General features: G+C 33.9%; 3 protein-coding genes and 1 long non-coding RNA gene across 9 annotated transcripts; all 4 read left to right on the top strand.

The window, feature by feature from the left end:
• Positions 1 to 12,759: 12,759 nt before the first annotated feature.
• On the top strand, positions 12,760 to 22,839 carry LOC133692149 (cysteine-tryptophan domain-containing zinc finger protein 7-like). 4 transcript variants are annotated; one of them, XM_062112874.1, is made up of 15 exons: positions 12,760 to 13,383; positions 14,214 to 14,286; positions 14,396 to 14,526; positions 14,656 to 15,045; positions 15,153 to 16,477; positions 16,611 to 17,023; positions 17,110 to 18,734; positions 18,809 to 18,960; positions 19,640 to 19,800; positions 20,362 to 20,522; positions 20,904 to 21,761; positions 21,866 to 21,985; positions 22,104 to 22,209; positions 22,319 to 22,389; positions 22,559 to 22,839. In XM_062112874.1, the coding sequence occupies exons 1-11, from the start codon at positions 13,204 to 13,206 to the stop codon at positions 21,096 to 21,098; spliced, it is 4,806 nt and encodes a 1,601-aa protein (XP_061968858.1). In that variant the 5' UTR covers positions 12,760 to 13,203; the 3' UTR covers positions 21,099 to 21,761; positions 21,866 to 21,985; positions 22,104 to 22,209; positions 22,319 to 22,389; positions 22,559 to 22,839. The 4 variants fall into 4 exon arrangements, with proteins under 4 accessions (XP_061968858.1, XP_061968856.1, XP_061968857.1 ...); XM_062112872.1 differs by lacking the exon at positions 22,319 to 22,389; XM_062112873.1 differs by having other exon boundaries at positions 21,866 to 22,209.
• Positions 22,840 to 44,419: 21,580 nt separating this feature from the next.
• On the top strand, positions 44,420 to 54,427 carry LOC133691011 (homeobox protein LUMINIDEPENDENS-like). The gene is made up of 13 exons (XM_062111318.1): positions 44,420 to 44,774; positions 44,868 to 44,895; positions 45,040 to 45,170; positions 45,390 to 46,039; positions 46,123 to 46,216; positions 46,298 to 46,391; positions 47,767 to 47,890; positions 47,969 to 48,020; positions 48,103 to 48,146; positions 48,227 to 48,315; positions 50,116 to 50,547; positions 51,913 to 52,451; positions 53,037 to 54,427. The coding sequence occupies exons 1-13, from the start codon at positions 44,613 to 44,615 to the stop codon at positions 53,991 to 53,993; spliced, it is 3,396 nt and encodes a 1,131-aa protein (XP_061967302.1). The 5' UTR covers positions 44,420 to 44,612; the 3' UTR covers positions 53,994 to 54,427.
• Positions 48,322 to 49,601, top strand: LOC133691012 (uncharacterized). The gene is made up of 2 exons (XR_009841566.1): positions 48,322 to 48,497; positions 48,631 to 49,601. It is a non-coding gene; the product is annotated as an uncharacterized LOC133691012 (long non-coding RNA).
• A 1,024-nt stretch (positions 54,428 to 55,451) lies between the features above and the next one.
• LOC133692724 (metal tolerance protein 2) lies at positions 55,452 to 66,205 on the top strand. Of its 3 annotated transcripts, XM_062113854.1 has the most exons (12): positions 55,452 to 56,135; positions 56,736 to 56,833; positions 56,986 to 57,140; positions 57,657 to 57,772; positions 58,703 to 58,799; positions 58,903 to 58,987; positions 60,274 to 60,336; positions 60,475 to 60,580; positions 60,975 to 61,120; positions 61,191 to 61,282; positions 61,359 to 61,404; positions 66,027 to 66,205. In XM_062113854.1, exons 1-12 carry the CDS (start codon positions 55,667 to 55,669, stop codon positions 66,042 to 66,044), a joined length of 1,491 nt encoding a protein of 496 aa, XP_061969838.1. In that variant the 5' UTR covers positions 55,452 to 55,666; the 3' UTR covers positions 66,045 to 66,205. The 3 variants fall into 3 exon arrangements, with proteins under 3 accessions (XP_061969838.1, XP_061969837.1, XP_061969839.1); XM_062113853.1 differs by lacking the exon at positions 66,027 to 66,205 and having other exon boundaries at positions 55,453 to 56,135; positions 61,359 to 61,684; XM_062113855.1 differs by lacking the exons at positions 56,736 to 56,833; positions 66,027 to 66,205 and having other exon boundaries at positions 55,454 to 56,135; positions 61,359 to 61,684.
• Positions 66,206 to 72,089: the final 5,884 nt, after the last annotated feature.

Genomic DNA, 72,089 nt, shown 5'->3' with positions numbered 1-72,089 from the left:
ACAGATAAAAAAAATTAAATATGGATGGTGATAATACCAGGAAATAACCTAAGGAACGGTTTTACCCATTACATATGAGGTAGGCTGACTAATTAAATTGATCTAAAAAGGGGTCTTTCTTTGCTAGATTAACAACCTCAATATGTTGCATTAAGACCTATAAAGTAGGAAAGTGTAGGCCATGGTGATACCATGTCAATATACTATTCATTTCCAAATAGACTTTCAATGAAAATTGGTGGTTTCACGTATATTACCCAAGTTATAGACCATTAGAGTACCGTTTCTTCCCTTCTAATCCTAAAACTTTAGTCATGTTATAATGCAAATGTAATGTTGTGTATACATGTACACAACTCACTAAAAGATTTCACAGTTTTACCGACAGAAATATTCCGTCGGTACGTGATTAAGATTTCGTCGGTAATTTATTTACCGACGTCCTCACCGACGGAATACATCCGTCTGCTTTCCTTTCGTCGGTAATACCAGAGTCCATTGCTATATCTGTCAGAAAAATAAATAAAACATTTACCGATGGTTTTACAGACGGAAATTGCACATCAAAAAAAAAGTTTCCCGCTTGAAATATACCGACGGATTTATCTCGTCAGTGATAGTGTGACATACCGACGGATGCATACCGTCAGTAAATTTGTCGGTGAGGGTTTGGAATACCGACCAAAGATATCCGTTTGTACATTTGTCGGTAACTTTGGCAAGCATTGTAAGTCCGTCGGTAAAGTTGTTGGTGAGTCTGTAATACCGATCAAATATATTCGTCTGTAAATTCGTCGGTGAAGGTGGCAGCTACTGTCAAATGCCGACGGATATATTCCGTCAATAAAACCCTATGTGATTATTTTTAAATATGTTTTTTAAAAAATTATTTAGAATACATAATATAAAATTATATAAATTAATGGTAATAAAAAACCAATTATGCAAATAATTTTTTTATTAAACATCAAATACAAAAGAAATAAAATTAAATAATATTCATTACAAATTGAATGTGTTTTAAAAAAATGTTAAATTAACTATTAAAGTTAAATAATATTCATTACAAATTAACATAATGGTGGAGCTGGAGGAGGAGGAGGAGGCTGGTTGTTATACGGCCAAAAAGGAGGAGGGGCACATGTATCACCACTCTGTGATGTCATGTTTATGACAAATTCGCGAAGCTAGTTATGCTCCGCTTTTTGTTGTGCATTATCCGCTTTAAGTTATGCATACGCTGCTGATAGGTGGTCATATTTTTCGGTGAGCTGAGCCGTGTGTTGCTGCAAGGCCACGAACTCCTTAGATTGGGTGCTCGATACTGATTGGGAGCTCCCAGCGATTGAAACACTACAGGTGCCCACAAGTTCTCGGCCGTAGTGTTAGAGAGCCCGTAAACCCAATTTTTATTGGGTCCACCAGACGATCCAACCTCTATCTACAAATCTGGATCGAATTCTGGATGGGTCAAAGGATCGTCTTCATATCTCTCCCTCAACCGGCTATTATAGGTCTCCTGAAAATAAAATAAAAAGTAATAATCATATTCAATTCAATAAAAATAATAACTTACAAAATAAAATGATTGAACAAACATACCACGAAGTGTTGAGCACAGTTGTCAACGAACTGTTGCGCCTCCTTTTGATGGTCTTGACTCTGCACGTGCGTCTCCACAAACAGCTTCATCGAGCTCGGCTCACGTCCAAGAGACGTAGCCTGTAATGAAAAGAGATTAATTAACAACAAATTAATTTAACGATATATTTCATTTAAATTAATCTTACCATCTGTTTCGCATGTGCAACAAACAGAACGGAGTCGCCGGTGTGCGTTGTCACCGAGCCATAAATTGGCTAATTCCGGTTGCCAGCACCGGACTATGAGTATCGCGTGAACCACTCAGACGTCACGTTCTCAAGATAATGCGGCCATATATCTTTCTGGATGTATATCGATTTGAAATCTCTCCAAACCGCCACGTCGTTCCAGCCTTGGAAACCCCTATCTCTCGCGGGGTTTTTTTGCCTTTTTTTGTAATTCATACCAAAACTCACGCAACCTACTTCCATAGCGAGAAATTAGAAGTTGAAACATAAATTTTTTTTCTAAAAAAATCTTGTATTGTTTTCGATGTTACCTAGTTGCTGCGTGATTTTCCCACACCCTCCTCACAACTTTGTCATGTGCCTTGTCCCAGGCGAATTTGTGTTGTGTATAAATAATTAGATAAATAAAAATAATAATTTATTTACAATTATATTAATAAATTATTAGAAATAAGCTGGAAATTAGAAATTAACACCAACCTCAAATCTGTTAAACCATGCATCGATTTGAGGTATCCATTCAGGATGTCTGGATACTTGACTCCATTGAAATAATGGAATCTCTATCGACGATTTAAACGCCGATGATATTACTCGGGCGGCCTCATTGTTTGTGAATCTGAAAATAAATTAAATTCATGAAAATGATTTGTTGTTCATAAATTATGTTATAGTTTAAAAGAAAAAACTAAAACCTTAACAAACTTACATTGAAAGGTCATCCTTCCACTGTGCCTCGTACTTACGGGTGAACTGATTCCGCTGTGAAGGCCCGCCACTTCTGCATTGTGAACCTGCGCTAGAAGAGGCAGCATTGGTTGACGGTGTAGGTGGCGTAGGTGCCTCTTCTTGAGAGGCACCTAAGGATACGTCACCCGCGCTTCTAGAAAAACTAGCTGCGACCATACATGAGCAACCAGCTCTGGTTTTCGTTCTACGCATCTACATAATTATATATGAATAATTATATAATTAAATTCGAATGTTAAAAAAAATTCAACAGCACCTCCCCTATACTGGATACTACCCAAATCCACAAAGCTATAAATATTGACAAAAGCCACAACCAATTGACTCTATCTATACTAATATTCTATATGACATAACATTTATACATATAACTTTCATACTAATTACAAGGTAAATTCAACATTAACAACATATTCAATCATTATATAAATACAAACAATAAAAAATATTCAATAAATTAAAAAAAAACTCTAGACTAACAATTAAAATTAATGCAAATAATTAAACACAAATCATGCAATAATGCAGTAAAATTACTAATTATGCCAACATATTCAATTACTTATTCTAAGGTAAATTCAACATTAACAATTACAATTCAACAAATTATTCAATCATTATATAAATACAAACAATAAAAAATATTCAAAAAATTCAAAAAAAAAACTCTAGACTAACAATTAAAATTAATGCAAATAATTAAACACAAATCATGCAATAATGTAGTAAAATTATTAATTATTCCAACATATTCAATTACTAATTCTAAGGTAAATTCAATATTAACAATTACAATTCAACAAATTATTCAATAATTATGCCAATACAACAATAAAATATATTCAAAAAATTCAAAAAAAAAAAAAATTATAGACTTTAGGAATGAAACATGCTTACCTTAATAATGTGTTGATTTCAAGACTTTATCTACATTATAAAAATACACCAAAACAAAAAACACAAAAAAAATAAAAATAGCTAAAACAAAAAAAACCCTTAAAGTAAATGAAATAGAGAAAACACATACCTTTTAATCTGATGAAGTTTCACTAGAATACTTGCTAGAGATTGTAGGTGAAAGCCTTGAAGAAATCAGAGGAAAAAAATCGAAATTGAAGGTGAAGAATGGAAGAGATAAAAAAAATGAACTATAGGGGCGGTCGCTGGGATTTATAGGGCAGTTTTACTGACGGATTCACCAATGGATATAAAAAAAATATTATTTTAATTTATTCCATCGGTGACGTTCAAAAATTCATTGGTAATTTTTGAATTTCACACCAATATTTTTAATTACCTTCTATATTTTTCGCAGTCCGTTAGAAAACTCACGCGGTCAGAGATGCATTTAATGCACCGCCCTTTGGAATTCGCACAGTTCGTCGGTGATTTTGTCAGTAATATTGTCCGTCGACAACTTACCGACGATCTTTATTCCATCTGCAAAGTCGTCGGGGATTGTGGCATTTCAAGTGATTATTTTTGAACTCTCTGTGAAATGCCGACGTATAAAATTCTGTCGGTATTGCCGACGGATAAAATTCTGTTGGTATTGCCGACGGATAAATTCCGTCGATATTAACGTCGGTAGTTGTGGCATTTCAAGTCATTATTTTCAAACTCTCTCTGAAATGTCGACTGAATGTTATCTGTCGGTATACGCGTCGGTAAGTGTGGCATTTCAAGTAATTATTTTTGAACTCTCTGTGAAATGCCGACGAATCTTATTCCGTCGGTATGGACGTCGGTATGTATACAAGAAAGATTATATTTGTATTGCCTATTTACCTTCCTGCAAACACTTAAATGATAAACTGTCCATCGCACAAAACAATAACAACAATGCTTAAACAATACATATTTCGTGTTATAAAATATATCATCCATAATCTATATCATATGAAAAAAGGGTTTTATACAGGGCTTCATTCTGATAGTTAGTTAGAATTTTCTTCTTCTTCGTCATCAATTGAATAGTCATTACCTTCATCGCAATCTTCAATATGGTCATCATCTTCATTAACATTTGCTTGTCTGCTAGAGCTCAAAACAACATTCAACTCCTCTGCGTCAACATCAACAAGACTATCATCGAAAACACGAAAATTTGAATTTTCTTCCAAGTCAACCGAAGGAGCAACTCGATATGGTTCAACCAACTCACTAACTTGAAAGACTTTATCTCGCACACTTGTGTCTTCGTTCTCATCCTGAACAAGCTTGACATGACCCCTGGATTTCTTTTTTAAAATGGACAACCAATACACTCTTGATCGATCCTTTCTAAAAGAAGGGGTGTATGTGTAATAAACTTGTTGACATTACTTTGCGAAAACAAAGACATTGTTTACGTTGCGGAGTCTAGCTTTTGAGTTGATTTCGACCAGACCATAGTGTGGATCAACTCTGATTCCTCTGTCAGTCGTGTCATACCAATATCATTTGAATAAAAACCCTCTATTCTGCTCGCTATGATATTGGAGTTCGACGACCTCTTCTAATCTACCATAGTAGTCAACTTCTAACTCACTAATAGTCGATCTCTTAACATAAACACCGTTGTTGTATGTCTTTCTACCATGCCCGTATTCTTCAGTATGGAAACATATCCATTGATAAAATACCCATTGTAGCACTTAACTTTTCTTTCAGGGCCCAGACTTAGTGAAGACAATGACTTAACAGCACCCCTTCCCATTGCAAAAACCTTGTATATAATGTACATCAATGAACAGTAAACGAGAACTACGTAATGACATGCATACAATAATTTTACAGGTGAGAATGAGTTTGTGATAGTGCTTACATGTGTTCTGAACCATGTGGCAAATTGTTCATCTTGTAATTGAAAGATCTGAGATTCGGTCAGCTGTGAGTTATTGGACACCAAATATTGTCGATGTTCCTTGCAAGTGGTAATGAGTGTATTATATTATAATATATAATTAACAGTACATTATTAACAAAGTTTAATTAGTATTACACATATATACACTTACTGAATAAAAGGTCTCAGCTCATCACAATTAAATAGAACATAATTATGTGCTTGTTTGAACTCTATTTCTGACAAATATCTTCCTCTTATGGTATTTTTAGGTATGGGTCATCCAGGATTGGAGAATATTGACAAGTTCCCACTGGAAGACACTTCACCGCCATCATTATGCCATGGAACGCGATTGATTCTCATTCTCAGATGAGGTTCGAAATAGTACGAGATAAATGTTGAAATCTCCTCAACAATATAGGCCTCACATATCAAAGCCTCAACATGCGCCTTGTTCTTAACATTTTTCTTGAGATTGAACAAGTACCTGTATTGAATTAATCAAATATTTTCAATGAAGAAAAACAAAGAAAATACTTTTATATATGAATTACATTGCAAATGTAATATCTAATTGTTCGAATGGGTACATCCATCTATACTGGACCGGTCCTCCAACTTTTGCCTCGAACGGTAGATGTATGGGGAGATGCTTCATTGAGTTAAAAAATGATGGAGGGAATATCATCTCAAGTTTGCATAATGTATCGACGATATTCGTTTGAAGCCTCTCAATGTGATCAACATTCAACTTGCTGGAGCATAAATCTGTAAAGAAATTATTGATCTCCGTAAGTGCATCCCATATCCCCTTTGACAACAAATCACAAAAAGCTAATGGGATGAGTGTTTGTATAAACACGTGGCAGTCATGACTCTTCATTCCATACAATCTGCATTCCTCTATATTAACCAACCTTGATATGTTTGAGGCATGTCCATCCAGAAAATGCAGACTATTAAACCATTTATAGACTAGTAGTTGTGTGTTTTTCTCTAACACGAAGCTTGCTCTTGGGTTTGCAACTCGTGACTCATCACAAACCAACTATATATTTTTACGGTTTCAGAACAATGCCACATCCAATCTAGCCTTGATGTTGTCATTTGTCTTCCTTTTCACATCCATGACAATGTTGAAAATGTTCTCAAACACGTTCTTTCCAATGTGCATTACGTTAAGGTTATGGTAGAAAAGATTGGTCTTCCAATAAGAAAGCTCCCAAAAGATACTTCGCTTTACCCAATTATGGGTCAAACCAAAACCAGCCACATCTAATCTAGCCTTGATGTTGTCATTTGTCTTCCTCTTCACATCCATGACGGTGTTGAAAATGTTCTCAAACACGATCTTTTCTATGTGCATTACATCAAGATTATGACAGAGAAGACTGGTCTTCCAATAACAAAGCTCCCAAAAGATACTTCGCTTTACCTAATTATGGGTCAAACCAAAACCAGAGAACTTCTGCTTACCTGATTGGAGACCAAAGACAATGTCACCGTATAATTTTACAACATCATGCAATTTTTCACCAAAAAGATGCGGGGGTGCAACATCCTTTTCAACTCTGCCAACAAAGAAATCTTTTATGTTCTTTTTGTACCTATGATTATGTGGCAAGAAATGACGGTGACAGTAAAAAAAAAAGCTTTACCTTCGCTTCTTAGCGTGAATGCCTTGTTGTTTTCCATGCAGTATGGACATGCTAGTTTTCCTTGCGTGCTCCAACCAGAAAGCATTTCATAAGCTGGGAAATCATTGATAGTCCACATCAAAGCCGCTCTCATAACAAAATTTTGTTTCCTCAAGATGTCATAAGTCAAAGCTCAAGAGGACCACAACTGCGTCAACTCATCAATCAACGGACAAAGACAAACATCTATATTTCGCCCTAGATTGCTCGGACCTGGTATGACCATAGATAAAAACATGAACTTCGGCCTCATACACATCCCCGATGGCAAGTTATAAACCGTCAGTATGACCGACCAACAAGAATAAGGAGCAGCAAATAACCCGAATAAGTTAAATCTGTCTGTACATAACCCAAGATGCACATTCATTGATTCAGCTAAAAAGTGAGGATGCACACTATTAAAGTGTTTCCACGTTTCGCCGTTAGAAGACTGCATCATCACTCCATCAACCGCATCATATGATTGGTGCCATTTCATGTGCTCAATAGTCCTTGGTGACATGAATAACCTCTACAGTCTAGATGTGATTGGGAAGTATCTAAGTTTTTTATATGTCACTAGAGTCTTTCCCCTACCAATTCTGGGTTTGTAACGAGAATGCCCGCATATCATGCACTCAGTCATCTCAGCATTTTCAAGGTAGTATAACATGCAAAAGTTAGGGCACATGTCAATTTTCTAGTATCTTAAACCGAGGGGTTTCATCATGGACTTTACAGTATAGAAGTTCTCTTTTAGCCTATTCCCTTCAAGTAAAATGCTTCTTGCCCATTCAACATTCTTGTCATACCCGGCCTCACTCAACCTGTGATCTGATTTGATGGTGAACATCTGTGTTACGGCTGATAATTTACTGTGGTTCGTGCAACCATCCCATAATGGTTCGTTAGAATCTTTTAACAAATAAAAAAACCTAGCTGTATTTGCATTAGGTTCTTCTTCTACAATTGGACATTGACTGACATTACCTTGATTCATTCTCATTGCATCCATAACCATATTCCTGTAAGGATTAGTATTGTCATTTGCTGCTTCATGCACATTGCTAGCACTAGAAGTTGACCCAACCACCCTTTCTTCCATTCTCCTTTTACTAACAAATACTTTTTCGTGTGCATACCAACACTGGTAATTCTCCATAAACCCTTTGTATAAAAGATGCATCGTTACAACATCTGGATGCAGATACTTTTTATTTTGACACTTCCTGCATGGACACCTAATACTGCCTCTAGTAAAATTTATGGGAATAGATGTTGCGAAATTAATAAAACCCCGAACCCCGTTACAATAATCCATCCTCCGCAATCCTTGGGGTGAATCTCGATATATCCATGAACGATCATTCATGACTTCTATCGAATCTTTATAAAATTATGATGACAACATGTATTAATTAACTATGTTAGGTAAATAAATTTGCAAAAGAATTGGTTTACCTCGAGATTATCCAACAAACCAATTACAACTTCTCATAAATATTAAATATTCATTATCAATTATCAACGTCCATACAAATTAATACATATATATATCAATTTATGAAAATTACAACTTCGCAATACCATTGATGATAAAAATTAAAACGGATCCATTATACAAGCTATTAATTATTTCTAAACAACACATGTAATTCTTCAATAAAGTTTCAACAATTTACAAACAAATACAATCTTACAAAATTTAAAACAAACCATAACAAGTATAAAATTATACATTCATATACTACAAGTTTGTTTGAGAAATAATAATAAAACATGTACATCTACTAACAAAATACATATACTAAAAAAAACAATAAAAACCATGATATTTAAATGTTAAAATTTAAAAAGATAGAATTACTTACAAAAACTGATAAAAATCCATAGGTAAATCAGAACACGGATGCTGTGACAAGAAGACTTCAAGATATATGACTTCTTGTTCTGAGAAGAGGGAGATTGTTTTTGGAAGGGGGGCTGGTTGTTTGCAGTTGGGAGAGTTGAGATGAGGAAGAAAAAGGAGAAATAAGAGAGGATAGGGTCGAGTGAGAGAAGATATATTAACTTTTATCGATGGATTCACCGATAGACTATTTCATCCGTGATTCCGTCGGCTATTTTGACAGTAAATAGGACATGTCACCGTACGGAGCTGCCGTTTTGAATCCCTCGATGATTCCGTCAGCATTTTCATTAGTGAACCGGTCTCGTCACCGTACGGAGCTGATATTTTGAATCCCTCGGTGATTCCATCAGTAAAAAATACCCGCAATAACCTCCACGTTAGCGAACCACCTTCTTTTTTTTTAATTCTCAACATTTCGTCTGTAAGTCTGTCGGTAAATACCGACGGATGTTTTCCATTGGTATGTGCCGATGACATTACCGATGGATTAAATGTTATCGGTAATGGCGACCTCAAATTGCCGACGGAATTATTCCGTCGGCAATTCCGTTGGTATTAAGCGAATTTCTGATAGTGACTCCACATCTAATCCAAGAAAATAATGCCTAAAATGTAAACATATGATTTAATCAAATATTAACAAATTTTGGCAAATAAAAACAACAACATTATCATTGAAAAATAATAAACAAAGCTTAGCCCTTATGTGTCCCAAGCGGAGTTGCCATTTTGTTGTATGTGGATATTAGGGCGAGCTGATGTGTAAAGGGGTAAAAAAAGAAAATGAGTCCCACCTGGTTTTATTGTAACTAGGAACCCTAACTGGTCTTCAGAGCTTCCAAGTTAGGGGTTGGTTTTGTTATAGGAAAGATAGACGTCACTTTATACATCTTACCTAAGATAAGCATCATTATTGTTTGTTTTCAATTATAAATATGTTTTAATGGGATTTGCCTAAACTAATATGTATGTTATTTAAGGTATTGTTTTTCTCGTCCATTAAACAATGTCCAAAGAATTGGGCTCGCTATTGGACCTTACCATCCTGTGTTATTTGGAAGTGATGGCAAACCTATATATGAGGCTTATTGTGAGTTAAAAAATTCATATTATCCATTAAGTAACGTCTGAAAAATAGGATTTGCTATTAGACCGTACCATCCTAGGCTACTTAATAAATGATAAGAATATTAAATTGAATTTGTCAATATTGAAATGATTATGCGGTGACCGAAAAATTTATTGATTAATATCCTAAATATCATGTATTAATTGGTACCATTATTCACTTATTGACATCCGAAGAACGGGGTCCAATATTGGACCATACCATCCTACCTAATATCTGATAACTAACATCCAAAAGATAAGGCCTGGTATAATATCATTCCATCTTAGGTTGATTAATAATTAATAGGAACAACTAATACAAGGATAATTTTATTGTTATTTTTTATTTTTCTTTATTAATCAATATCGTGAAGACAGTGCCTAAGGTTAGACCATACCAACTTGAATTGATTAATCGATCATTATTTTTAACAATGTTTTTTTTTTATATAAAAACAATTAGTCCATATAATGTTCATCTCAAGATTTTTCACAATGATCCAAAAACTCTCAAATTCAAATTTTATGGTTATATTCAACCATTTTATCTTATTCACCCAACCAATAACTAAAACCAAAATTTATCAGTCCATATTCAATCACATAAAAATAGAAAAATTAAATTAAATACTCAACAAATTTAACAAGCCCCTAACAAAATAATTTTAATCATTCAAAATAAATTATCATAATATTCATGTCTAATCCAATATTCATGAAAATCATCTTAAATCATAAACATACATCAGTCCAAATTAAAAATGTCCAAATAATCCAAATATTATGCACAACAATGAGCATTTTATCCTAAATTTTACAACATTTAAACAATTTGTCAAAAAAATTAATTTGATTTTATGGATTGAGCTTCTAAGGTGTTTGTCCATGATCTACTAAAATCAAGGTCAAACGACTGCTGGAATAATGGTGGCATGTGTACCCACGCACCACCACCACTACTAGTGTGTGGTTTCATGCATTGCCATTGTTGGAAGAGTGTGAGTTGATGGATCCAAAGTGCGCTACTGTTTCTCTATCTCCTCTTTGCTTCTACATTGGCAGTGACGCCCACTACTACTCGAGGGAGGAGATCTGGCCTTCAAAGCTTTGGTTTTCTCTCTCTTTCTCTTTCTCTTTTTCAACTCATGATTGAAGCTTATAACTGTTGTTGTTATCAATTGGTTGTCAATCGTTGTTACGTCATGGTGTTGTTACTGGATAATGAGGAAAATAGTTTGTCATGGTTGACAAAGAGAAGTTGAGTTGTTGTTAGGTGTTGATGGTGCTACTATGAGAATCAATTAGCTGTGTGAGAGAAAGAAGAGAATGGTAACACTATTATATTAGACTGTGTCAAAGCTGCTCACAATGGCTGAAGGAAGAGGTTTGATGCTCCTCACGGTGGAGGAATGATGCTTGTTGTGTGTTATTCTTTAGTGAGAGTGAGTGAAGGTTACTTAGTTTTTATTCTCTTTTTTCTTTCTTTCTTTGAAAGTTGGAGAGAATCAAGTGTATCTTGTGATTTTTTTAGAGAGTGTTTTGGTGTATATGGGTATTACACACACGTGTGTGTGTGTGTTTGACTATTTATATCATCTTTCTCAAACCTTCCACCTTCTAGATTTTTTTACAGAAATTCTCAACCTTCTAGATTTTTCTAAAGAGTTTCTTTATCTTTCAAATTTTGGTAAAGAATTCCCCTCCATAAAACAACTTTTTTTTTCCTTTTATAATTATTATTTTTAAACTAAACTAGTTATTTTTCAATTACATTTTACTCATTAAAAAATTATTTTTGTTAGATTGACTTTTTTTCTTTTTAGTTTTTATTGAAAAATTCAATACAAAAACAATACACGAAATGGTTAAAAATTATAAAATGACCATAAATTATCTAAATCGTGTCAAAAGCATGTTTTCCGGTGAATTTTGATATTTTTTATATTTTTCTAATCTTTTTAAAAATATGTTAAAAATGAGGTAAAAAATAAGTAATGACAAATATAATAAAAAAACTCTTTATAAGTTTTGTAGTTTATTATATACAATTTGGATTTACTTTAATAATTTTAATAAGGCTCTAAGGATGCATTTAGGTGCGCACAATAATTGATATTTTTTCGAGCAATCTCATATTTACATTTCAAAATAGTGAAGATAGGAATTTAAGAATTGGAAGAGTCAACTTCCGAGTCCAAATTGGATCCATTGTATGTTCTAACAACTAAAATCAAATCCGATAAATTGATTTTAGATATATTCAAGAGATAAAATCTCTAAATAAATTGTGTTTGTGGTAAGAAAGTTTATAAATGACCTCCGAAATTATAAAAATTCCACAATATATTGAGTCTTTTTTAACAAAAAAAAAAAAGGGTGAAAAATCATATTTCAAACTCGGATTGAAAGTCAAAGGACTTGAGACTGGGGGGCTTGGCAAAAATGATCCTAAGAATTTCAAAGGAAGCGTAGTAAAAAAAGAAGAAGAGAGGCTGCAGAGGTCAAAATATAAGTATATAAAAAAACGAAGAGTAAATACTAGTCTCTATTTCCTCAGTCTCTGGTTAGATCGCTCTGTTTCTCTCCTTTTTTAGTTTTTTATTTTATCAAAGTAAATAAATAATTTAAACAAACATTTTCCTTGGAAGAATAAACAAAAAAATGAATTAGAACAAAAAAAAAAAAAAAAACAAAGAAAAGCCGCGGCTGCTGTAGACACCAAAATCCAGAGAGAGAGAGAGAGAGAGAGAGTTGGGCAATTGATTCCAGCTACAGAGATCGCACCCTAGCGAAAACCCAAACCCAATAAATCAAGCCAAATTCTTTTTTTTTTGTTCTTATTACCGATATCATTTGTTTAAAATCTTAATTAATAATTAGTTCTTAAAAAGAATAAAAATCCAAACATCGGTTGGTACCGATTTGAATCTAGTGATCGGGTCTAATTCGCTGGAAATCCTTGGTGGGTTTTCGGTTTCGTGAAATGGGTTGGCTTTGTTTTTCTGTTTGGTATTGTAGAGAGAGAGTTATGGATTTGTGGGCTTAAATTACTTTTCGATTTTTTTTTTAACATTTTGTAGTTGTTGTTTGATGATTTCTTTGGGGAGGAGAGATGCGAGAGAGGATTTAGGGTTAGGGTTTGGTAGTGAGAGAGAGATGGAAGATACTGAGCTTGAAGAAGGGGAAGCGTGCTCTTACCATAACATTAACACCAACAATGATGATGATTATGATGAGAGCATTGACCCTGATATTGCTCTCTCTTACATAGTAAGTTTTTTCTTTTTTTTTTCTTTCTTTGTAATATGTCTCTGAGAATAATTTAAGTTTGATTTTAATTTTGTGAAAGTCTGGTTTTGTTCTGTTGAATTTATTTCTCGTTGTTGTTTTTCTGTGCTTTAGATCCAAATTATGATGTTTAAGTCTTAATTCTGGTTGTTTGCAATGTTGAGTTTGGTAATTTTTATCTGATTAATATGTCCTTTCTGGTCCTTGAGAACATAATTGCTCAGGATTTTGATTGTGTTTAGGAAGGGAAGGGTAGATGAAATTAGTAGGTTTTCTTTCAGTGCTTGGGTTTTATTGGCTTTAGATGTTTAAACACGGTGTTTTGGTTTGGTTTGATATACGAAGTGAATGTTGTGGCAGCTTCATTCTTGTGGAGACATGACATATGTGCTGAGCTTGTTCAATTATTATAAAGATGTACTTGGTTATGATTCAGTGATGTGGGATTGCATGGACTATGCGAATACAAGCAAGCTCCAGAAAATGAACCTTTCGAAAACTTTAGCTTGTCATTTGAGCAGCATGTGACCGAATATCGAAATTTTGAATTCATGAATTTTAGGTTTTCGTATCTGGGTTAGAACCAGGAGTCAACATTCTTAATTCACTTATAGTAGCTTCCTGACACTTGATTGCCTAGTTGAAATTTGTGGCGCCTAGGTATACAACATGAGATGTATAGAGCGTTTTTTATTCCAAAGGTTGCAGCTCTTTCAATTATTTGCTGTTCTGTCAGTTCATACTTGTGTATATTTGTACTCTCCTTCTTTCCTGATATGCAACTGCTTGCTTCTCTTTCTTTCCTTTTCAAGGATGAGAAACTTCAAGATGTCTTGGGACACTTTCAAAAAGATTTTGAAGGTGGAGTTTCAGCTGAGAATTTGGGTAAGTCAATATTCTGCAGAAGGTGGAGTTTCAGCAGCAAAAAACAACTGCATTAAATTAGAGTTTGTATTATGATATTTATTGTTCTGGGATTTTCACATTTCTACAGGGGCCAAGTTTGGTGGTTATGGTTCATTTTTACCTACATATCAGCGGTCTCCTGTTTGGTCTCACCCAAGAACCTCACCAAAAATTCAACATTTCAATGCATCTAGATCTCCAAACCATTTGCAACTGGAGGTGGATATATATTTTCATTATTGAGCATATCACTAGTTAATAATTGATTTCAAGAAGGAACCTTTAGCTAAATCTTCATTGACTTTGGAGTTACTATCTTGAACTTTTTATTATTTGTTCTTAAAATAGGGTGGCCGCCATAGCTCTGTATCTTCGTCAACTGCATCTCAATCAGTAAGAATCGAACCTTCCTCCACAGTATTGAAAACATCATCCTCCTTGAACGAGTCTGTTAAACAAGAAGCAAATGTGCCATCCACTCAATTTGCTGAGGAAGTTGTTCCTAGAGATGAATCTGTAAACAGGAAATGTGCTAGTTTACCAGATCAGAAAATGCTGAAAGTTCGAATCAAAGTGGGTTCCGATAACTTGTCGACACAAAAAAATGCTGCCATCTACAGTGGTCTTGGGCTTGATGTCTCACCATCTTCCTCACTGGATGACAGCCCCTCTGAGAGCGATGAGATGTCTCATGAACCTCAAGATGCTCGTCTTGAATCTCCTGCTCATATTCTTCAGGTAAAATCATCTCCCTGAAAGTTTCTAACCTGTCATGCACAACTACACTTTGTGTTGGAACTTGGCAATGATGAGAATGTATTTGGTTTGATTTTGTGATTGAGCAGATAATGACATCATTTCCTGTGCCCGGAGGTCTGCTGCTATCACCTCTTCCTGATGATTTAATCCACTTGAAAGAGAAGGAAAAATTACTGAAAGACATTGAATGCTTGCCTGTTCCAAGGTTCGGACCAGAAAATTCTTGCATTGTAGTGAATGGTTCTAGCTCTGTGAAGGGTGATGGGACAATGTTTGGAGAGAAGAAGATAAAGTCAATAGCAGGAAATGACCTTTCAGCAGAATCCAAGAGCAATGTTAATAAGGATTCTGGGAATGGTGGTGTTATATCGAAGGAGATAGAACTAGACACTTTTGCTTGTGAGGAGCTTGTTTCGAACACCTTAAAGCTTCCACTTTTGTCAAATTCATATTCTGCTGTTGTTGGCATTTCAAAAGGAATGAGGGCACCTAACGTGTCCAAGGGAGTGATGAGTGACAAAGGTTTTTCTGGTCTTACTAAAGAGGACTCGCCGGTGCCAATATTGATCCAGGAGAATGGCTGGATCAATAATTCCAAATCCAAGTCCTCAGGAAAGGTTTGGGAAGATAAAAAAACTAGCACTCTTTGCAGTGAGTCAGTCTCCTCAAAGAAAGATGGTGACCGCAAAGGAGAAAAGCCTTATGAGTCAGTCAAAATTGACTCAAATGTTTCCAAGGGGAGAAAGGCTCCAGGTCAGGCTCCAACAGAACCTCCCAAACAGAATGCTGATGAGAAAGCTATGCCTTATCAACAGGAAGGTATGAAGTTACCTCATGTTAAGGAGTCCTGTTCTGAGGGAAAAAAGAAACTAAAGGGAAGTCAAAGTCATGGCAATGTAGTTGCCGAGGCACCAAAGGAGAGTCTGAGGGTTGGCTCGTCTTTGTCACTGAAAAATAAGAAGATCAGTTGTGCAGACAAACATACAACTAAAGGGGAGTCAGAGGATTTGAAATTAAAAAAGAATTCTGGAAAAGCTGGCGATAGATACAGAGAGTTTTTTGGGGACATAGAACTAGAACAAGAAGAAATCCAGACGAGTCCATTGGTGAAGAATTATGATGATAAGCTGGGGGACTTAGAAATGGTTGAAAAGAGCACACATGGAAGTAACAGCATGTTTAAGGAAAGATCAAGCAGTAAGAAAGTGGACAAGCTGTTAACATCTGAAGCATTTCCTAAAGCTGCACCAATTGGAGTTGTGCACAATGGAGACGGGCCCATACCTGATACTGCTCTTGGTGAAGATAATTGGGTCTGTTGTGACAAGTGTCAAAAATGGCGGCTTCTTCCACCTCGTACAAACCCTGATGACCTGCCTGAAAAGTGGCTGTGTAGCATGCTTGACTGGCTGTAAGTACCCTTTTACATTTTACACATTGCAGAGAAACAACCAATCCTATTGAGTAGTTAGAAATAAAATCTGTTGGTTTAATGCATCTTCCTCATCTTCTGATGTTTGATTTTTAAATCATAAATGCCTTAGGCCTGGTATGAACCGGTGTAGTTTTAGTGAGGATGAAACAACACTTGCAACTCGGTCTCTTAAACAGAACAATTCTGGTGGGAATATATCTGGAGTAACCATGGCTGATGTTTGGAATGCTGATCAGAGCCACCAAAATCTTGATTCACATGTTGGGCTTAGAAAAAAGCATGGTTTAAAGGAGTTACCAAATATAATGTATAAAGAAGGTGGACCTATTCGGTTGTCAAACCCTGCAAAGAAGAGCTTACAGGTATCGGCGACAAATGGAAGCTTAAATGATGTGAAACCATCTCCTTTGGTAACTGAACCCCATTCCTTGAAACTGAGCAAGTCTAGCCATTTAGCTGTGGAGAAACTTGAACATAAGCCAAGAGAGAAGCATAGAGGACTGGACATTTGTTCTGACCGAGGTATAGGATTTAAAGTAGCTTTTTTGTGCCTTAAAACTTCTGTTTCTTGAAGCATAAAACTTACCTCTTTGCTAACACACACTCAGGTGGTGGTTCTAAGCGATCAAAGGGGAAAGGCAAAAGAGATCTTGATCAAGATTCTTTTAAAGCTGCTAAGAAAATTAGAACTGAAGATTTGCCAGAAGATTGGACATCTGATCATGGTGGGCCAATTGAAAAGGTGGGTCCTACTTCAAACAATGCTTTGATTACTACGTCATCAGGGAAGAATCTTCCCAAACACAACGATTGTGCTTTTGAGAACATAAAGCATGATCAAAAGGACTGGGCTCAACTTTCTTCTAGAAAAACAAAGGATGGTGTCTGCACTTCCTTGGATAAAGGGTCTGTGGATGTGGGCCACTGTGATGACAAAGATACAAAAAAAAGGAGAGTGAAGGAAAGTTATGATGCCCAACTCTATCATGTTTCCCTTTCAAACACTGGGCATCATCTCCAGGATAGTAATATCTTGGCCAAGGAGGAGTTGAGTGGGAATGACTACAGGAAAGGTAAGAAGGCCAGAGTATCCAGGTCCGAAGGGAAGGAGGCCAGTGGAAGTAAAAGCAATGGTAGGACAGACAAAAAAGGTTGCCACAGAAAGAATCAGCAACAAGGACATGACCTAGGGAGCACCCTTTCTCAGCAGAGCTTGGATGGTGTGGATTCTTTGAAGAGGGACTCGGGACTGTTACATCTGGCAGCTACTTCTAGCTCTTCCAAAGTTTCTAGCTCCCACAAAACCAAAGCCAATTTCCATGATGCAAAAGGTTCACCGGTAGAATCAGTTTCATCATCACCTATGAGAGTTTCAAAACCAGAAAAAGTTCCATCAGCAAGAAAGAATGTCACCGAGAAAGATGATTCTGCTGATGCTGGTTTCTTTGCCCTAGGTGGCCCAAGAAGATTTTCTGACAGGGAAGATGATGGTGGGAGTGATCCATTCCTTGATGATAAAACACAAATAGAAAAACACCATCTTGTTGATGGGTCTCATCCAAGGAAGTCTGGAAATGGTTCCTCTTCGCGGTCCAAGGACAAGAATAGGAATTTTAATTCTGAGTTTGAAAATGAAGTTAAAGTTTCCAATTCCTTTAATGCACAAGCACCTGCCTGTGAAGTAAAACCAACAAATTGCAAAAACAAGGCTGAAGTGAAGCTTGAGATCAAATCTGAGGAAAATCAGAATAAACATGTTGATAAGGACTCTGCAGGACAATTGTTGAGTGATAATAGTAAAAGAGAGAATCAGTTAAATGGTGGAGGACCCAGTTGTGCGGATGTTAAAGTTGATGCTACCAGAAACCATGATACAGTCTCTACTGCAAAGCAGAGTGTGGAGGAGCCTTCTTCTGGAAGAGCTCAAAATGAGACACTTGCTGACTGCCCTTATCCAAATCCTGGATCCCACGAAGGAAACAGGGCAAATATGTTGGCTGTAAATGCCTCTGCTGGGGATAATGAATGGAAAGGGTTGAAACAGAATCGAGAGGTTGATCATCCAAATGGGATGCATCACCATCACAGCAGTTCCAGAAATGTCTCATCAAATGGGCACAGGGTCAGGGATCATGATGCTCCAGGTGCAGTTAAAAGGGATTCCTTCAGTCAGGCTGCTAACAATGCTTTGAAAGAAGCTAAAAATCTGAAACACATGGCTGATCGTCTGAAGGTTTCTAATGTTTATCTTTTAAGAATTTGTTTTCTTTAATATGCAACTCTTTCCAATGTGGTTACCTTCTGCAGAACTCTGGGTCCAATCTTGAGAGTACAAGGCTTTACTTTGAGGCAGCTCTGAAGTTTCTTCATGGAGCATCTCTGTTGGAAACCTGTGGTGGTGAGAATGCCAAAAATGGAGAGCCAATGCAAGTTTACAGTAGCACTGCAAAACTGTGCGAGTAAGTCAGTGTGGAGCTTGATGAAGTGTCTTCTTTTGTCTCTTTTGGTGGATGGGATGGAGGGTTTAAATGTTTTCAGAACCATCGAATGATGCCTTTTTTGTTTGTTAGTTTATCTTTTTAAACTTGCAACAAGGTGACTCTATTTGTTTAAATAGTTAGAACTGGCCAAATAGATGCTGGAAATGCTGGTACCATTTTTGTGTCTCTTGCTTGTTTTCACTATGTTGGGATTTGACATTCTAACTTTGATTCGACCACAAATGGCACATGGCTTAGGTTAACTTGGCCTTGCGGTTGATGTTTTTATTTCATTTTTTAACTGCAGAACACTTTTTCCACGTAATAATTGAAACAACAATTGTTTGTATTTGTTGCATTAGTGTTTTTGTATTTGTTCCTTTTTGGGTAATGTGTGGAAATACTTTCATGACTAAACTACATGGCATTGGTGTCATGCTATGTGAACTAAGGCTCTTAGCTGTCCTTTTTTTTTTTGTTAGTTTTTTGTTAGTCTGTGCTTTGACTTCTTCTCAAACTTGTTATCTAACTCAGGAGTTTTTTTTATTATTAAAAAAAATTGTTAGCATTTTCCATTGACGATTTCATTTCTAATGGAATGAATGAGTTATTGCAGCTACCTTACTGCCTTCCTTTGCTAAACCTCATGATATGTTAGGTTTTGCGCCCACGAATACGAGAAGTCCAAAGACATGGCTGCTGCTGCTCTGGCCTACAAATGCATGGAGGTTGCATACATGAGGGCAATTTATTCCTCACATACTAGTGCAAATAGAGATCGGCACGAGTTGCATATGGCTTTACAAGTTATTCCTCCAGGTAATTTGAAACATGCAATGATCTCTACTTTAATCTCGTGATTGTAAAACGACTATTAGTCACTGTTGTGTTTGGGTTTACAAAATTTACTATGTGACAAACCACCCCTGGCACTTCATTGTTATGGAAATGCCAAACTTAGTCATAATTCATTTGTAAAGTTGCCATCATATGTAATAAAACACTGATTTGAATCAGACCTCTTGGACTTTGTACCTTCTTACACAAGAAGAGTTTATTGAGAGATGTGATTTCAGTGTGACTTTTTTTGATGAATCAATATATTCAGCTCCCAGTTTCTGCATTTTGCGTAGGAATCATTTGATACTCAAGAAAGGCTGTCCAAATCTTATGTCTGCTCAATTTATGATTTTGTGTTGATATATGCTGTCATGTGTTAGTATTGTATCCCAAGGTACTTGATTGAAATTTCTCTTATTTCTTTTGTCGTATAAACATTTTGTCACTCTTTGGGCTCTTAGCTTTTCCAAATACTTAATGTGGCCATTCAATGGGTACTTGTGAATTGCTGTGATGCCATTCTTCATTCATAATTTATAGGTGAATCACCTTCTTCCTCTGCCTCTGATATTGATAACCTGAACAACACAACAACACCAGACAAAGTTCCATTGACTAAAGGTATGGGCTCTCCTCAAGTGACTGGGAGTCACATTATTGCTGCTCGGAATCGTCCCAACTTTGTGCGGTTGCTCAGATTTGTAAGTATTTCAGATTTTGTGTTAGAAAAAGCTTTTCTTGTCCTCTGATTATCTCATTGAGGGAGCTTTAAAACATAATTTTGAGCATTGGAATATAAAGATATTGGCCAAGGAATATATTTTGACTACAACATACAGAAAGTTTGATAGGAAACACCTATATTGATCGGTGCTTCCTTTCCGGTACAAGAGCATCACATTTATTCTCATTATGCACCATAGGTCATGAAATTGTCACTTGTCGGTGTCTGTTTAAGTCAATCAACCCATGAAACTTTGCTGTCATATATAACAGAAGCTGGTGCTCCATTATTTGGTTCAAAAGTTTACACCTGTATGAAATGGTCAGGAATATTAGCATCGTAAAATGTGATTTTTCAGGCACAGGATGTAAATTCTGCAATGGAAGCCTCTAGAAAATCACGCCTTGCTTTTGCAGCAGCTAATGCCAGCTTTAGAGAAGCCCCGTGTGGAGAGGGCATTTCTTCCATTAAAACAGCTCTTGATTTTAACTTCCAAGATGTTGAGGGACTACTACGAATGGTGCGGCTTGCAATTGAAGCTATAAGCCGCTAAGAGCCGAGTTGTTAAATGAGATGATAACAACCTTCAAGAAAGTTTTGCTTGGTTGGTGTATTCTTGGGATTTGGCCTTTTAGGGAAGGAAAGAAAGCAACCTGATCTCTCCGTTGCAGTACTTGATATGTCTTTTTGAGGGATCAGTTGTTAGCAAGATGCCAGCTCAGTGCTCTTTGTACATGTGTATACTGCAGGATAATATTGAACTTTGAGTATGTCCTTTTGTAATCATACTTCAGCTGCTCTATGATTCAGACAACGACCTCACTTGTTTAAGCCATTCAAGATTGGTGTTGAGGACAAATGGTTCACAAGACTTCTGCAGAATTCGGAGACTGTAGAAATAAGGAAGTTTTGTGTGGTCCAAAATGATCGTGGTTCAAGAAATAATGGAATGAGAGTAGAGATCCCCAACTATAAAGTTACAGGGGATTTTAGAATTTTGAAATCAGAGGATCCCATCTTTATGGAGATTGTTTTTTATTTTTCCGGGATGGAGTTCTTGTTTTGCCATTGTGTTGATTTACTATTCACAACTCATCGAAAGATATTTTGAGGATTGGAAACTGTAATATATGTGCCGCTAACATCATGATTTGACTATCAGAAACCACACTTTCTTTGGTACAAGCACTATGTAAAAATGATAGGGCATTCTCAGGTTGGCTATGCAATTCGTTTCCTTTTTTCATTTGATGAGCGATATTTTGTTTTCCTTTCTTCTGTATCATCAATTTTTATTCTATTTTTCCTATGGTTTTGCAGGTTACCTTCTTGAGCTTTTGTAGTTGCAGTTTGAAACTCTTTCCCTTTTGTTAATAGATAGACAGTAGGAAGAAGTTGGATAGTTCCATAGTGGAAAAAATGACATTACTGTTGCATGAGGTGAGGTTATGCCCGAGAAGGTTTGTGGAGTGATGGTAGTTGTGAGCATTTAGTTGGATTGTTTATTGGTATACTGTGTGATCCCTGACTCCCTCCCTGCTCCTGCACTCCTTGGCAGTGGCTGTCATGTACATGTAAACTCAAGTTATCTTAAAGGGAATTTTTTGGTTGTTCCCGAGGGATTGTTTCATGCTAAACCATCAGGCAGTGAATGCAGACTGCAGGTAAAGCAATTCTCTCCAATTTCTAATTGATCATGACAGAAATTATAGAAGTTCAATATTTTTATAATGAAAATGCAACTCTTCCTTTATTGGTCCATTTTTTTGGCAGACGTAGTTGTTTGGAAATGAATCTATCTATTGTTGTAGTAATCCATCAATAACTTCTGACTGTGATTAGAGGTATAACCTAATCAGTTAAATCTCTCATAATTCACTCTATTTCACAGAGCTTGCAAACTGCACTAAGTCAACTTTCCTCTTGCTTAGGCAAGCAGTTGTCGGAAACTACTTGCAGTTTGATTTTTCTGTGGCTTGTTTAGTGGCCTCTAAGCTGGAATTTTATTTTCAGGTTCAGTGATTTGGGGCAGTTGCAGTGGCAGTCTGGTTTTTGCACTATTCGTCTCAGTTTGTTCTGTTTATTTTATGCTCCCCCGTCTTTGTTCCCTGCATCTCAATTGTTTTGTAACTCTGGAGCCATGTTCATAATCCGTTGTACATTAATGAATGATGAGATTCTGACCTCCATCTCCAATCCAATCCCAGCTGATCTTTGTGCTTACCCACTTCAACACATGTATCATAGCAAAAGATTTTGAATAAAGAGATGGAAATTAAAAAAAAGTTTTGGAAGGCTTGGGCATGGAATTTTGTTTGTTCACTCGTGGATTTGCTTAGATGCATGGAGGCCATGAACAGAGGGAGAATCTGATGTTTCGAGGTGAGTCACACTAGCTAAATTGATTTCTTTCTCGTTTCTTGCTTTTTTCTTAAAAAAAAATAAAGTGGAATCTTTTCCTGGTATAAGAAATATGTTCTCAAGCTGTTGTAGGGTGAATTGTAGAGGAGCGATTGTTGAGTTTTTAATGGGGGCGTTGCTATAAGAAACCACTTGTTTACAAGCAGATATCACATAAAATCTTGGAAAATGTTCAAAGACTGGCTTTTAAATAAAAAGGGGGAAGCAGCAGGGAACGACTGGAATAGCATTTGAAATTCATCCAGCTCCTCTGTCGTCAACACAGTATAATTTTTGAAGTTATGTTGTCTGTATCATGTCGATGCTGGAGATGTGTGTATCTTTAATACTGTTCAAAGAGGAGATTTAGTATAGGTTTAAATTCAAGTTATTTTTGAAGATACCTCTTATAATCGAGTCAAAATCATACTGGGAGAAGTGTCACCCATATGGCTTAGTAAATTTTGTAAAGCCTCGGCATAAGGGCCAAGAAGTCAATTTATTTTTCTGATTGAAAATATGGAAAATGGAAAACCTTGAATAAATAAACACAACAAATTTCGGGGTTTCTACATATTGAAATAAACTATACCAATACCCTTTCAATAAACACCCATGATGCCCAAATTTTGGGGTTTTGACCTCTTGAAGTAAGCTATACCATTTTATTTTATTCTATTCATTTATTTTTTTAATGCCATTAGAACGCCAAAATTATGCAAGTACTGATGCAGTCCATATTAACTAAGAAAAAAACGCGTGGGCTAAATACTTTGGAGCTGACATTGATTATATTTTCACAAAACATTATAGCCTATCTTTTAATAATTTATTTTGGCCTTTAAAGTTTTATTTTATATGGTTTAATTCTAATTGAAAATCAATTGTTTTTTATATTTTAGGCAAGGATGAAATTGAAAGGAGAGACTTAAATGAAAAAAGTGTTAATCATAAGTGGAGTGTAAGTTTTTTTTTTAAAATGCATTTAGGTTTTCAAAATTTAAAAATAATCCAAATTATATAATTTAGGTCCTTTTAGATTTTCTAAAAATTAGTTTTTATATAAAAATTTATTTATAGTATTTTTCAATTATTGGTTAAAAAAAAAAAGAGAAAGGGGTTGCTAGATTTCAACAATGAGAGAAAAGATTGTCATTCAAGTCATTTTTCAAAAATTAAAATGATTTTTTTTGGTGTTTGTAAGTTCTGTAAGATGAGAGGGGCTTGATGGTGGTTATTTAAAACTTCAATGTTACTCGAAAAAATAAATTTAAGTTGAGAAAGATAAATTTAACCCAGTTTGATTTTATATTTTTTTTTTATCTTTTCTAGGTAATTTTAGTTGATTGACTGGTTTATAGGTGTTTAAAGGGTGTTGATGAGGTGTTTTTAAGTTGAAATAACTAAAAATTAGGGTTTTTTAGACTAAAAAGATATTGCCTTTATTTTTCAACCATCACTGGGTAACCAGAATTTGGGTTCGCAAATGAAGTATTTTTTTTTCAAAAAAAAATAAAGGTCGGCAACATGTCATCTACTCTTTTAAAATACCAAATAAATAAATAAATAAATAAAACCAAGCACAGGCGCATGGGCATGAAGGCCCACTCATGCGCCTGGGCTTTTCCTTGCAATGGCCCAGACATGCAGGGTCATGGGCCTAAGAGCCCGATTTTTTTTGTCCTCTTTTGTTTATTTATTTATTTAAGGTTAAATATAAATTTTTTTAAAAAAATTATTAAATCTGATTGAATCCATGACTTGAAATACAGATTTGACAAGTTAAATTATATGCTATTTTTTTCTAACATCGCTTTTTTTAATTAATATCTTTTTTTAATGTCTTTTATCTTTTTTTAACTTGCTAGTCATATAATTGAGAGTGGGGTTGTTTTTTTTTTTTATGGAATACATTTGACATTAAAAAAATAGCTAGCAATAAAATGATTTGTTCGAGTTTTTTAGGGTTTACCTTTTGTGTTATGGTGTAGGAGACTAAATTCCTTTTTGAACTTATTTATAAAGAAGAAGAAGAAAGAAAGAAACAAGCATTTTTAGTTAGGGCCTGGTTGGTTGAAGAGATCTCACAAGAAATTAATTAGGTTTTCATAAATCTTTAAAGGCATATACTACTTTTCATACGTCCTTAAAATATAAATATTATACTGGCTACATGCATCGTTGCTCAAGGATAATGATTTTTTTTAGTCATGTGAACATCCCATAATTTTTTTTTTTTTTCAAGTTGGAAGATCCAATGTTGCTTTATTTGATAGGTAGCAACCATCAACAAAATTTCCATAAAATCTTGGTTCCATTTGTTTTGGAAGAAAATATTATTAACACATTTATTTTGTTGTTAAATAATATAGATTTTTCTTTAGAGGAAGGAATTTTTTTAATACAAAATTCAAAGAAAACTTTATATCAAATAATCTGTTTTTTGTTTGCAAATCTTACATTTCCTAGTAATTAGTATACTATAAATTCTATTTTATCTTTTATCTTTTTTTATCTAATTTTCTCTGAATATTCTCCTTTTGTTTTATCTTCTTAAGCTACTTGTTCTGTCTCCAATATAATTTTCAATAAAAATAAAAGATATAAAACAAAATAAATGTAGATTATGTATCATTATAAGATAGAAAAATCATGGTTATTTTTATCATATTAGATATAATCACATATAATCACAAACATTCGCACTAATATCTAATTTTGTCTTGTCTTTAAAAAAAAATTGCTCTTTTATCAAATTTATGATTTTTAGCAAAAAAATATTGAGAAAGTGGTAAGTTATTAGTTCATAATCTTAATATAAAAATAGTAGTAGTGGTAGTAATACATCCCACTGATTTGATACCTTATTAGTATTTTTGAAGCTTATTCTTGTTTTTTTTTCTTTTTTTTTAAGAAATAGCATTTTAGAGTTTGCTACTTTGTTCAAAGATATAATTGCCATTCTCATTAAACATATCCTCAATTCACACAACTTATCTTCCTCTCTCTCCTTGATTTCATACATGAGAAAAGGGGAGGCGAAAGTAATAAAGAACACAAAACCAAAAACAAAGAGAATTAACCAGAAGAACAAAAACAAAAAAAACCAGAAAAAAAAGAGATGAAAGAGAAAAGGAAGGGGAATTCAAAAGCAGAGAGGGGAATCCTAGTTTTTCCCAGAATTCCAGCAACGAATACCAGCAAGATCTTTTTCCAAGACTCCAGCAGAAACGTCACCACCAGGTAAGTTGTTTTTGTTTCCCCCTCGTGAATGATTCATGCACGCCCACATATAAAGAATTGACCAGTTACTGGTTTGAGCTAGTAACCGGGCTGGGCCAGCTAGTAACCGGGCTGGGCCGTATGGCTGGGCTAGATTTAGCCCAAAAAAAGCAGGAACTGTTGAGGCCAAGCTAGGCCTAGGTCTCAATTTGTTTTGGACTAAGGGTGTGTTTAGCAAAAACACACCCTTATGCATTCTCCTTTTATTTCACTTTTCTTTGTTTTGATATTTAGCAAAACGAGCTTTTTTTAATATTAAAAAATTTTAGAAAATTTTGGGATTCTTCTTTGATTTATTTATGGGTTCCTCGCATTTTTTTATTGACTTTGATGTATATTTGGTTCGTAGATTTTTACTATGAAATGCGAATTTGATATGCAATACATATCTTTCTTTTTTAAAGAAAAAAAATATTTTTTTTCAATTCAAATTTAATTAATTTATTTACTGGTATCTGAGTTAGGAATACCATACTTTTTGGGTTACGTAACATTTACCAACGTTAAAGTTTGAAATATTTGTAGTTGAATATTCATTGACGCCAAAGTCAAGAATATCATAGGCAGACCATGGAAAGCATGACATCTTGAATTCCAAGACCATTAGGTGGCAAACGGTCGTCACATAGGGTATAAGAGTCTGAGTAGTTACAGATGACAAAGGGGAACTTATTTGAATTGAGGGCTGAAAGGCTTATCAAAAGCTCAAACTTAGATAAGAGTAGAGAAAGATCCCCTTGTTGGCATAACACTTTTGCATAATTTTCATTTAGCGGGTTGAAATATAGGTTCCTTACTAAAACACCCCTATAACACTCGATTGCGAAAAAGATAAATGAAAAATGAAGAACGAGCTTAGTTAAAAGCCCAACACCAAAAATATTTGTAAAGTCTTAGAGAAGAAGTTGCAAGGCTTACTAGTCTACTTGAACAGGCTTTAGGATCTAAATCCAGAGAAACAACATTTACAGCTCATCCTGAACCTATACCCGTAACTCCTTTTAACCCATAAAATCTAGGGGCAAATGAGGTGCCACTTGAATCACAATAGGCCATATATTTTCAATTTGCTCAACTAGCATACCCATGAGGACGCCATTTACCAATGACTTTACAATGAAGGAATCTTAAAAGGACAAGATGACAAAAGAAGATGACCTGAAAAAATTAGTTGCTCTAGAGCAAAGGATGAGAGCATTTGAAGGAACTAGCCTATATGATCTCATAAAGGTTGTTGAGATGTGTTTGGTGCCTAACGTAGTCATTCTAAAAAATTTAGAGTGCCTGAATTTAATAAATATACAGGGACTTAATGCCCTGTAACTCATTTCAAAGCATACTGCAACAAATGGTTAAGGTGATTTATGATGAGAAACTGTTGATTCACTTCTTTTAAGACAACTTGAGTGACATTACCCTCACTTGGTATATGTGGTTGGACAATACCAAGATAAAAAAAAATGGAAGGACTTAGTTTATGCCTTCATTAGACAATATAAGCTCAATATAGATGTGGGTCCTAATAGGTCAAGCTTGCAAGCTATAGAAAGGACAACAAGGAGTCCATAAGGGAATACACCCAAAAGTGGCATAAGACAGCTGCACATATTAATCCTTCTTTGTTGGAAAAGGAGATGATCAATTTATTTTCCAACACTTTCAAGGCCCTATACTTTGACTACCTGGTTGGAAGCTCTGCGCAATATTTTTCTGGCCTGGTTATTATAGCTGAGAGAATTGAACAAGTCATCCGGTTAGGAAAGATTGTTTACTTAACTGAGGAGAAAAGTTTCACTGGAAAAAAAAAACTTAGGTTCACAATATCAAAGGTGGTTATAAAGGCGAGAGAAAGAACTATCAAAACAATGAAACCTAAAAATCAATCGTCCTGAAGATGAAGCTATAGTGTCACCAGACCAAGATTGGTTTACGTATGACCTCAATCAACTATTGAAAAAAAAACCCTATCGAGGAGTTCATAGGAGAGGAACGATTGGAAGATTCCATAAATTCCAATTAATGATTGCTAAGTGTTTAGCTATTTTATATATTACCTTACTAGTAATCATAGCTTAAGATGTTAGCATAAAGTCTTTGTTGTTGAGCCTCTTTTCTAAAATTTCAATAAAATAATGAGTTTGTCTTTCAATTGTGTCTCTTATTTTGATTTGCAACCAAACATCCTGAAATGGGTTCTTTATAAGAACTCATAAATACATCTTTGCAATCTTGCATGATCTCATAGACTCAATTAATTGTTTTTACCAAAATCTTTTCTGCCAGTGGAATTTTGAAAAATTGAACTTGCTTTTTTATTTAAAAAATGATTTGGTATTTATTTAAAACAACGTTTTGACATTCTACCTGTAAAATGATAAATGAATCTAGCAACTCCTTCATTAAGGTGACTAAATTATAAACCAAAGTATATGAATAAAAAAATGAACAGTCATCCTCACACCATTACTTTTAAGCTCAGTGTCTTAATTGTATGCATAATGGTATGTAGTGGATTTATTGTTCATAGACTCATGAAATGCATCTCTTTGCAAAGTCCAAATCATCACACTAGACAAGCTCAAAGTTTATTGATCTTAATTGCTTGCGTTTGAAATGAAAAAATGTCATCTTTGTTATCCTTTTCACATTCTAAAATGAATATATCCCTTGTGATCCTTTTTTAGTCTAAATAAATTTTCTTTCATAAAAAATCTCAACTAAGATCACACCCTATATTGGAGGCAGGTGAAAATTTCAATGATAAAAAAATAATGAGAAAGTCGTGAGAAAGCCAAAAAGGCAAAAGAGCCTAAGAAACTCAAACACTAAAGGACATGCCCAAATCACAAGAAAAGGTGATAGCCAAAACAAAGTGAGTATACCCTGGCTAAAACAATGAAAAAGGACAAATCAAAGAAGAGCAGCAAAAGAAAAGATGAAAGACAAAAAATCGAACTACTGATAGTGATTCTCAGTCTTTGAAACCTTGAAACACTCTTTAAGCCTTATGAATCCTTTCTTTCATAGCCACAAACCACAACCTACATTATGTGCCTATAGAAGTCATTTATAATCAAGAAAGCAAGCAATATGGAACAATAAACGATGCTTTAAAAATGCAAAAGGTATTTTTTTCATAAGTGTTATGGCATCGAGAACAAGCTGCTCAATATTATTCATTTTGATAAAATGAGTGTTCAAAAAAAGATAATTTTTTTTCAAAAAAACCTCAAGTTTTTTCTCGAGCCCTTCGCTTTAAAACCCACAAAAGCTGAAAGTCACCTTATGATGTACCTTTACCAAAAAAATATTGCTAACATAAGAACAAATCATCTTTTTTTTCCAAAAAAAATAACCAAGGAGTTACAAGATTTCAAAAGCAAATTATTTTAAACTCACATCAAAACAATTTTTATTTTCAAAACGCAAGATCAAGATTTCAAGATTCATTCTAGACAAATATTTTATCATTGAAACCATTAAAGGAGAGAATGGTTACTTGAAACTATTATTTGTCTAAGTCATTGACAAAACACATTTAGGGGCAATGACCATTATAAGGGGGACAATATTGTGATTATAAGGAGAATTGATCCCTTCAAGATAACCGAAAAAGGGGAACATTTTATACAACGAGACATGAGGGCATTTTTTACAAAAAGGGGTTTTTAATCATTTTAACAAGTGACACCGAATGATTTTAACAGTGAAACAAGAAAGTAATGAAGGATCTTCTCAAATTGATCAACGGGACATAGAATTTTCAGCAAGTAAATGGGTCATGATGGGCACCATAAAGGCTGAGCTGAGTACAATTGCAAACATTATAAAAAAGACTTACATGAGCCAACTCGAGTAGGCTAAAAGTCAAATGACCAAGAAGGCTCAAATCAGAAATAACAAGACCTCACCAATCAAGCAACGAAGAAGATTGAAAAGAAATGAGGTCCTATATTTCAAATTAGATAAAGGTGCATGCATATTATCTAACTCTAAAACATTAAATAATATGTTTTGTAAATTTCACAATGAGAACCTTTGAGTTTTTCACAAGAGCAGGCCATCCATAAGAATTAGGCCACCTGAAAAATCTTTGTATTTTTAATTGAGAAAGTCACTGATTACAATAAGACTCTTCGAGTTTTTCACCTAGGCAAGTTGCCCATGAGAACTAGATCACCTGAAAAATCTTCATATTTTTCAATTGGGAAAGTCACTCATTACAATGAGACCCTTCAAGTTTTTTTACTTGGGCAGGTCGCTCATGAAAATTAGGCCACTCAAAAAATATTCATATTTTTCAATTGAGAAAGTCACCCATCACAATGAGAACCTTCGAGTTTTTCACCTAGGTAGGGTGCCCATGAGAATTAGACCACCCAAAAAATCTTTGTATTTCTCAATTGAAAAAGTCACCCGTCACAATAAGATCCTTTGAGTTTTTCACCTGGGCAGGCCACCCATAAGAATTAGGTCACTTGAAAAATCTTCGTGTTTTTCAATTGGAAAAGTCACCCGTTACAATGAAAACCTTTGAGTTTTTCACCTGGGCATGTCACCCATGAGAATTAGAACAACTTGGAAAAAAAATATCTTTATATCTTTCATCAATGGGTAGGGTCACCTATTACAATGAGACCAATGTTGGAAAAAAAAACCTTCGAGTTTTTCACCTAGACAGGTCGCCCATGAGAATTAGACCAACCTAAAAAAATATCTTTATATCTTTCATCAATGGGTTGGTCACCCATTATAATGAGACCAATATTGAAAAAATGAAAAAAAAAAAACCTTTGAGTTTTCACCAATGGACAGGTCGCCTAGAACAATTAGACCACTTCCGAAAAAATCTTCGCATTTTCCACTAACGAGCAAGTCGCCTGGAACAATAAGATCACTTTTAAAAAATCTTTTTATTTTTCACCAATAGGTAGGTCACCTGGAACAATTAAACAAAATTTAAAAAATCTTCGTATTTTTCACCAACGGGCAGAGCACCTGAAACAATTAGACCACTTTCAAAAAATCTTTGTATTTTTTATACCAAACGAGCATACTGATTAGTAGTTAAAAGTATATTTTTATCAAGGTTTTATATCATCATTTTGCACTTGAAATATCAATAACTCCTTAACTAAAGCATGTTTTATAATAACATATCTAATAGTATAAGATACCTTTAATTTATGGTAAATGTTCATCTTAAATACAGGCCTATCACACAAATGAAAGAATTGATTGATGAGTTGAAGTACTGAAATTAAAAGGACAAAGAGATGACCAAACTTAAAAAAGAGACGTTGGTGTAATCCAAACTGGAACATTGTTACTACTACTATTACTATTACTACTACTATTACTATTACTATTACTACTACTATTACTACTACTACTACTACTACTATTGTTATTGTTATTGTTATTGTTGTTACTATTGTTGTTGTATTATTCTTGTTTAAAATTTATACAATTAACCTCCATGTGGTTCTATCCCGGTCTTGTCGGGTTATTTATTACTTCGACACTCCTGCACTTGGGAGAAGACATCAATCTTTTGGTCGTGTCACATACTACCTGGAACAATTAGAACACTTTCGAAAAAAATTTATATTTTTCACCAAGAGGCAGGTCGCCTAGAATAATTTGTCCACTCTTTAAAAATCTTTGTCTTTTTCACCAACGGGCAGTTGCCTAAAACAATTTGATCATTCCCAAAAAAAATTGCATTTTTCATTGACAAGGTGGGTCTCTTTTCAAATGACTAACTTATCGATTTCAATATCTCTCAATGAAAGTCATCTATCAATTTAGTATTTTCAAAATTTTCAAGATTTTTGAAATAAGTAAAAAAATATTCATGTCTACTTTTTTTTTTTTAAATTTACTAAGCAAAGCCAAAAGAAAACGAAATTTTCCAATGTCTTTACATCGTAAGCAATTGTCATAATCTAATTTTTTAATTCTTTTTATTTAATTACTAGTATTATTAAAAAAAAGTAATAAAATAAAATAATAATAAAAAACAAAAACAAAATGATGAAATGAATGAAGAATAAATTGAATTTTGAGTCAAGATAACACAAATTAGAAGTTTGAGGGCTAATAAGAATGAAAATATGAATTTAGGAGTCAATTTGATCAAAATTGGATGAATTGATAAGTTTGGGGACTTAATTAAACTTGGAATTAGTTTAATTAATGAAATCAAGGGCTTAACTGAAAAATACCAAAGTTTGGGGCTAATTTTGGTCAAAATTGCAAGAAATTAAAGTTTAAGGATCGAAGTGAATAGGCAATGATACTATAAGGAGGTTAATTGATTTTTTCCAGGGGTAATTTTAAAAGAATTAAAAGTTGAAGAGTTAATTAAGGACTGGATTGATTAAATTGAAAACCAAGGACTATTGTGTAAATGACGCTGAAATTTGGGAGTTCAATTGCAATTGATCGAGGGGTAAAAAAAAAGAGGAAATTTCCATTCATAAGGGCTTGATTGCTAAATGTCAGAACTTTAGGGGGCGAAATGAATATGCCCCTTTTCAGCTGAAGAAACAACGTCGTTCCAGGGAGGACTGTTCATCCTCTTTCTCCCTACAACAGAAGACGTACCTATAAAAAAGGGAAAAGAAGAACGAAAGGATGGTGTCCTTATCCTACCTAGCACCACAGTCAGAGTTATCTCATTTTCCAGTCTTCTTTCGCCCCATAAGACGCCATTAGAAACGTAAAGGAAGCCATCACCAAGAGTCTTGCAATGGTAGGATTATTGGTGTCCAAGTCTCGGCAAAAGACTAACACCCCAACAAGACATATCCTCCTTCCAAGAAGGAAGAGACGTATTGAAGAACCACCCCTTGTTTGGCCCTATAAAAGACTGGCGAAGGGCCGCGAGGAAAGGGAAGGTGAAAGTAACAGGGAACAAAAAACAGAGAGAATTAACCAAAAGGACACAAACAAAAAACCAGAAAAAAAGACCAAAGAGCATAAGGGAGGGGAAGCGAAAAGAAGAGAGGCGAATCCCAGTTTTTCTCAGAAATCTAGCAACGAATACTAGCAAGATCTTCTTCCAAAACTCCAGCAGAAGCGCCAACACCAGGGAAGTCGTTTTTGTTTCCCCCTTACATTTTAATTACATAGTTACTATAACAAGCGTGCGTGAACGATTCATGCACGCCTGCAGATAAAGAATCGATCGGTTACTGGTTTGAGCCTATAATCAGGTCGGGTCTCAAGCCCAGCCAGCTCAATTTGTTTTGGGCTAAAGGCGTGTTTGGCAAAACACACCTTTATGCCTTTCTCTTTTATTTCACTCTCCTTTGTTTTGATATCTAGCTATACGAGCTCTTTTTGAATATCAGAAAATTCCAAAAAAATTTAGGGTTTTTATTTATTTATTTATGAGTCCTTTGCATTTTTTATTGACATTTTTGTATATTTGATTCGTAGATTTTTACTGTGAAATGCGAATCTGATATGCAATACATGTCTATCTTTTTTGAAAAGAAAAAAATAGTTTTTTTTTAATCCAAATTTTACTGATTTATTCATTGGTGCCAAAGTCAGGAATATTATTCTTTTTGGGTTACGTAATATTTATCAACTTCAGAGTTGAAAATATTTGTAGTCGAATATTCATTGACGCTAGAATCAGGAATATCATAGGCTGACCATGAAAAGCATAATACAAAAAACTCTTAGCAATTTAAGACAAAACTAGCAATGCAGTCTGCCTTAGGTAGGATGCTTAAAGGGTGATAATATACTCCCTTTTCGCGCAACCGGTATCGTATCATAGAATCTATGTTGACCAGTTAGGGTTCATGGTAACCATTATCGTATCATAGAATCTATGTTGACCAGTTAGGGTTCATGGTAACCATAATACTAGATAGTGACTCCTTAAACTAGACCTTTTCTCTCGAAGAATAAGATGCCAGATATATGTTCTTTTTCATGAGAAAATTTTTAAAGATCGTCACGATGTTGGGTGCGACAATATCTATCACATGTCATCATGGTTCACTATATACATAGAATTATCAATAAACAATATGCAAATCTTAAAAAAAAAATTTAAAAAGTACAATTATGCATTGATTATTTCAGATACAATAATAGAAACTAATACAACACCATAAATTTTACATTTTCCGCAAAATTTCACTCTAAACCCTAACATCAATTTTATGGTTTCAACCTCAATTGTTATCCATTTCATATGAAATTACTAGGTTAGGTTTAGAACTCATTACCAAATAATAATGGAGTCTCCAAAACCCAGCCAGTCAAAATCTTTTATGTTTTTCCCTTTTTTGCTCTTTTTTTCTTCTCTTTCTCTCTCTAACTCAATCTTTTCTCTTCTTGTTCATTCTTAGAGGCCGTTTGTTTACACGATGAAGATTGCATTTAAAGCAAAACGCAGGAGCCAAACATTTGGTAAAGAAAAAACCATTAATTACTGTTCATGGGCCCCATTACTTACTGCGTTTGCAACGAAGGGTTGGAAGAAGCAGTCAAAGGCTACTTTCACATGCATCCCGCTTGTTTCCGTAAATAATTAAATTTTCATTCTCTGCGGGCTCTACATGGTAAGAAATTAAAATGCATGGGGTGCTAGATATTTCTACTCGGATAAATAATTTATGCCAATGCCAAGCCATCACTAGCTTTCTTCTTATAAATGATGATTATGGTCATATTTGGATTATAGTTAAATTATAATTATTTTTCTATTTTTAAAAATAAAAATTAAATTAAATTTTTATATATTAATATCAAAAATAAATTTTATAAAATAAAAAAATATTATTTTAATATATTTTAAAACATAACTACCAACCTATCCGACCCAGTAAAATAAAATAAAATATTTTATTTTTTATTTTTAATTGTGTTTTATTAAAAAAAACTAGTGTTTAACATTATTCAATGACTACATAAATTAGACGGAGATCGCTTGATGACGCCACATTTATAGAATTTGATCGCAATCTCAATTTTGTTCCTGATTATATTTTACCTGATGTTGTTGCGCTTTTAAAAAATTTATAAAAACTGTAGTCCTTGTTGGATATATTTCATACGTGATGGAATTGTGTATAGTTTAATGGAACAATAAAAAATATTTTATATAAAGTATTATTTATTTCATGATGTAATAGCAATAGTTAAATCTACAACCTTGATAATTAAAAACCCTCAATATATATATATATATATATATATATATATAACCTCAATTTTAAAAGCATTCTTAACCAAACACATTAAACTACTTTTTGTTCAACCTCAATTCCAACCATAGTTTTAACCGAACACCTATTTTGTCAAACCAACCTCAACTAAAAGTACTTTTTATAGAACAATTTTTTTCAAACCACAACCACAACAGCTACCATAATACCAAACACACTCTTAATTCCAAGAGTGGATGTGTTTTTATCTCTTAAAAGACTTTCCTTTCACTCCTAATTTCACTCTCTAGCATTTAGAGGTGTAAGAATAAAAGAAAATGAAATACGATCTTTCCGCCCAAAACAACACCATGTTAGTTTTATAAAGACAGAAATCAAAATGGTCTAGCTATTTTGGAAAACAGTATGACCAATTTAGCAAATCAGTCTAGTTGTTTCTCAAAATGGTTGGATCATTTTTGCTACTAGAAAATTTGATTTTTTAAGCCAAAAACCTGTTATTTTTCCATCTTCATAACACTTTCTTTCCCATTTTGTTCTTTACATCATTTTTTCCATACCATTACACTATAATTCCAATGATTTTATTATTTATTATTTATTTATTATTTTTATTTTATTTATCACGAGTTTTACAAAATATGTCAAAATTGAATTCTTAATTACTCTTGTTTTCTAAGATAAAAAATACTATTGTATCACTTGATTTTGTAATTTTATTATGAAAAAAATTTAATTAAAAATAAAAAAGGATTCAAATCATACATAATTCAATTGCTATACTATTATAAACTTTCAAATAATTTGAAGGACCTTTATGAGGATTGATCAAATATAAGACATGTTATTTTTTTTTTTACTTTTAATTGGTTTGAGAAAAAATAATCTACTATAAACCTATGATAATAAATTATGATGTAATTGCTTTATCATATTTTCTCATTTCAAACTTGATATTGATGATTTATTTATTTATTTATTTTTATTTGCATATGCAACAAGAAGAACCCAATAGCTATTTTAATTGTTTATTAAATATCAAAATATTATTGGTTACTATTTAAATGTATTGACACATAACTAGAATATATATCTTAATTATAATTGCACTAGGAGTGCTCGTGCTTTGTTGAGGGGGCAATTCAAAAGTCAATTATTGTGTAAAAGACATGTGGGTATCATTATTATTTTTTCATATGATGAAAAATATGAAATACGAATTGAAAACTTGATGTATGTGTCAGATAACATTATTTGAGTACCATATGCATTAATAAATGCTAAAAAAAGAGTTCGTGTGGCTTGTTTAACCTAGCAGCCTAAGGGTTGAACTAGTTACCTCGTTAAAATGGTGATCTGGCTCCAAAAATAGTTTCACATCATCATTGTTTTAACCTCTACCTAATCCTATCAGGCTTAAATACAAAACAACGAAGTGTCCAAGTATTAAATTGTAAAAAAAATATTAGGGAGTTAAATGAAAAGATAACAATATATTGCATTTACCTAGGTTAACCCATAAAATTTACAACTTGGGTGATGGACACTACCACAATAAGAAAAACCAGTTAGAAAATCTATCTTTTCTCCTTGGTTAGACTTTAAATGGGTCTTAATTGGCCTTACGTTGAATGAAATATAGAACTAAACTGAAAAGTTATAAAAAGAATTGGGGATAAAAATTTTAAAAATATCATATTGTATTGATCTTGATCAACTTGTAAAATTCACAACCTTGATCATGGACACAATCACAATGAGATAACTAGATTGGAAAATATGTATTTTTTTCTCATCCATTTATCCCTAATTAAGCTTAATTAAACTCGGGCATGATAAAATTTGAGACTAAATTGAAGAGTTATCAAAGAATTTAAGACCAAATAAAAACAAATTGTTTGAAATCTAGGACTAAATTGAAATGGAATAAAAGATTTATACTTTATAATAGATAAAAGATTTCAATAATCAAGATTAAACATTTCACTCAATGGCTCACAACCAATGATCACCCAAAGTGGTTCAAGTCTCATTTATACTTTATAATAGATAAAACTCTCACAAGAGTTATCATGCTTTACAAGAGAATATTACGAAGGATTAAGCTCAAGTCTTTATAGAATTGTAATATAACTCAAGAATGTCAAACATGGATTTGATGCAATTTAGGGTTCTAAGATTTAAGAGAATAGAATAAGGAATAAAAGATTTTTTGAGGATGAAAGCATCAAGGGTATGAATTGCATAATTGTAAGAAAGTGAAAGAGTTTTCTCATAAAATCAAAAAGGTATTTATAAGAGAAAACTTATTTATGGTTGTGACTCCTATAAAAGAAAAGAATAAGAAATTATTGCTCTTCCAAGTGTTTTTGCTATTTGTTATAAACGACTAGGTCATAGATTTTGAGAGTAAAAAAGTTATTGCAAAACAACTTGAGTATCAAGCATACTTCTTCCAAAATTACAAGTTTGCTAACTTAACTAAGAATGGATAAAAGTGTAACAACACGTGATAAGTTCTTTTAGTTAAAAATAAGTTTTTGCTCTTCATATAAAACGAATTGAGTGATAATACCAAAATATATGATTAACATGTTTTTAAGGTATTTATCACTATATAAGTTTTGATAATAAAAATACTTTGGATGATGAAATTTAGCAAGTTAGGTAATTTTTTAATGAAAATCATTTTATGATGCCAAATTAATTTCCATAAAAATTTGATTACATATAAATGAGCTTAGGCATCTTTTAAGTCCATATTGTATTCAAGGAGTCCATATTACCTCAAATGATGTGTAGGAATTTCTACAACAATAAAATCTTCAATAAACATATTAAATCAACTAGTTATTGTTATCATCAAAATAAATAAGCTATAGCTGATTAAATATCATTGAGTAACAAACATGTGTAGTGGTTGAAGTCTTGACGTGGCTCTAACAAACTTTTTTTTCCTCCCCTCTTTTCTCCTCTATTCCTTGATTGTTATGCAACAACTTACCAAAAACAATTGTTGTGGTCTATAATGTTATGTGTGTATGTGTGCGCATAATGTTTACATGGTAGAAAAATGATGTAGATAGGAGTGAATGATAAAGGAGTTTGTCGCATATCAAAACTTTTAAAGACCAAGAACATCATATTATAACTATGAAGAGACATTTAAAATATTCAATTTTTATTATTCTATGTCTGTACTTGCCAAAAGGTTATTACAACCTTTTAATAAAAAAATCCAAAACCCTAATAATATTGAATAGAAAAAATAAAATATAAAAAAATATTCCTTTCAAATAGGAAAGAAAATAGAAAAACATCATAATAAAAAATACAAAAATATTTATTTTTCTAAAACAATTTATGCACTGGTCTCCTTGGGTTGGAAGAAACTTATCATTGAGTTCAATATTCATTTAAGAATTGCCCTTCATCAGTAACATTTTTTATGTATGGGCCACCACATTATAAGTCCTTAACACCTTTGTGTGAGTCACCCTTTATGGGTCCCTTACATAACTATTTTGTACGGGTCGCTTCATCATGAGTCTCATTACTAGGATTTCAATTGACAACAACTGATGTAAATTAAAATAACACACTAGTTTATGAACATCTTTTTTTTCAGGGCGGAACCTTTTTATTTCCTTCTACACAAGCACATCTTTTTTTTTTCATGATTGTTTTGCAGCACACAACAAAGCAAAATAGTTATCAAGGATCGTTAAGCTCCTTTTCAACTATGGTTGTTCTACAACACACAATAAAGCAAAATAATCACTAAGAATAATTGAACTCTGATACCAATTGACATAACTGGGAGCGAAGGGTAAAAAGGTTTGTCACGTGTCAAAACCTTCAAAAACCAGTAACACCATAACTATGGGGAAACACTTAAAATATTCAATTTTATTCTTCTATATCTCCACTTACCAAAAGGATATTACAACCTTTTATATATATAAAAAAACTAGAAAGCCCTAATAATACTATTTAGAAAAAATAAACTACAAAAAATATTCCCTTCAAATAGAAAAAAAAACTAGAAAATCAACATTATAAAGAATAAGAAAATAAAATTATGAAAAATATCTAAAATAGATGGAAACAAAGAATAAAGGGGTTTGTCACATGTCGAAACCCCTAAATACTAAGAACATTATAATTGTAAGGAGGCATCCAAAATATTCAATTTTTATTCTTTTATGTCTCTACTTGCCAAAAATCTATTCAACCCCTTATATAGGAAAAAAAGACTAAAAAACCCTAATAATATTGAAAAAGAAAAATAAATTAGAAAAAAAATATTCCTTTTAAATAAGAAAAAAAACTAGAAAAGTAGCACAATAAATAATAGAAAAATACCTATTTTGTTTAAAAGCTCTTATATGAGTCTTTCAAGTTGAAATGAACTCGTCCTCAAGTTCAATATTTAGTTGAAAATTATTCTCCATGAAAAACACCCTTTTATATATGAGTCACCACATTGTGAGTCTTTAACACATTTGTGTGAATTATCCTTTCATGGCTCTTTAATGCAACACTTTTGTGTAGGTCATCCTGTCATGAGTCCCACTACTAGGATTTCAAATGACAATAATTGTCATAAATAAAAACAACACACTAGTTTTTGAACATCTTTTTTCTAAGAGGAACCACCTCATTCCCTCTTACACAAGAACGTCTTGTTTGGCAATCTTTTTCAGTCATAGTTGTCCTGCAACACACAACAAAACAAAATAACCACAAATGATCATTGAGCTCTTTTCTAGCCAAGTTTATTTTGCAGCACACAAGAAAACAAAATAACCACCAATGATCATTAAGCTACAATACCAATTAATACATATATGAGTGAAGGATAAAAGAACTTGTCACATGTCAAAACCTAAAAAAATCAAGAGCTCCATAATTATAGGGAAAGATACCCAAAATATTCAGTTTTTATTCTTCTATGTCTCCATTTTCCAAAAGGTTATTCTAACACTTTATAAAGAAAAAATTAGAAAACACTAATATTACCAAATATGAAAAATAAACTAGAAAATTTTTTCCTTCAAATAGAGACAAAAACTAGAAAAGTATCATAATAAATAATATGAAAATAAAAATAGAAAATATCTAACACAAACGAAACCCTTAAAGACCACAAACACTATAGCTATGGTGAGACACCCCAAACATTCAATTTTTATCCATGTTTTTACTTGTCAAAAGGTTATTATAGCCGTTTATATAAAAAGTACTAGAAAACCTTAATAATATTGAATAAAAGAAATAAAATAGAAAATATATTTCCTTCAAATAGAAAAAAAAAACTAGAAAAACATCATAATGAAGAATAGGAAAATAAAAATAGAAAAATATATATATTTTTTTAAAAAAAGCTCTTATATCAGTCTTTCTAATTTAAAAGGAACTCATTCTTGAGTTCAATATTAAGTTGAAGATTATCCTCCATTAAGAACATCTTTTTTGTGCGCAAGCCACCCCATTATAGGTCCTTAACACCTTTGTGTAAGGCACCTCATCAAAGGTTCTCACCACAATAACAACTGACATAAATGAAATCAACACACTAGTTCTTGGATGTTTTCTTCATGAGGGAAGCATCTTCATCCCCTCCTACACAAGCACATCTTGTTATATAACCTTTTCAAAAAATTATTATTCTACAACACACAACAAAACAAAATCTAACAAAAACTAAAAGAGGTGGTACTTTTATTGTGCACCACCTCACAAAACATTATTCATTGCAATAATGTTTATGTTTTTTTTTTGTCTTTTTTCAAATCTATGTTTTTTTTTTAATTTTATCTTTAAACATTTGGTTTATTAAAGATTAAGCTTTATAATTTGTTACAGTTTGCATTCTATGTAGTTCTTCGAGTCTCATGACTTGTTTTGTGGGTTGAACAAATTAACTTAGTTAACTCAGTTTTTTTATTTTTTATTTTTTTTTAATTTTATCCTTCAACAATAGATTTACTAGGAGTTAGGCTTCATGATTTGTTTTGATTTACTTTTTATTAGGTTATTTCGGTCTTATGATCTAGATCACAAGTTTTGATAATAACTTGTGTTATTTTATTACATCTATTTTTAGGTAGATTTTTTTTAATTTCATTTTCAATAATGGATTGATTGAGAATTGTGCTTTATAATTTATTTTAATTTATTTTATATGGGGCTATCCTAGTCTCATGATCCGAGTTGGGGGTTTGACATGGTAAACAAAGTCATTTTTTTTTAGTTTTCTTTATATTAAGTTATCTTAATCTCATGACCCGAATCATAAGTTTGGTAGGTTAACCTGGGTTGACTATGATCATTTTTCATGTCTTTTTTTAATTATTTTTTTCAATTTCATCTTTAAATATTGGGTGGATAAGGAATCAAACTTTATAATTTTTTTATTTTCTTTTTATGGGGTTATTCTGGTCTCATAACTCAGATTGTGAATTTGACAGATTAACTTGGGTCGTTTTTTTGTCCTTTTTCAATTGATATATTTTTTTAAATTTTATCATTTCATATTGCATTGATTGAGAATTTGGCTTTATAATTTATTTTGAATTGCTTTATATAGGGCTTTCATGATCTCATGACACAGATCGTGAATTTAACACATTAATCTAAATTGACTTTAGTCAATCCAATATGTTGTCATCTCAATATTTAAAACAAAAGGATGTCATCTTGAATTTTTTTTTGAGTCAAATTATGTTTTTACTGGTCATTCGAGTTACCTTTGGACTTGTCAAGTTAATAGGGTCACATTAAGTCAACTCACATATGATTTTAATTTTTTTTCTATTAGAAAAAACATTAAATTTTTTTTATATTAAAAAAAAATTGAACCAACCCATAATATAACGCAAACCAACGATCTAGTAACCACCAAGGATTATTAGTTTTTTTTCCAACCATATTTGTTTTGTAACACATAATAAAGTAAAATAACTATCAAGAATCGTTTGTATCTGATATGAATTGATGAGGACATGAGTAAAGAATAAAGAAGTTTATCAAATATCAAAACTCTTTAAGATTAATAACACCATAACTATATGAAGATATTTAAAATATTTAATTTCTATTTTTCTATGTCTCCACTTACTAAAATACTATTACAATAAAAAACTAGAAAACACTTATATTATCAAATATAAAAAAATAAACTAAACAAAATATTTCCTTCAAATATTAAAAAACTAGAAAAATATCATAATAAAATACAAAGTAAAAACAAAAACTTATCTATTTTTCTAAAAACCCTTGTGTATAAAAAAATACACCAATTTTAGTTTTTTTTATATAATTATACTGTAATTTAATAATAGTTCCAATTAATTTAATCACCCATTGAAACTTATTCTTATAAAATTTACTAGTATATTGGCCTGCGCTACGCAGCGAGTCAATATCAATTTGTTTTTTTAAAAATATAAACAAATATTAAGAGTATGAAGAATGTTTTAATAGTGTTATTAAACCTAACCAAGTGGGTTAAATTTTAAACTTACACTCAACTCTTTGCAAGACCTAAGCGCCTTGGGTCTAACATGACCCAAACGCTTAGATTTGATAATCATGTTAGACTTGTGCGTCTTTTTTCTGAAAATATAAGAATTCACTTATAATTGTTCTAAAAACATATTTATTTTGTATTTTCATTTTTGTTTTTTTAACCAAATTTATTTTTATCTTTTCTATATTTCTTTTCTTATATTTTGGGACATTAACTACATGCATCCCTAAAATTCACTCATTTTTTTTATTAATCTCTAATTTTAGTGAAAAAATCATCTATAAAATTGCACAAATTAAGATAGTCAAAATAACAATAAGTCTTTTACATATACAATATTTTCTTTTTCTATAACATAATGTATCAGTTCAAAAGTTCAAAAGTTTTATCTTATGATCATATATTTCAAATTTATGTATATATTAATAGTTATAATGTAGAATAAACTTTCATTACAATAAATTTTGATAATTAGATCATGCAACAACATCTCAAATTTTAAAAAGCATGAACCGTTTAAAAAACTGTCCAGCACTTGGATGAAACATAAAATTAATATTTTCATTCACAATGCATACAAAAAGGGTAAGTTTATTTTTGAAGACTTGAAATAAATCACTTAGAACTCAATATTTTTTTTTCCATTTCGAATATAACAAATTTATAAAATAAGTTACACAAACAAATAAAAAAGTTTGTAGTTAAGTTCAATTGCATATGAATGAAAAATCTTACTTTAATGAGACAATGCTTGTTTTTACAATCTAATCATGCTTTTGAAAAATTTTAAATTTTTTGATCTAGGTGCGGGTCTGACAGACCATGTTAAACCCAAGGTACGTGATAATAGAAAACATGCCTGATTTGGCAAACAACAAACAAAGATGACAATTATGCACTTTAATTGTCAGGAAAGAGAAAAGAAAGAAAAAACATAAACAATCTATTATTGACGGCAATTCGACCATTATCTGTCTATACGTGCCATACCATATAGAAGAGGGCACGATTGTGTATCCAATTAGATGACGGAAAACCAAATTTGACCACTAGAAAGCGTCATACACGCCTCCTTAATGGTGCGGGTGCTGCCCACTCACTGGGACGTGAAGAATATGTGCCCGCAACCTTTTGATTTAAAAATAACAATATATTGTAAAAATACTAAAACGCCACATAATATTTTAAATTACATAAAAAATCCATGTAAAAAAAATTAAAAATAAAATTATTATTATAATTTACAGTAATTTTTTTTTTTTTTATGATCTAGAGTGATTTCCTTCCCTGCATCATTTAACTTCTGTTATAATTTTAAAAACAGCAGCGCACAAATATTTCGAGCCCACCGAAAAACTTAGCTGCGCGGCACACGCGCGCGCCAGCAGAATTGTGCGTGTGGTTCTTAAGCTTAATTTATTTTCTTTTCGCACGTGCTAGTTTAGGTCCTAATTTGCTTGCTCATCCGCTCGCAGCTGCCTATCCCCAATCCACGCATCTCCCTCCTCTCTCCTTATTCCTGTAACCCTAGCCCTAATGCGAACTTTCTGATATTTCATTTAGAAACCACGAAATTCTTCACACTGCAACTATAGTGTAATGCGTAGTTGTGCAGGTACATCGAAAATCGAGACTGCTCCAGTTTTCGAATTTGACAATGGAGGATTTGACAGAAACAGAGATTGGGAGCTCTGTGGAGTCGTTTCAAAAGTTTTTAGATTCGCAGAGAGAGCTTTTTCACAACCAAATCGATCATCTTCAAAGAATTGTTGTTACTCAATGCAAACTCACCGGCGTCAATCCTCTTTCTCAAGAAATGGTGTGTCTTTTTCCTAATTTATTTATAAATCATAAGTTTTTAGGGCTTTCCCCCTGTTATAATTTTTTTTTAATCTTTTGAAATCATCCGCAGGCTGCTGGCGCTCTGTCGATAAAAATTGGTGAGTTTTTTTTAGGGCTTCTACCTTACCTTTTTTATGAATATACTGTATGGATATGATTCTGTTTGTGTCTTGATAATGATCAAAAGTCTTGTAAAATGGGCTGCTGTCGGTCAATACTAACATTGTATGTCGATTCGGCAGGAAAAAGACCCAGAGATTTGATAAACCCTAAGGCTGTCAAGTATATGCAAGAAGTTTTCTCTATCAAAGATGCAATTAGTAAGAAGGAATCACGTGAGATTAGTGCTCAATTTGGTGCTACAGTTACACAGGTGATTTTCCTTTCTTTATGCTCAATTCTGGCTTGGGACAAAATTCATGCATTGACTTTCACCATTACTCTGCATGTATTTACACGAATTTGGAGACATATGCCTTCATTTATATTGATTACTTTTCTGCAATTTTTTTCTTGTTTTGATCCTAATTTATTTTTAGCGTCTGGATGTGTATTTGTTATGGCTCATGACATGGTGTTGCATCGACTATAGGTTCGAGATTTTTTTGCAAGCCAGCGTATGAGAGTGAGGAAACTGGTACGGTTGTCAAGGGAGAAGGCTATTAGAGTTAATGCACACAAAGGACCTCAAGATGGGGTCCCAACAACATCTGATGCTTTGATGCCTGTTGATTTGGTTCCCTTGAACTCTGTTGCCCCAAATCCAGTTCCCATGAATACTGTTAGCCCCAATCCAGCTCCCTTAAACGCTGTTATCCCCAATCCATTTTACTTGAACTCTGTTGCCCCCAATCCTGTTCCCTTCAGTTTTGTTAGCTCCAGCTCAGCTCCCTTAAACTTTGCTAGCCCCACTTCATCACCCTTAAACTCTTCTAGCCCAAATCCCGTTCCCTTAAACCCTGCAAGCCTGAACCCAGTTCCCTTAAACCCTGCAAGCCTGAACCCAGTTCCCTTAGACCCTGTTGCCCAGGATCCTGTTCCCTTAAACGCTGTTGGTCCTTCCAGAGTTGATGAATTACCCTCTTGCTCAACACAGGATGATGTGTTGCCTGGTTTAGATGAATTAGATAAACATTTTGCTGAGAAGATTTTTGATTTGTTGCGGAAAGAAGAAACATTTTCTGGGCAGGTGAAGCTCATGGAATGGATCTTGCAAATACAGACTCCAGCTGTTCTAAATTGGTACTTTGCAACCTGCTATATGTATCTAACAAGATGTGATTTTTTCTCCATTTGCATTTAATCTTTTCCACGCATGTTCCCAGGTTTCTTGTTAAAGGTGGTGTCATGATTTTGGCAACATGGTTAAGTCAAGCAGCTGCTGAAGAACAAACAAGTGTTCTTCTTGTCACCTTGAAGGTAATTGTAAATTTTTATCATCTTCCCTACAATTTTCTTACCTTGTAAACATGCTTAGGATTGCATCTATGGTATATGCAGGTATTCTGTCATTTACCCCTACATAAAGCTCCTCCTGAACACATGTCAGCTGTACTTCACAGTGTCAATGGACTGCGGTTTTACAGGACTCCAGGTGTACTTTTGTTCAGAGAGTTATCTTGTGCCTTTTGACCTTCCTATATTATGCTTCTTGTTCTCTCATTCTTGCATATTACATCAGATGTCAGTTTCTAATTACTAATTGATAAATGAACTCCATGGGCTATTTGTAATGTTTGTAACTGTTCTTATTGCTCGGGGATGATAGTTTCTGGTTTTTTTGGCTTTCTCATTATGGATAACAAAGGTCATACTAGTTTGTTATGAATATAAAGATATTGTCAACATTCTGGTGCTTTTATTTTTTGTAAACCAATTTGATCACAGACTGCTTCTGTGCTTATCAGACAAATAAACAAGATGGATGAATTAGCAGTTGTGCTTCCTTTCTTTGTGTATTGTTCGGTATTGACACCATTCTGGCCAGTGTTGTCAAGAGGCGCTGAGGCGCTTGCCTAGGCGCTCCATGTGAGGCGAGGCCCCGGCGCCTTTATTAGCCTTGGACATTGGATTTCAATGAGGTACCCGCCTAGGCGAGTGCCTTGTGAGTGGGTGCAAGGCGCTAAGGCTAGCGCTTGCTTGAAGTTCTTCCTTTTCTGCTAGGTTTTTCTTTTTCTTTTAAATGATTTATGTTTTGACCTATTTGTCCATTTTTTTAATTTACCACAAGAAACAACTTAGGGGTATTTTTGTAAAAAAACAAAGATTAGGATAAAAAATTAAAATAAATCATTAAAGTGGGAGACAAACAGACAATGAAGGACACTTAGAAGAGAAACACCAGCCACACTTTCTTTTTTCAACAGTGGGAGTCAGAGAACAACACATCTGTACAGGTAATACTTCAATTTTTTCTAAACAAGTGCAGTATGGTTTGAGAGATGAGGATTTCGATTCTAATCATGAAATGAAGGATATGGAGGATTCAAGTGAAGGAGAGGAAAGCATGGATGAAGATGTTTTTGAAGATTAATGAATAATGATGATGTTATTTAATTTTGCTTTTTAATCTATTTGGCTACTTACTACTTTAAATTATCTTATTTTGTTTTAAGGGTGAAAAATTTAACTTTATGTGACCATGTTATGGTATTTTATATTTTCTTTTGATTTTCTAATGATCTAATCTTAATTGGGAAGATATATATTTTAGATTTATGTAATATAATATAATATAATATTTATAGCATATTGCCTTGGTTCACTCAGGCGAGCGCCTAGGTGTGAGCCAAGCGCCTCGGGCATTTTACAGGCTTGGTGCCTTTTGCCTTTGACAACACTGATTCTGGCCTTGTTCTGATGAATCCTCTTGAGTTTTGTATTGTTTGATATGAGATACATCTGTGTGCTTCCTTTCTTTATGTGCCTTGTGATAATTTTGAACCTCATTTATCTGATTTGAAGATCAGACATATCAAACAGGGCCAGGGTTTTGTTATCAAAATGGAGCAAAATGTTTGCAAAAAGTCAAGCAATCAAAAAACCCAACGGCATAAAGTCTACAGATGCACAGGACATGATTTTGAAGCAGAGGTAAGTTCATGTGATTACCTCCTATACTTGCAAGATTTGTTTAGTCAAATCTCATCTTTTGGCTCTAATTTTGTGCAGCATTGATGAAATTATGGGCAATGAATCTTGGCAGTCTTATATTGGTAATCCTGTAAGTTTTATGCACAATCAGTTGCATGGTCAAAAGTGGACTGATGTTATAGGACTTCTCTAATAGCTTTTATTCTGAACAGGATGGTGTTCTTGCTCTCTCATCTGAAAGTTCTGAAAATATCAGGTATTGATATGTTTTTTTTTTTATCACTTGTTATTGGTGTTTGTTGGGGGCATTCAGCCTAAATTTCTTTTTTTTTTTAGGAAAATTGAGTCTTCGCAAGCATTGAAGCTTTTGCCTGTATCAACAGATGATTTGAGCAGGAAGCACATTCTAGGCGCATCTTCATCCCGTATCCTCAGAATTTTTTTTTTAAGTGGTGCATTGCAATTTCTCTGGCAGTATTCACCATTAGGTTAAATATATTTTCCTGACAGTCTTAGGGTTTAAAAGCTTAGCTTAGGAAACTTGTATGGCATGAACTGATGCATGCTACTCTCTTCACCCATGCTAGCTGTTACAGTGACTATAATGGTGAGTGCAGCCCTAAACCACTGACTTGTATTATCTTTTAGTTGATATTTATCTACTGTGTTTTATTATTGGTTTCCCCCAGAGCTGGCACATGGAGTATGAGAGGAATTTGATAATGCATTTGCTTGTACAGGATTGGTTGTTCTTCTGGATTTGTCCTTTTCTTTACCAGGAAAAGAGTCCAAATCAATGGAAGCGATTGTTGAGCTTTAAGCTTTTTTATAATGTTTCCATTGTAATATTTACATAATATAATGCAGCAAGGAAATCATTTGATGCTACATGGGCAAGTGAGTTCAGTTACCCGGACTAGCTTATCTGGTTGCCTTTTGTAGATATTTAATTGGTAAAACCACCTTTTTGCCCCTATGCTTGTAGCAAATGACTGTCTTACCCCTGCATTTCAAATTTGGTTGATTGACGCCAAAATTGACAAAATGTTGGTCAATTTGTCCCAATCAATAAATGAATTGCACTTCTTTTGAAAATTACAGCAGCCTCAACACCAGGATCTTTGCTGTCTGGCCAGTGTCAGGTTCATTTGGTGGTGGAAATGTTGGTGAGCCAGAAGTGAACATCATCAACACATGTAGGAGGGATTTTTTCAAAACACTTTATTAAGTACTTCAATTTTTTAAATGTGCAATTTACCTCTGTTCTAACAGCCTATTTAACTGCAATTATTGATTTCAGCCAATTGACCAGTATTTTATCGAGTTTGGTGTCAATCGACCAAATTTTAATGCAGGTGGCAAATTCATGTTATAGTCTAGCTGATTATAAGAACGAAATTAATCAGTTCCTTAGTGACATTGGCGATGATTTCAAGTTCAATTATCTTGCTATATGTTTTGTGAAATCTCACTTAAAAGTTACAGCTTTGGAATATGCGGAAATTCTCACACAATCTCCATACTTTTAAGTAATGAATGAGCAACATTAATCTGACTGACAATCTCAAAATATTTCAATTTGTTATAGCTATTAATTGATAGCTCTTTCTTATTATCAAACTTAAGGTATAAGTATGGCAGTAAATTGTCATTTGTTCAATTAGTTTGGACAATTATCTTTGCAGTTTTTATGTGAATAAATCAACCAAAATGTATATTTGAAGTTTTTGTTCTTGTATCTGTGGTACATGGGTTTCTTGGCAGCTTCTTGTCAGTTTAATGATGGAAGACCCCTTCAGCAACCCATTTGGGGGCATAACCTTCAGAAATTGTTGGTTGTGTTACAGATTTATCTGGAATCCTGGTTGAATGGTTGATAAAGCTGTGATTTTTGCTTAGTCATTTTGACTGATCAATTTTACCTCATCCCAAATATAATGCTTGAAGTGCAAGAGCACTTTTGATTGTTGTTCTTCTATTTGTTTTACCTTTTGTTTGTCAAAGATTGGTCTCATATGTATTCATTTATCAAGCTTATCTGTTTTTCGTTTTCAGCTGGCACCTAAAAATTAAAAGCTCCTAACTAAGGGATTTTATTTTCTTGGAATTGGAAATAATTCATCCTCTTGAATGACAGAAGCACCTCAATGATAAATGTGCTTTTGTAGTTTTCTTGTTTAATTTGTCTGGATGAACTCTTAAGTACCTCCCTTAGCCAGGAACAGATACAAGAGAACGTAGAAAAGTTCAGCTTGTTGAACAGCCAGGCCAGAAAACAGCTGGCAGGAGCCCTCAGGCAACCAAAGCTGCCCCTGTTAATCAAGGTCGCCCAATGTCTGCGGATGATATCCAAAAAGCAAAAATGCGTGCTTTATTCATGCAGAACAAGCATGGGAAAACAGGTTCCTCATCCAATGGAAGCACTGGTTTGAAAAATGGAGGGCTTAACAAGCCTTCAAGTATGACCACCAGTTTGTGTCCAGTTTCAAAAATTCATATCCGGCCAAAGATTGAGGAATACAAGAAACCTGTGACACCTCCCCCCCAAGTTTCTAGTAAGGTTGAGGGTTTCCTTGATCTAAAGAAAGAAATCAATTTAAAGGAACCCATGGGGGGAGTTTGCATTAAAGTCCAGATCCCATGGCAGACTCCTCCAGGTACATGTGCTTTTGGTTTTTCTTTGTTGGTTACTTTGATGTTCGATTAATAATATTAGCGCAGATGAGTAGATGCTTTATGGATAAAGCAAGGCAACTTTTAAATTGTTATCTGAATTTTAATAGTGTGCAATCAAGAATTCCAGGATCATTTTGTGTGTATTGTATGTAGTTATAGATGAGATGCAGATGCATTTAAAATATTTGTTGTTTAATAGTTTTGGATAGATGTCAATATTCAATTTCTAGTTCGACACTTTCCATTTAATTGCTCATCCCTTGATTCCCTGCCATTTCATCACAATTATTTTGGTTTTTGGATTGACCTTGTAATACAGCAAGTGGATAGCCTTTACAAATACAACATGTGCCAGTGTGTATTGAAGATGCTAACTAGTTTATTGATAAAGACTATTTTTGTAGTTGTGGGGACGTGGATTCAAGAACTTGTTTCATGCTATTTGAACTGTAGTATTTGAACTGTTAATGTCTTGTGTGAAAACTCGGCATAAGATCAGAACAATACAAGTTACTTTATAAAATGAAGTTTATGCTTCTTACTGGATTTTATATCATTGGTGGGTAACAAGTGACAATGGCATCTTAACTGGATGCAGAAAATTCCTGAAGATTGCTCATATGCTATGAACATGGAAATTATCTATCTTATTACATAGGCACATTGATTTTTAATTCTTTCTCAATTATGTATCCATGTACAATATGGTATCAAATCATGTCAATTACTTCAAACTTGAAACTCCTGAATATGGTTGCTGGATTGCAATGGTGAGGACATGAAATTTAAAGGTGAAAATTATGTACTTGTGGTGTTTTTGGTTTGCCAACCATTTTTCCATACAACCGTAATTTTTTTTTCCTTATCTTGGAATTGAGCACGTATCAAGCACTATATCATGAGTGAAAAGGGGTTTGCAGTGCTTATCATTTTTTGGACTGGGGACTGTATGTTGTCAGCATGGGGCCCAAACAACTGGTTGCTGTACTCCAAGCAGGGAGGATCTTGTTTCAAATTTGTAAATATATTAAACAATGCATAGAGAATCAGTTTTATGGAAGTGGATAATCAGCTTAAGCACTGTTTGGACTTTGGCTAGACAGGATTCAGGACGTTCACAACAGGGTTCTTTGCAAATTAGGGGTGGCTGAGCTCCCTCACTTCCTGTGTCTTTTTTATTTCTCTCAAAACCAAACTGCTATCTTCAACTTCTCATGGGTTGTCCAAGATTATTTGATTTTGTTCAGGCTTTTCTCTTCTACTGTTGCTTTCCTTTGGTATTTCTTATTAGCTCAATGCACATTCTTTGGTTTTTTCAGCCTTTTATGCACTTCTCTTTTCTGCAGAAATAAAACTCAGCGTTCTCTGGAGAGTGGGAACTGGTGAAAATAGCAAAGAAGTTGATGTTCAGAAAAACAGAAACCGTAGGGAGATAGAAACCATATATCAGACAGTCCAGCAGATACCATCTAATCCAAAGGAACCATGGGACCTTGAGATGGATTATGACGACACATTGACCCCAGAGATTCCAATTGAACAGCCACCTGATGCTGATGTTGCAGAAACACAGGTTTCCAATACTGAACATGTAAATACAGTAGTTGCATCTGCACCTTCCCTGCCTCAGGTTGGTGGAGGGAGTGCAACTGAACCAGATCTTGAGTTGCTTGCTGTACTGTTAAAAAATCCAGAATTGGTTTTTGCATTGACTTCTGGCCAAGCTGGCAATTTATCAAGTGAAGAAACTGTGAAGCTGCTTGATATGATTAAGACAGGAGGGGCTGGTCTGGCAGGTAGTTTAAATGGGCTTGGTGGGAAAGTGGAGGAGAAGGTTGAAGTCTCACTTCCATCGCCAACTCCTTCGAGCAACAATCCTGGAACGGTGCGTGATATAGGCCAATATTGCAAATTTTGTCATGTATAATTAAACTGTTGTCAACTTCCTATGGGTAGAGCTATTTGCTCTCTTGCAATTTAGTAAATATAAATTCATTGGTAAGCATAAATTAAAATCTGGAATGCACAAAGCTCTAATTGCAATGGAAATAAAATAAAGGTCAAGATGAACTTGGGCAATTAGAGGTGTGACCAGTTGTGGAACTTGGGATTTGTCCATGGGAATTGCTTGGATGTTTTCAGCAGTTTAGAAATGGGTTTTGTAGTTCTTGCACCCCTCATCTATTAGAGTTGCCAGCAATGGCTGGAAAATATGGTTGAAGCATTTTTCTGCCATTGTTCATCCACTGATTATCTTATCTCCCATTAGCTGGGAATGATGGATTGATGTGTCCCATGCTGTGAAAATTGTGCTCGACTAAAAATGTAGTGGCCCCCTTGCAGGTGTTGTCATTGGAAAAAAAAAGTAAATAAAAATGGTATTTTCAGATCTATATATATATCTATCTATCTATCTATCTATCATATGTGCTAATAAACACTCTCTTTGGTAACTTTGTAAAATATGCAGAGTGGATGGAGATCAGAATTTGCCAAGAATCCATTTTCCCAGCAGGCTTCAATGGGGAACAGAGTTGTATACAGTGATCCTGGAGTCCCCACCAGTGTCCCCTTAGCAGAAAAGCATACTAGCTTGGTGCAGCATCAAAATCAGGCTACTAGCATCAGAATACCACAGCGGCAAGCTAGCATTCCATTACTATCCCAGCATGTTTCGGCAGTGATGAACCCTTTCTCAATGCCTCAAACAAGTTCCATAGTACCTGAAAACCGACAACCTTCAATAGTTCTCCCAGCAAACCAGAGTTACCCCTCAAATTCTTCAATGTTACAGACACCATCCTCAGAAATGGTTTCAACCATTAAAATTCTACCTGTTAACACCCCTTCCTTGCTAAACCTTTCAGCTGCTATGAACAACATAAAATCAACTCCATCTGTTTCTTTCACATCAAATCCACAGGAGAGACGGCTAGTGCCTTTTCCACCATCAACATCCGCCGTACCAACACCAACACAGTTACAGTCACAACCTGCCCAGATAAACGAACCTCCGATTGTATACTTTACACGGCCACATACAGGCGATGTAGGTCCAGTGGCTGATTCCTGGAGAGTTAGGCAGGGTTTAGTCTCAAACTCCCCTTCCCAAGCTAATCAAACAAACTATGTGTCATCATTTGGAGGGCCTGTGCAGTCATCGTTGAGGTCAGGTCCTCCTCGGGAAAGAAATGAATATGTGGGTGATGTGGGTGATGAGGGTTATGAGTCTTGGAGTCCGGAGAATAGGCGTTTTGAATCACAAGAGTACATGCCAGGGAGAAACCATTCAGGACCCAGATCCAGAATGAATTCCGGATGGGATTATATGTCTAATAATAATAATAATAATAATAATAGGTCCAGGCAACGGAATTCCTCTGGGCATGGGGATCGTAACTGGAATGGAAACAGAAGATGGCACTGATTGACTTGAAAAGCTTCTTTACATAATATGGCCTGGCATGGGCTGATCCATTGCTTGGAGTGAATGTAATGACAGGGATTTACACGCTATATAGGGTGTGTGGTTGTGACGAGGAGAATTCTAACAGCGAATGCAAATGTTTAGATACTTGGGATTCGATACTAAATTTTGACTGAAAGCATCTAATACTTGGACGAAGTTGCAGCTCCTCCTTTCTTCGAGATGATACTCTTGAGCATCTAGTGTCTAAAAACTTGAGAAAAGAGATGGCTCTGCGTCATTGGGACGTGGTCTTGGTAAAGTAACTAGAATCTCTTCCCTTTTTTTTTATTTTATTTTATTTTATTGTATTCATTTTTCGATTTCAAGAATTTAAACGAGGATGATTTCAAAAAGATGAGTGGAAATTAAAATGCCATCCATGAGTTTGACCAGTATGGACGTTTTTGTTTCGAGAAGGAAATCTTTAAGATTAGTAAACTGTCGGGGGAGGGAAAGATGGTTCCATTCGCATTGACCAAGAGGTTGCAAGATGGCGTGGAATTATAACAGGCTGTGCACCGTCATCACTCAGGTTCCAGCTTTACTGCAGCAGCACCAAACAATATTGGACACAGAATTTGAAGAGACGTCGCATAATCCGTGATTCAATGAAGTCAAAGAATATTAATCATTATTATTGTTAAAAAAAAACACCATTGAATGAGTGAAGTCACAGTTTAGTCATTAACATGTTACACCAATATCAATTGAATATTAATTCTATTTTTTCATCAATTTGGCCTCGAACTTAATTAAGCATGTGTAGAAATCGGTCAGAACTTAAGAAGATTTCAGTGTAAATAGAGGTTGGTTAGAACTTAAGAAGATTTCATCATATTGTTTTGATTTGCTAGTTTTAAAAATAAAAAATATTATTTTAATTTATTTATTATCAAAAAAATATTTTAAAAAGTAATTATTATCATTTTTAAATGCTCTTTAAATGTGATTCAATATAATATTTAAATGTGATTCAATATAATATGTTTGGAATTCTTGAATTAAATTTAATTTAGAGATTCTAATAAAATTTTATGTTTGAAATCGTTTTGAGTGTTAAAAATTAAATTCTAAAAGAAATTCAATCTTTAAAAAAATTATAAAAATAAAATTCAAATCTGAAAAAATTATAAAAATAAATTAGAGGTGAGCTTTTGTGATTTAGAATTTAGAAAAGGAGAATGTTAAAATTAGCTTTTCTAAAATATTTATTTAATTTTTTTTATGAAACTTTTAAAGAAATAAGATTAAAAAATTATAATAATATAAAAAATAAAATAAAATAAATTTTATATCATTCCAAAAATACAACAATTGAATTCAAATCAATTAAATTTAATTACATTAAGAAAAAATGGTTTCCAACGACTTGTCAAGGCAAGAAAATCGAGCGCATATCAGCATCAAAATAATAATAGATGCTGACTGTGGCCAACCCAACCACAATAATGTTTCTTCCCTCTTGCTCTTTCTTTTCCTGCCATGCCAAGTGCCCTCTAGAAGAAGAAGAAGAGGAGGAGGAATCGGAATCATATTCCTATCTCCTTCCCAATCCCTAACCCTAGCTCCTTCTCCATCCTTCATTTTTATTTTTGCCTTTGAATTTCCTTCCTTCCAAAAAACATAAAATAATGGGATTCAAATTCTACAAAAGATTTAGTAATTCAATCTTGGTGTACAAATCATCCCATTTTATCTCTTCAGGACGCCACCCGAGTGCTACTAGCAGTGCCAGTGCCAGTGCCAGCTTCCTACTCCAACCACCCTTCAATTCTCACCACCAAGTTAATAATAACAATAGCTATAACAACCCTCCTCCTTTCATAATCCATAGAAGGTGGCATTTTGGCCATTCTCATGCCCATCACTCTGACCACCACCACCGACCCTCTCCTGGTGAGCAAAGCGAAAGCATATTCCGTTTGGGACTCGCTGCCGATATCGGCTTGGCGGCTGGAAAGGCTTTCACTGGCTATTTATCTGGTAGCACTGCCATCATCGCCGACGCTGCTCATTCTGTCTCTGACGTGGTGCTTAGTGGGATTGCGTTGTGGTCTTTCAAAGCTGGGATGGCTCCTAAAGATAAAGAACATCCTTATGGTCACTTTTTTTAATCTGTACCTAAGCTCTACTCACTCTCTCTCTCTCTCGGTTTAGGTTTTAGGCTGTAATCATGTAATTTGTTGAAAAATGATTATTAATGTCTTTTAATCCTAGCAAATCTATGTAGTAATGTCCAAATTAGTAAAACATATTTGGCTGTTTTAACTTGTCTTAGGTTGGGATTTCTTTTGCATCTGTCCTTGTGGAAACATAGATATTTTAGAGGAAGCAGAGAATAATCTGAATTTTGTTTTCCCTCTTAAACATCCAGAAAGGCCTGCGCTTGTCTATCGATAAATCATCCTGGGATTGATTTTTAATTGATCCGGGATGGTTCATTCAATCGATTCATGATGATATATGCACATAATAAAGTTTGTTTTGCCCGTCTTGTATTGAGCACCGTTTTTGTTCTATAGAACCTTAGCTTCAAGTGTGTCTTGGATAGCCCTAGTAACAGCTAAATTTGATGTGCTGTATTTATTTTTGGTTCCTGAGTTTTTTTTTTCCTTCGCATAAGGTGTACAATAATCTTTTAGATGCATTGTGCATAGGGGCCTGTTTCTTGGTTTCATAATTGGTTTTCCTTCCTCTCAGGGCATGGCAAGTTTGAAACTCTTGGAGCCCTTGGGATATCTTGCATGCTTTTAGCAACTGCTGGTGGTATTGCGTGGCATGCATTAGATCTTTTACTTGTATAGTTCATTTCCTCTTGTTTCTCATCTTCATTAGCACCGACCATGAAGTTTGTCCACATTTTGGAATAAAATTACTCTACCTGCTTCACATAAACTTCATAAAGGATTTTGAATAAAAAATTGTAGAAATCAACCTTTTTCGTGTGCAGGGGTTGCTGACTGCAGTGCCTGAGGTAGCAAACCATCCATTAACCCATGAACATGTGCATAATCATCTTCAAGGTGGGCATCATCATGGGGTTGACATGGATCATCCCATCCTTGCTTTGAGTATGACAATTGTATCAATTTCTGTTAAAGAAGGGTAAGATATGTTGCATTATTTCTGGACAATCCTCTTTTGTTTCCTCTTTAGGAAGAGGTGGTTGCTTCTCTTTCACTTGCCTGTTTAATAGCCTTGAAATTATTCATTTGGCAGATATACCACGGTCTATTCAGATAATAATAACTTTATGTTGATGGACATATATCCTTTAAGTCTTTTCTTTTGCAATGGTTGTGCTGCCATTGTAATAAAATCTCATTTGAAACATGTAGCCTGTTTTGCTAAATATTTCTATATACACACCCGTGTCCATGGCTTCTAAAGGCAAAAACAACTAGGAGCTTTCTGTATTCTGTCTATATATGTATCTATGACCCTTACATCCCACTCTACATCCTTTATTTCTTGTGCAGAAGATAACACCCTAACTTTGTTCCCTGCTCTGTGGCTTGTCTATTTCCTGTCTATAGCATCTTTTCCAGCTTCCTTTTCTATTGAAATCTATGATCTTGGCTCATTTATCTTTGTGTCACCTCATGTTTCTTTTTCCTGCAGGCTTTACTGGATAACAAAACGAGCTGGGGAAAGGCAAGGAAGTGGACTAATGAAAGCAAATGCTTGGCATCATCGTGCAGATGCCATTTCATCTGTTGTTGCTCTTATTGGTGTTGGTAAGAAGATTTTGTTCATGTAGCTGGCATTCAGTATGGTTTGGTCTAAGTTGAACATGAAGCTAATTATTCCAAGATTTTTTAACTAAGCAGCATAATTTGTTTAAGACTTGCAGTATAGTTTAGAATTACTGCAACATAATGACAGACTGTAGATTAATAATCAGTACATAATCCGTTTAAAAATCTGAATTTGATTTAATGTCATGGAAGATTTGTCAAAAAACACACTATCAAGACCCCAATAAGTTTTGGATCAGCAAGATTCCTAAAATTAAACTATTGTGAAAGCTGAAATCATGCTTGCAAGATGTGTTTCACTTAATTTATAAAAAACATCTGTCTTATATACTAGGCAGCCAATTGTTCTTTCAAAATTTCTTATTTTGGTGCCAACTGTTCAGTGTTTCTGAAATGTCAATGTCCGCGTGAATGATGAATAACACTTAGCCCTATTCTTTCTCATCATTCCTGCACAAAGTATTTTATGGTGCCTTTTCATAGCATATTATAACGTGAGGCTGTAACCTGGTTCATCCTATTGACTTGGGCAAAGTACCGGCCCTCTTTTCTTCTATCTTTAGTTTCACTGAAGTGATTTGTTAGTGGTTTTTTTATATATATTTATTTATTGTTAAAACATAGGCAGATGCAAAAGCAAGACTTTGAACAGAGGACTTCCTGGTATCCTTGGCCAAATTTTAACCACTTGTGCTAACCCTTGGTACCATGGCCATTTCTATACGTCTTATAAAGCACAAGCCATATAGTGATGTAGTCTGTTTCATTTTTGGAAAAACTGTTTTCCAATTCTTCTAATAGATAGTATTTGATACGATTTTAGTCTTCTTGTTCTGCCCATTCATTTCTCCCAAGTGTTCTTAAAACACTGATGCTAGTTGACCATCAATTTATTCTTCATCACTTTAGGAGGGGCTATTCTTGGAGTAAAGTTTCTGGATCCTCTTGCTGGACTTGTTGTCTCGGGTATGATCCTGAAAGCTGGACTTGAATCAGGGTACCAGAGGTATACGTCCAATTACTTTGACTTAATCTTTCACTGAGCATCAGATGCATTTTCTAGCAGCATGAATCTCCTTATCTGACATCATGTTATGGACAAATCATAGTGTTTTGGAACTGGTAGATGCTGCAATCCCAGAGGAAGATCTGTATCCTATAAAGCAAACAATACTACAAGTTCAGGGAGTCCAGGTAGGCATCGGGATTTTATTCCTATAAACCCTTTTCTTTTCAGAACTTCTATGGTCATTTGTTTAGTGTTCACTATTCATTTAATATTACCTATCATTTAGGCTCTTTTGGTTGCTGACATAGTTTCAGAATACTGAAAGTCGTTACTTAACAATAGTGGAAAATGCATAAGCTAATAGCTGTGGATTTCCCATGACAATGACATTTCCTTTAGTTTTGTCAGTTTGCAATTTTGTCCCATGTATTGAACCTAAAACTAATGGGACAGTTCAACTTTTTCAGCTCAACATCTTTCGTTGGCTGGCTTTGCATTAAATTTGATTCAGAAACATAGAATAGTCAGATATGATGCTAACTGCTAATCAGTAAATGATTGTGGTTCTTCTGTACAACCATCTCCTTTGCCATGAGTCTGCTTGGAATGCCAGAGACATGGTGCCAGCTTTTGCAGCAAGAGACCTTGTAGTGCTTAACGTACCTAAGAAATTTAATACAGCTGAGAATACTCTTTCAAGTTTTGCAGGTTGTCCATGAATTTTTGTTCATGCATCCAAGTATGACTTTTAATAAGCTTACATGCTTGTTCTATCAAAACTCACACTATATAGAAATAATACACATTTGATCGCAAATATGATTACCAGTTAATAAAAAATTCCAATAGAACTTTTTATTAATATTTGTTGGGACAGTTCGGGTTGGGGGGGGGGGGGGGGTAACTGCTAGTGAAGCAACATAACTGTGATAGATATTCCCAAGTTTTGATTTCAATAATCAATAACCAGTGGAATGGCCATACCAGCCATGAAATTCCTGAGACTTTTGAACACCAAAACTATGAAGTGTAATTTCTTTTACTTATTTGTTCATATTTTGGGGAATAAAAACATCTCTAGATTTTTCACTTTTTCATGATACTTTACGAGTCATTTATTTTTAATTTTTTTCCTCTCGAATGTCTAGACTACACTAAAATTTCCTATTACATTATTCAACAAATACCACCGCTGCAATTAGTGTAGAAATTCCCAGAGGGATTTTGTAGAACCATATACCTGATTGGAGATTTTATCACTACTCAAATGGAAATTTTGAAGTTGATGGACTTGAATCGAATTATCAATAAAATGTAGAAAGGAATAAAAATGTGATCATCCCTTTTGCATGGCCTGTAAAGTGTACTTTATCATTAGTCCTGTCATATATGTTGAATGATGGTTGAGTACTTTTAGTTGGTCTTTGCTTCCTGGCATTGTTGCTCAAGAATCCTTCGTAATTGTTTACAGGGATGCCATCGCTTGAGAGGAAGGAGGGCTGGTTCATCTCTATACCTTGATGTACATATTGTGGTGGGTTATTCTTCTGAATGTCAAGTTGTTTGATGCTTTTGTGGTACAATTCGAAGTTTAGTTGAAAAACTGAATTTATGTTAAGACAATTGATCTTGTGGTTTCCCTCTTGATTGACATGGTTTATTTTACTTGCAGGTTGATCCTTTTCTTAGTGTTAGTGCTGCTCATGAAATCGGTGAAAATGTTCGCCAGGAAATTCACAACTCCCATCCAGGAATAGCTGAAGTTTTTATACACATAGGTATGATACTTGATTCTATCATCTGCCATAAATGGTCGAGAGAGAGGGTAACACAACGGATGACATCTTTTGGATAATTATTATTTGACTTAAAAGCTTTCGAAATCTAATTGGGTAGTCCCAATAAGGAGTGTCAGTTGGATCCTGTTTATTTTAGTTGTTAATCCAAAGTTCCAAACCCTTGATTTTCTGTTTGCCTTCTAATTTCTTGGTCAACATGGGCAATCAAATGATTCAATGTCTTACCATCTTTCTTATGTCCTTATTTTGTTTTCCAGATTAAGTGTCATTGCCGTTTGTCTAACAATTCACCATATGTGATCACCTTTTCCCTTTACATATATAGAATTGACTCTACAGTTGTGCCCTACCACATGTTCTAATGTGCTTGCAGATCCCGCATATTTATGTATTTCTCCTGCTATGATGGATCAAGAAGAAAATTTAAATGGAAAAGTGAATCAGAATAAAAAGATTTCTTTGGATGACAAAGACATTGAATTGATTGTTTCTGACATTTTCTCATCAAAGATCCCGGAGGTATTTGTCTCATTTTATTGTTTTAACCTTTTCTTTCTTTCAACCTGTAAGAGGTTTTAATGGATTTCAGAAAATAGAGGTTGAGCGAATAACACGCCACCTGATGCAAGGCAATATATTACTCCAAATTGAAATTTCCATGCGCCCTAGCATCTTGATTAGGTATGTAAGTCAGCCTTTTGATGTTCTTGATCATCATGCTGTGCTATGTTTGATATTTTTCCTTGCGGCATCATAGGGACGCCATGGAACTGGCAGGAGAAGCAGAAAAGGAAATCTTAAAGGTATCCTCTAGTATCATTCAAGTTGGTTTTCTGCTAAGATTAGGGAGTCCCATCCCCAAGTTTGTCAATGAGTAGTTGGGATGCGTCAGGGACGGAAGCTCATCCACTGATCTGCATGTTTTGTATTTTGGAACACTGCATTTGTTGGATTTTGTATACATAATCCCTAACCCTGAAAGCGGAATTGTCTAATTGCTTATGAGAGATACCATACAAAGACTGCTAGGAGTAACCCTATAACATTCTATAAAATAAAACAGTGGGATGGAATTGCATACCATTGGAAGCCATAATATCTGAAGAAACCCTTGTTTAAAAAATAAAAATTCACGCCTTCCTCCCTTTGCCACCTATTCTTGACTCACAAACTTCAATAAATAAAAAAACGAACAATAATTTGACTCACAAACTTGCACCAAAAAGACCAATTAAAATGTTACTTTAACATTATAATTAGCTTAGGTCACATTATAATTACTTAGGTCATTAATATGAGTCATACAGCATACATGTAATATTCTCTTCCATGTATTACCATATTTACAACCATCACTAATACAATCTTTTATAATTTAATGACACTTATAATTTGTCTTCTTAGAACATTTCTTGTTCATCAACCACACACACATGTTTAACAGAAGAACATAAAAGACAAACATATAATATAATTGTGCAGAAGTGTCAATTTTTATAACTACTTAAACATAAAAAGTATCACAATAAAAAGACCCATCTTAATGAAAATGCTCTCTGCAAGCCTTGAGAGGCAATCCTTTTTTTATCAATGGGTCAACAATCATACAAGTGCAACTGATGTTTTCAATTGACACTAGTCGTTTCTAGACTCTCTCTAGCAACCAAATACTTCTACTTTATATGCTGTGTACCATTAGAGTGCTTTCAATTCTTAAAGAAGAAAGTATTACCACAATATATCTTTAATGGTTGGACAATTGAGTTCTTGTCAATTTTCTTTTCTTTAATATTTTGTTTTTCTTATTGGAATGATAAATTTTAGTTCTAAAACATACATTTCGGCATTTCGTTTCAGGATCGTGCAATACTTGTGTATAATTCAAAATATTAATTCAACATACATTACATTATTGATATATGATTTATGCTTGAGATTGTGTTGGAGTTGCTCCCTTTTAACTCTTTTTTTTAAAAAATAAAATAAATCATGGTATGTTTTTCCACAGCTAAACACTTAACCATACAGAAATTGAAAAGAGAAATATCTTACTTTCTGTAATTTTTTAAAATTTGCAATGTGTTTTCCCACAACTATTTACAGGCATAATCCAATCACCAAAACCATGAGCCAGCTAATAGAAACCTCCAAATAACATAAATTGAAACAGATTAAACAAAGAACAAAAAGGAATTTTAACAATGCAATCCTTCTTTACTCGAAGATCAATCATATAGAAACAAATAGAAAGTTCAAAGGGAAGATTAAAATGAATAATTTAATAAAGTATAGAGTAGCAGAAAGAAGAGGCTAACATGCAGACTGTGAAGCTTTACAAAATGATTTGCATCAATGGAACCACCCCATAATAATTTGTCTGTAGTAAAAAAGAAACACAAAATTCCAACCCATTTATAATTCAAATACGAAACTCAAAATAATTAAGCATAAACAAAACTACTAACATAAAAAGATAACAAATTCAAAAGAGGATGAAAAGGAAATTAAATATGTCGACCATGATGCTGCGTCAAGAAAGCTTTAGCTGCAATATGCAAAACCTGTTTTCACAGATAAATTCAAATAAAAGGAATTACAAAAACAAAACAGTGATGGTTTTGTAATTATTCAAAAACAACCCTCCCCACTTTTCCTTGTAAGCTGGTCGAAAATTCCAGCAGCAAAAGAAAGGGAGGAGGCAACGTTTCTTTTCAATAATTCTTCTTCTTCTTCTTCTTCTTCTTCTTAATTCTCGGAGAGAGAATGAGTTAGGAAGAAATCGATGCTAAAAATCAATGGATTAGGAAGAACAACAAGAGGTTAGAACTTAGAGAGAGAAATAAACATTATTTGGAGTAGAGAGTAGGCTCGAAGGATAACTTGCAAAGTAAACCTTTAATTGAGTTGAATTTATACAAGTAAGATGTTTTCTATGGTTATTTTTCTTGTTTTAGTGATAAGGGGATGAAAAACCTCAAAAATAAAATTTTAGGGTTTATTTGATTTTTATGGTAATGATTGTTGTGATGAATTGTTGGTTGATGGGTATATTAATGGTGAAAATAACAACCATAATTGAAGAAAAAAGTTGAAAAAAATTATAAATTCTTATGTTATTGTGGATGGCTATGGGAGAAATTGGGGGAAATGAAAAAACCTTGCTTAAAATTTGGTGGTATTATATGTGTATTAAATGATTAGGTACGAGTAATTGTGTTTAGAAAATATTTTTGAAGGGATAAGTAATACGATTTAGGTTCAATTTTGAATTCTTTACCGTAAGTATTTTGTTGTGTTTGTGATTGGTTGTTGATACGGTTCAGTATATGGTTCAACCTTGAGTTTTTCAAGATGGATTTTTTCCTAGAGAGACAGCCCCTCGTGTTGCATCGCCTTTAGCGTGAGGCTTTTACCTCGCTTTGGAAGACCAGCGACACCAATGACTGCTGGTGAGGAGGTGCTGCGTTTGGCGGCGTGCTGGCTTGTGTGCCAAGCAAGGTGCACCAGCGACTAGCGCCGCTGCTAGTGGAGGCGCAACAACCAAAAACCTTTTTTTAGTCATTAGAATCTAGGCATAAAATCCAGATTCCAACTAGATCTGATCTGTTCAAAACAATAACCAATCATTTTTTTATTTTTCGCACACAAAATTAATTCTTAAGTAACACCAATAACAATAAAAAATGCAATCAAACAACCCTAATTGTTCTAATAAAGGCTCTGATAATTGTTAGGTTCCCGAAATGCATACACACAGTAGAAACAATAAATTTAAGGTAATATTTGGGAGTCCTTAGGATCCCGTTAAACAGATCTAGAGTTGTTTAGGGATTTATTACTTGAAGATCTGATCTTCTTTGGCTTCAAATAATTCTTTAAATAATGAGTTGTTATAAACCACAAGTCGTTCAATTGTCTGGTTTTCAATGGTAATTCACACGAACCACCAATAATAAATCTTCTAAATCCCTATTTAGAATATATGGATTGCTATATCTAGAGTGTGAGCTCTTTGTTCTCTAACTCATATAGTTTTCTGTCTAACAGATAACCCCTCTAAAATAAAAGGTGTAACTTTATATTTATAGGGAATTCTAAAAACCCTATAAATGATAAAATATCTATTTGCCCCTTAAATAATATTCATAAATTATTTAAGGATAGTTTTAGAAATTTAATCATTCAAGTCCCTACTTGATTATTCTAATATTAGAATTATAATCCCTGAATTAAATACATTATAGTGATTACTTTCTCAATTTCTTTTCAATCATGTCACACTTAATTAATTATCTCAGTTTAATTTATGATTGATGGTTCTTAATGTATGTGACTCATTAGGTTTCTAATATATTGGTCCAAATATAAATTATAATTATAAATAAATCAAATAATTTAATTTATTACCAATTCAATAATTAATTAATTTATATTTAAAAATCAAGTGCACCGTCTAAGAGCATGTCATGATCCCCTAAATATTAGAAAAGTTATAAGTGGTTTGACTTAATTTTTCAGTGACCGATTTCCTAGGGAGATTATTATCCCTTCATCAATAATATTTCTATTTAGAATTTTTAACATGGAGTGTTTCTGCCATATCAAATCATATTTGTTCGCAACATTATAGTCATTGATCATTTAAATAAGATTTGAAAGTCTTTTCAAATCTTATTATTTCAAATCTTATTCCACCTTGCACAAGGATTTAAAAATCAATATTATTTGAGAACATGTAGAACATTCTCTCTAATTCACCTAGGGTGATGAATCCTTTCTTGATCACTCAAATACCTCTATATAGTTTATGGTATAACCAATATCTGTTTATTTGTTACATTTACCAAGATAACTTGTAACAAGATCAAATCATAACACTTCTTATATAAGATAACTTAGTGATCTCAAGTCTAAGGATCATTTACACGACCGTCAAGTGAGTCTTTTCATAGACACAAGTGATATCTTCATATGAGATTCTCATGTGGATCGGTTCAATGTACATGTCTTATGACAAACACCTATATATTAGTTTTAGGTATTTCTTATACCTTAACTTATGAGAAAACTACTTTCTTTTATAAAGGAAAGCACATAATATGCATAAGTTTTTATGAATTTAATAAATGTCTAGTATTAAGAGAATATTGACCAAAAACATTTAGGAACAATACTTTGTTGTAATAGGAATCTCATAATTATAACATCTTTATAATTTTCTTTGCAAAGTGTTTTTGTTCCATGAATTTTATATTTATTTTAGATTCATTTATCAAACATTAAATTTCTAAATTAAATATAAATGACTATTAAAGATAAATAATACCTTTATTTAATATAATTAAATATATTTTACATGAATAAATTAATACTACGTGTAACCAACTGATTGGTTAAAGGCTATATAAATTAACTTCACTTTCAGGTGTTGCTGGTGTTATGATGTCATGGGGGCATGGCTATGAAGGGGAAGCTGTTGTCCGTTGCTAAATGTTTGTTAGAGTATTAACAACTATCAACAAATCAGGATAAGATCTCACTATTGCCAACAGATCAGGAGAGGATTCCAAAGATTCTGCATCAACTACCAGCTTGTAGAATCGCTAGTCTAGCTAGCTTGAAATTCAAATAGCTTGTAATCTCTAGTTTATTCTCCTTTAGTTACTTAATTATTGGTTTGTTATCTGTGTAAATCTATATATATACGAGTAAATAGAAAGGAGAGTAATCAAGTCATTCTTTTAAAAAGTGTATCTACAGAATTCCATTTTACCCTGTTTTTTTTTTTAATCTTTCTTGGTATCAGAGCAATAAGCAAATGCCTCATTTGTTTTAACACCTTCCGCACAAACATCTTACTTATTCTCTTCATTTCTACTGTATTTAACAGATTCCATGACTTCCTCTAATCCCATACATTTTTCCTCTTCTTCTACTCAACATATTCAGTCCATCTCACAACCCGTTAGCAAAAAACTAGAAGGACAAAATTACTTGACATGGAGTGTTCAGTTTCATGTTTTTCTTCGAAGTCATGATCTGAATGGTATGATTGACAGTTTTGAAGAAGCACCATCCAAATTTCTTTCAGATGAATCTTCTAATCTAGTTTATACAATTTGGTTTAGGAAAGACAATTGTGTTTTAAGCTGATTACTAGCCTCTATTTTTGAGAAGCTGGTATCTACTATCTTTGGCTTGAAAACATCTAAACAAGTCTGGGATTCTCTTCAGACTCGATTTTCAGCTAGCTCAAGGTCTCGTATTGCTCTTTTTAGAGACAACTTCAAACTATCATTCAAGGAAATCGATCATGTTCCATATTCATTAAAAATGCTAAGCAATTGGTTGATCATTTTGATGTTGCAGGCCAACTTGTGGATGATCAAGACTTCATCACCTTTTTACTTGGTGGTCCTCGTGTCACCTCTACTCCATTCATATCATCTTATAATTTTCCTTGTAGGGATAAGGAATTATCTCTTTATGATTTTCAATCTGAACTTTTAAGTTTTGAAACATGAGTTGAATCACTTATTCTGATACAAAATAAAAAATTTTCATTTACTGGCAAGCACTCTAATTATTAAAAAAGAAAGCCTGTAAGTACTGTTATAAAATTTCAACAAATTACTGCATCAGCACAGCCTCGTGGCCCTCCTAAACTTCACTTCAACAATGATTGTGCAGCTCTACATGAACGACCAAAATGTCAGATTTGTGATAAGCATGGTCATATTGCTTTAGATTGTTTCCAACGCTTTAATTTTTCTTTCCAAGGTAGGAGACCATCTTCTGAGTTAGTAACCATGGTTGTTGAAGCCAATAACACCTTTGAACAACAAACTTGGTATACTGACAGTAGGAATAAAAGCCACGAGGGATCAATGGCATGATCACTTTGGTCATCATACCGATTATATACTAGAGTATTTGTCTTCTTTCTTGCAAATAAAAGGCTAGCAAAAAAGGTCTAGTATTTGTTGTTCTTGCCAACTAGAAAAAGCTAAGAGATTACCTTTTAATGACTCCAACAGATAATCCACTAGACCTTTAGCTTTAATCCACATTGATGTCTGGGTATCTCCTGTCACTTTAGTTGGAGGTTGTCGCTATTATATTTTATTTGTTGATGACTTTAGTCGTTTTACATTGATGTATCCCATGCGTTTCAAAAGTGATGTTCTTTTAATTTTTTAAAAATATAAAGTTCTTGTTGAAAATTTATTTTCTTGTTCAATTCAACAATTGCAATCTGATAATGGCAGAGGATATTTATCTAAGGATTTTCAAATATTTTTACCAAAAAATGGAATTTTTCATCGATTAACATGTCTTTATACATCTCTGCAAAATGGTAAAGTCGAACGAAAATACAGACATATTTAAGAAATGAGGTTAACTCTTTTAGCAAAAGTCGGTCTTCCTAATTGTTAATGGGTAGATGCTTTCTTGACATCAGTATACTTGATCAATCGTTTACCGATCAAAGTTTTTAAAAGGCTATCACCACGCTTTGTCCTTCATAAAACTATGCCTAGTTATTCTAAACTTCGAATCTTTGGTTGTGCCTGTTACCTTTATCTCAAACCATATGAAGATCATAATTTAGCTTTCAGAAGTAAACAATGTATTTTCGTAGGATATTCAAATCAATAAAAAGGGAATCGTTGCTTAGAATATAGCACAAGTATAGTTTTATTTCGAGATATGTAATCTTTGATGAAAACACATTCCCTAACTTGGACAGATATCAATCCTCTACCAGCTACACAAGCAGTCAATTTATCAATATGTCTTCTCTACCTTTATCATTTCCTTTGATTTTGAATTTTCAAAACTTAAATGTTCTTCCAGGTGCTTCATGTTCAAAACTCATACATCATACAACTATGTTACCCGAGCATTCAATCTTACCAGCACCTGCTACACCAAACTCCACGTCTCCTACAATAGAAACTGAAGGTGCTACACCAAACTCCACGTCTCCTACAATAGAAACTGAATTACCTGTAACCTCTCATCTGCCAACAAATAATCTTCTTACAAGTATTCCTTTTAACACTCACCCTAAGTCATCTCTTATCCCACCTAGGGAAATTCTTACTAGGTCTAAAACAGGTAAACTCAAAGCTAAAGAATTTCCTAGTTTTAAAACATTCCTTGCTACCTATCATTCTTTGTGTGTCTTGTCCAGTATCATTTTTTAATCTGAACCTACTTGTTTTACAAAGACAGTAACTAAACCAGAATGGCGAGCAACAATGAGTTGTGAATTTGATGCATTGATGACTAATAGGACATGGTCTCTTTGTCCAAGGCCATTGAACAAACATGTTGTTTGCAATAAGTGGGCTTATAGGATTAAAAGACATCCCGATGGACATGTTGAACTCTATAAAGCAAGGCTTGTAGCTAAGGGGTTTGATCAAATTTCTGGTATTGATTACTATTATATTTTCTCTCTAATAGTGATACCTACTACAATATGGTTAGTTTTGGCTCTTGTTGTCTCTTTAAACTGGAATATTAAACAGCTGGATGTTTCCAATGCCTTTCTACTTGGCATTTTGGATGAAGAAGTGTATATAGAACAATCCAAAGACTATGAAGATGACAATTTTCCAAAACATGTATGTCACCTGCATAAATCACTCTATGGCCTTAAACAAGCCCCCAGAGCTTGGTTTTAACGTCTCTCGCAATGGCTAATTGACTTTGGATTTTCAGAATCCAAGATGAATTATTTCTTAGTTACATACAATACAGACACTATACATATTTTTGTATTAGTGTACGTTGATGATATCATTGTCACAGGTTTCAACAAAGAAGCAATCCACCACTTTATTGATCAACTGAAGAAAGAGTTTGAAGTTAAAGATTTGGGTGAATTGAGCCACTTCCTTGGCATTGAAGCACTAAGAAATCAAGATGGCTTGCACATGTGACAGACTGAATACATCATTGATCTACTAAACAACACATGTATAGTTGGTGTGAAACCTTTAAATTGTCCATCTTTTTCTGGTACGAAGTTGTCATCTGCTGCTGGTGACATATTACATGATCCAACTAAATATCAAAGAATTATGGGTGCTCTTCAATTTTGTACCATCACCAGACTAGATATAGCTTATTCAGTAAACCAATTATGCCAATTTATGCATTGTTCTCGTGATGTACATTGAACAGCTGTGAAACGTGTACTAATATATCTAAAAGGCATTATAAATATTGGTCTTTATTATGTTCCAGGAGATATCACATTGAATGCCAATTGTGATTTAGATTAGGCAGGAAATCCAGATGACAGACGTAGCACAACCGGCTATGGGGTATTTCTACGCCACAATCACATTTCCTGGAGTAGTAAAAAGCAAGAGCTTGTCTCTAGATCAAGCATTGAGGCTGAGTATAGAAGCATGACTCATACAACTGCTGAGTTGTATTGGCTTTGCATGATTTAACAAGAATTGAAAATCACGTTGTCTACAACTCCAAGTTTATGGTGTGACAACATAGGTGCTACAACCTTGGTTTCTAATCCTATTTTTCATGCACGAACAAAACACACAAAGATTGATTATCATTTGATTAGGAAGAAGATGATTAATCGTGATATCTAAGTTAAACACATTTCAACACAAGAACAGATTGCAGATGTTTTTACAAAAGATCACTCTATTACTCGGTTTACATTAATGAGAAGCAACCTGTATGTGCATCTCCTCCCTAACAGTTTGAGGGGGGGGGGGGGGGGGGAAGGAAAGGATTCCAAAAATGTAGCTTGTGATCTCCAGTTTATTCTCCTTCAGTTACTTAACTATTGGTTTGTTATCTGCGTGTGCGTGTGTACATACACACGACTAAATAGAAAGGAGAGCAATCAACTCATTCTTTTTTGTATCTGTAGAATTCCATTTTACCCTGCTTTCTTTTGTTTAATCTTTCAGATATGGAGTAAGAGGACAATTTTCTGTTTGCTAGATCGAGAGGATGAAGATCTTGCGGCTGCTACTGGACTGAGAAGTGAGGCTGAAAGCTACGGAAGAAAATATCACCGTTGATAGTTTGTGCTCGCGGTGCTGCTCCAGAGGAGAAGAAGAGATTGTTGCTTGTTTGTTATGGCTACCGTGACCAGAAAAGAAGCCGTAGATGTCACTGGAGCTGTCGCTGCCCCTGGCTGGAGATGTCTGCTACTGCAGATGCTTCAAGGGTGCAGAATAAGGAAACAAGGCTGCTGAGGCTTACAACTCCTACTACTGGTCACGGTTGAGTTAATGGCTGCTCACGGCTGTAACAGAGGAGATGTGGCTGCTGGTCACGGCTGAGACTATGTTGCTCAAGGCTGCAGCAGAGGTGATGAAGTTGCTGCTGGACACTAATGAAAACTTCAGCTGCACTGTGGCTTCCATTAGACAAAGAAGATGCATAAGTAATCATGGAATGCTGATGGTTCTGCTGCTGCTGCAACTATCGGTGTGAAGCCAACCTATGGTGGCTGCCATTGAACAGAGAAGATGCAGAAGTAATCGTTGTTGTGGTGGTGCTCACCATCAATGAAGATCAGTCTTGAATCAAGGAATGAATGGGAGGAGGACCACTTGTTCTTCTTTTCAAGTCCAGTCACGATCTTCCTTAGCTTTAAAAGAGAGTTCATTTTTTCGTCACCTGAAAGGCTAGTCACGGGTTTCTTGTTGTTTAAGGGTAAGGGTCATGTGTTTTTTTTTTTTTTTGGGGAGGGGGGGGGGGGGGGGGGGGGGGGGGGGTCCTTGGATTTTTTAGGAAAGTGTGGATTGAGGTTTTTTTTTTTTTTTGGTAAATGCCCTAGCTAAAAAAAAATTTCCTTTTTCTTTCAATTACTAGGTCTGCAAATAAACTCGGTCGCCAAATAATTTAAAATCACATTGATCTTTTATTTTTTCTTTACACTTTGGTTTCCTTGTTCATATATATATATTTTTTATTTTTATTTATTTTGATATTTTTTAAAAAAACAACGTCAACGTTGACTCGATGAAAAAAATAAACAATAATTTTGAAATGAATATGTTGATAGCTCAACACATTGAAAATAAATTTTTAAATTTTAAATTATTTTGAAAAGACATTAAAAATGCCTAAAATGATGTAAATAAATCAAAAATATATTTTTTTGAGTATTTTTATTTTTTTTCCCCATTGAATTTTTTTAAAATTGTTAATAAAATAAGGTAAAAAAATAAGGTTATGACATGTGTTTGGGAAAAGTGGTGAATTTGATATTTATGTGACTTGTGAAGTTGAATGTTCATTGATTAATATGGCATTAGAAGTTGTAATTGAAGTAGAAATTCTTAATTGAATGGATGTTTGCATGTTGTAATATATATTTGGAAAGTGTAGGCAATGAAGTTTGGAAACCTTGATGTTAAAATGTCAATTGGACTTAACAAAATAGAGATAAGGGTTGAATTGCATTAACAATAAAATAAATGGATGAAAT

The sequence above is a fragment of the Populus nigra genome, chromosome 4, assembly GCF_951802175.1.
Source record: "Populus nigra chromosome 4, ddPopNigr1.1, whole genome shotgun sequence".
NCBI lineage: Eukaryota > Viridiplantae > Streptophyta > Magnoliopsida > Malpighiales > Salicaceae > Populus > Populus nigra.
This window is presented reverse-complemented; position numbering and strand designations above follow the sequence as displayed.

Bases quoted from the DNA above. Each gene is read 5' to 3' on its own strand.
- LOC133692149 (XM_062112872.1), top strand. From the start codon at position 13,204: ATGATTTCTTTGGGGAGGAGAGATGCGAGAGAGGATTTAGGGTTAGGG. The intron at 14,287-14,395 runs GTAAGTCAATAT...ACATTTCTACAG, and splicing joins AGTTTCAGCTGAGAATTTGG to GGGCCAAGTTTGGTGGTTAT. The intron at 14,527-14,655 runs GTGGATATATAT...TTCTTAAAATAG, and splicing joins CAAACCATTTGCAACTGGAG to GGTGGCCGCCATAGCTCTGT.
- LOC133691011 (XM_062111318.1), top strand. From the start codon at position 44,613: ATGGAGGATTTGACAGAAACAGAGATTGGGAGCTCTGTGGAGTCGTTT. The intron at 48,021-48,102 runs GTAAGTTTTATG...TATTCTGAACAG, and splicing joins AGTCTTATATTGGTAATCCT to GATGGTGTTCTTGCTCTCTC. The intron at 50,548-51,912 runs GTACATGTGCTT...TCTTTTCTGCAG, and splicing joins CCCATGGCAGACTCCTCCAG to AAATAAAACTCAGCGTTCTC.
- LOC133692724 (XM_062113853.1), top strand. From the start codon at position 55,667: ATGGGATTCAAATTCTACAAAAGATTTAGTAATTCAATCTTGGTGTAC. The intron at 56,136-56,735 runs GTCACTTTTTTT...CCTTCCTCTCAG, and splicing joins AGATAAAGAACATCCTTATG to GGCATGGCAAGTTTGAAACT. The intron at 57,773-58,702 runs GTAAGAAGATTT...TCATCACTTTAG, and splicing joins TGTTGCTCTTATTGGTGTTG to GAGGGGCTATTCTTGGAGTA.